At 40.2% G+C, this 72,089-nt stretch overlaps 1 long non-coding RNA gene across 2 annotated transcripts; it reads left to right on the top strand.

The window, feature by feature from the left end:
* Positions 1-45,004: 45,004 nt before the first annotated feature.
* On the top strand, positions 45,005-71,092 carry LOC103277811 (uncharacterized). 2 transcript variants are annotated; one of them, XR_001729937.2, is made up of 5 exons: positions 45,005-45,117; positions 48,283-48,416; positions 62,057-62,093; positions 62,584-62,772; positions 69,961-71,092. It is a non-coding gene; the product is annotated as an uncharacterized LOC103277811 (long non-coding RNA). The 2 variants fall into 2 exon arrangements; XR_010002911.1 differs by lacking the exon at positions 62,584-62,772.
* The last annotated feature ends 997 nt before the right edge of the window (positions 71,093-72,089 follow it).

Raw genomic sequence — 72,089 nt, 5'->3', positions numbered from 1 at the left:
TGTTTTTAAGATCTGTGCATATAGAATGAATCAAAGCATTTTGCTGAGATTTTGTTGGCTTGTCAGACAAATATAACATGCTCTCCTGAAGTGTCTACATTCTGTTCAAGGTTGTTTAAGTCGAGTTATGTATGTAGATATAGTTCATACAGGTGCACATGTTGCATGAACACATATTGTGCATCGATGCCCATGTATATTACACATTTGGTGACTTGATTTAGCTTTGTAATGTTGCCTTTCAGTGCTAAGACAATGTAGTGCATTGTAAATCTTGCCCTATATAGATATAGATCTCAAAATGCTGGCCAAGTACTCCCAAATGCATCCTTCATTATGAAGGTACTATCCTGTATGTAGATAAAAAGGTAGTAAAATTAAAAAATTGCAACTAAGTAGCTTATTGAAGTGTAGTCTACACCCTGGTTTTCACACACTTATCACCAAATTCTAAAATGTTGGAGTATCAAAGCCCTAGATGATCTATAACACACCACCAGTAACTGTGCAGTACACAGAGAAAAGCATTCTCAGCTGCTTATTTGAACTTTGCGTTTTGTACCCTTAGACCGTGTCCGGTGCAAGCCTATATATATCTTCCAGAAGAGATGTAAGATCTTTTACTCAGATTGTCCTTAAATATCTAGAAACAGAGGAGGATTTGGTAGGATGATGAGCACAGTGTGACCTGTTCATGCTCTTGCAATAGGTGGCCTCCTGATCCAGTTAAGTAATAACATCTATAAACCTGGCTTTGGACAACAGTTTACAAATGATCAGCTTCCTTTCAGATCACCATAAGAATTTGTTTTTTTTACACCACCACCACCAGCCCCTGGAAAAAATAATAATCCATATGACTACAGTGCTATGTTTCTAGATATCTTCAACCTTTAGTGCCTCTCCTTCAGACCAGCCACTGCACCCTCTGACTTACCCTAAGAGGTCAGTGAATACGATTCCCCATACTGCAGGTTGTTCCTAGGAGAGTGATAACTGTGTTCGTTGTGCAGGATTATGACCTATTAGTGTGCCTGATGGGAGGTGACAAGGGAGAGGGAAGTGATAAACTGTTAAGGGGCCTTTTGTGCACAAATCTCCCCTCTGTATCAATCTCCTGCCCATCTGCAATCAAGCAATCGATCTGAATTTTGATGGTGTGGTTTTACACCTACATTACTGCCTCATGAACTTAACAAAAGTTCATTGTTGCCAAGCAAGGAGATTAATTAAAGAGTGATCAAGGCAGCAAGTCTTTCTATTGGTAACCAAGCAGCATCTGCAGAGCTGTCTACCAATAGATCATTCCTCTGGAAATGTCAGGTATGAAGAAAATATTGATTTCAGATGTTCAGATTCATTACACAGCAAGAATGAAGGTGCATAAAATCCAGGCTGCACTCTTCTTTATTTGAGAGGAGAACCCAAATAAATTTTATATGATATAGTTTTAGATAAATTCTTTTTTATTTTGATTTATAAACACATACATATATTTTGTATTATTTTAAATATTTCTATTTATATTTTAAGAAAAAGTGTTGAAAAAGCATTAATGGGGTGAAATAAACTTGTTATGCTTCTAGATGTGTCTATAATCACAAAACAATTTTAATCCCCAAAATCATAGAATCGTATTATTAGAAAGTGTATCATGGCCATCGAGTCCAAACCCCTGCTCAATGCAGAATCTCCAGGTAGATTGCATTGCCCAGCCTTTTTTGAGACCATGCAGAAAATAAGACTTTGAGAATTCTTGGAGAATAAGAAAAGTCCCAGCAGACTGGAGGAGGTCAAATGTTGTTCCTATCTTCAAGAAGGGGAAAAAAAAGGTTAAGAAATGATTACACCAGCCAATATGCATAAGAAGAAAGCTCTCAGTTTATGTTCAGTTTGCAGAATGTAATCAGTCATGACCAAATCCTTGATGATCTGGCAGCAGCACATAGGATTATATGGATAACCAAGTCAATTGCCTTTAAGAGCCACCATGGTGTAGTGGTTTATGCCATGGAGATCAGGATTCAAATGTTTTACTTGGCCATGGAAACCCAATAGGGCAAATCACACCCATTTTGCCTCAAAGGGAGGCAACAGCAGTACACCTCTGAAAAAATCTTGCCAAGGAAATCCTATGGCTGGTTCGCACGAAACCTAGAAATAACTCAATTACATTTAAACAACTCTATATACAATCATTCGCACTTCAACAGAAATGACATGAAGGCATATAACAACAAGACTACTTCAGGTTGAAGCATTTATTGTGCAATTACACTTACTCTGCCTCATTCAGAAGTTTAATGATCTAGCCATTATAATCTTCTCTTTAATGACATTTGGGTGTTTCTTTACTGTTACTTGCATCTTTCCTTTTAAGTACAGAAACTGTTGTCTGGCCAGGAACACATCACATCCCCTGTGGTATGGGCTTCTTAATGTATCTATCTCCACGTCTCTTTCTACCTAATACATAAATCAGTCTTAGGTGCATAGTAATAATATAGTAATAATAATACACTTTAATTTTTGTGCTATGAAGAGGATTATTTGATATTTAAACCATCACCACACTGGAGGTCTATTTTGCTAAAAAAAAAAAAAAGCTGAAAGAGCAAGGAGGGGGGAACCAAATAAGAGGAAATCAGTAATTAAAGCTTCTCCACAGGAACAAAGATTAGGAAAATTAAGGAAGGCGATTCACAGGGCAATTACAAGGCTATACATCCTGCTCATCAGGAAGCAACAAAACAAGCTGAATGTATAAGGAGGAAACTTTGAATTAATTTTTGCTGGAAACATTTGATGAAAGAAACTTATTTGCGAGGAAGCTTTGGAAAAAGACCTTGGCATCTGGGAAGACTATGGGAAATCTTCCACTCAATCATGTTTCCAGAAAATGGCACCAAAACAATACTGCAAAAATGACATAAAAGGCTATAGTAGTATGGGAGTAGTCTGACCTGATTTTTTAAAAAATAATCCTTTAAAACAACAAGCTGAAAACAGTGGAAACTGATGCCCAAGTTTCTGAATTGGGTAATAGTTCTTGTTCAGAACTTTATTATACCCTCCCTCCCTTCACTAGCTGGTAGGGGGAGTCAGGCAGGCAACAGAGAAACAACCTATTGAGAGTCCTGAATGATGATAGAATTAGTACTCCTATAGGAAAATATTTGGATGTTTTGCTGCTGTTACTCTCTATTGGTCAGTAAATGGCTAAGTTGGGTGGGGGAATGCAGCAGTTTATAAACTAAGTATCATAGAATCATAGACTTGGAAGAGAACTCGTGGGCCATCCAGGCTAACTCCTACCAAGAAGCAGGAAAATCCCATTCAAAGCACTCCTGACAGATGGCAATCCAGCCTCTGTTTAAAAGCCTCTAAAAGAAGGAGCCTCCACCACACTCCAGGGCAGAGAGTTCCACTGCTGAATAGCTCTGGTTGGAGTAGGGTGGAGTTTGAGTTATTGCACACTTAATACAGGAACTTGACCTTCTCAAAGATCCAATATGTGAGCTACACAGGTAGAAGCTGAATGTACATGTTCACGACAGGATGCCAGCTAATAATACAGACTTATGCAGAGGCCCATCTGTACTACACAATTATAGGGGTAATCATCACGGCGCTGCTTATGAAATCCTGAGGTTTTGGTCATGGGCTTTTAGGGGAGCTCACGGGCTGAGGAGTCTAAAGGTCCCTCCTTCCACTGACAATCCAAGTGTTCCATAGGATGGAACCACAACATCAGAGTGCTATAATTATTTAGTATGAATGGGTCCCTGGTTTCCATTAATTGGAAAAAAATCCTTTAGAATACAACACAAGAAGGTAGGAGAAGCCTTTGGTTTTGCCTCTCTCACACTGTCCTGTCTAGAACTGCACAGGGCTGACCCAAAACATTTGCTGCCTGACACAAAGAACATATTGACAACTTGACACCTTCCACCTGCCCTTCCTATTCTACTTACAAAAGAAACCAGATTGAAGAATAGACCTAGAATGCCTCCACTGCACTTGAGGATCACAGACTTTCTGTGGACATAAGAGGCCATAGGCCAGTTCTTTTGGGGCATATAGTTCTCTTGAATCAGTGCCCTTTAATGTTTGTTGCTAAAGCTGAACACTAGCTCTTGTGGAGCACTGTCCTGCCATGTCTCATGGGAATGAAAGGAAATGACACTTTATGCTGAATGAACTACTACTTCAGTTAACAGGATTTTCCCACATGCATAGGGAAATGAACTCAAAAATACCCATACTAATACTGTGTATAAGAAGGTGCCGGGAATGGGTGAGTCATACTGTTTTGCATCTGTGTCATTTTTGCACGTCTTCTTCCTTGAGTCTTTTCCGTTTCATTTCTGCATTAATCTGTGAAGCTGACTGGTGAAATTTTTAACAAAAAAAATATTTACCCCCCTTCAATATGTATTAAAATGTATTCTAAAACATAGTCTTTTAAATGTATGTATGTATGTGTTTTATGTATTTTACATACATATTTAAAAATATGTATGTATTTTAGAGAAGAAATGCTGAGTCTAAAAGAACACAGATGAGAAATCTTATCAGAGAATTGCAGTCACTCTCTGAATAGCCAATCTGCACATTAATCAAGGAGAAGCAGATTGGAATCATTTACCTTGGACTGCACAAAATACATTTTTCTCAATATTTTTCTCAGTCATCTCTATAAGGCATCATTACTACATGCAGAAGTATACTGTGGCACTTTCTTCCTCGCAACCTTAGCTCAGGAATAAATAGTTGTCATACGTTTGGAAGCAGCTTTTACTCTTCCCAGTGTGATTTCAGCAGGCCACACACCCTTCTGTACTATACCTCATAATAATTTTGCATTTTTGGAAAGAAATATCACTGGCACTGTAATGCTCTGGCACTGTTTTAGACCTAAGAGAAGGGATCTTCTTAAAACATACAGAAAGCAAGCCAATATAATAGCTAGTGCTGTGTAGTCTTGGAGTACATCTTTGGGAGACCAGTGTTTGAATTTCCATTGAATCATGAAGCCCACTGGGTGACATTAGGAACATCAAACTCTCAGCTTCAGAAAAATATAAAGGCAAACTCCTTCAGGACAACCTTTTTCAAGAAAATCCAGGGAAAACATCATCTTAGAGTTGTAATATGTTGGGAAATTACTTGAAGGCACGCAAGATAACAAGTAAACTAAAGGTTTTGGGTGCATCTGTAGCAATTTTCAAAAACATGTTTTTAATTTTCTTGATGGGCTGTGGGGTGCTCTTGGGGCCTCCAAATGAATTTGAGGAACTGTGTGTGGCTATACTTTACTCATACCTACCTTAAGGAAAGAACTGTCACCAAAAGTGAAGGTTTGATCTGCAGTAGCTAATTGGCATGCTGCTGTTCTCTGCTGTGGTCTGAATCTGATGAGGAGTGTAGAAATTGTAAAAAACGGGGGATAACAGCATGCCTCGTGAAGTCCTGTTGGCATGTCCTATGCTTCCTTCTTCCTCTACAGCGGAAAGAAGTTTTGCACTCCCTGGCTGATGGAAATAAAGAGAGACATGCTAGACTGACTCAAACAGTGGCAAATCTACGTTGTGCAGACAGAACTGAAACAACCACCGTGCCCATAATGAGCTCACTTGAGGCTGAGTAAATGATGGAGTTTCCCAGCTGCTATCCCCTGATGTAGACCAGTGAGCAGTGGGGAGATTGCACATAACTCCGCCAAGAAGATGAATGATTCCTCAGGGAACCTGCAGGCAACAGTGTAATCCATGCAAGTCAGGCCTGATTTCATATGCTTGGCTGTACCTGAACCCCTATAAAAATGGCAGTATAATAGAACAGGGGAAGACATGCTTGTAACAATATAACTAATAATATCACAGGCAGAAAGGTTTGGAGATTTGTGGGATGCTAATCCTTTTCTGCCTCATCTTTCAGAAACAGAGAACCGATCTTTCAAATAGGGATGAAATCTTTACACTGAGAGTCTGGGTTCATGTCTATTCACTTAGACATGCACTCCCCCCGGCCCCAATACACATGTCATACATTGACATATTCTACAAGTGATGCCAGTACCTCTGAGTTCAATGGGGCTTATTCCCAAGTAAATCAATAGACAGTTGTGGTATAAGTTAGTAAAATATGTATCCCACCTGAAGGGAAGGTACAAGGGTATGGCATCTTTTTATTGAACACCATGCAGAGACAATTACATTTCTTGCCTCTCCATATGTTTTTAGATGAATAAATTCAAGGTTTGTTCACTGGAGAGACATGCAATGGGCACAAGTCAGTGGGAATGTCACCCATGCAAGTGCTTTTAAATCAAAAAGAAACCTTCAGATATGATGGACCTGTAGTTGCCAACAACTTTCGTCAGCATGGCCTGTGACGAGAAATGGTGGGCACTGGAGCTCACAACATCCAGAGGCCACATCACACCAATTTTTCTGCTTTAAATAAATGCAAATTGTATACTCTTCTACCATAGTTAGCAGATTGTGGGCATTCAGTGGGTGCATGGTTTGATACCTGGAAGATGTCAGGTAACAATTCAGATTCTGGATCACCATTCAGTTAAAGCCAAAAGCTCAGGCTGGTATGCTTTGCCTTCCTACTTGAAAACTATGGCAAATTAAGTTATAACGTCCCTTTTTTCATCTGCTATGTCCAGGATTATTTTTTTTTGCCAGACGTGACTCCTACCTGCAAGCACAGATGGTCCTTTATTTTATTTGTAGTCCCATTAATGACCAAAGGAAAACATTGTGTTAAAGATACACCTAACAACTGTGCAAGAGTTGGGAAATCTTTGGTTGTCTAGATATTCTGAACTATAGTTCCCACAATTCTGTCTGCAGCTTCTGGAGTGTGTGCCTAACTTGTCTGGAAACTCAATAGTATCATATTCTTGAGCTAGGCCTTTCCCCATCTTGAATCCACAATAAGTGCCAGGGCCTGCTGTGGCCTGCAACCCTTATGTGGGTTGTAGGTGGTCTGATATGTTTCTAGTCCAGCTCACCAGTAATATATTTTACATATTTATAAATACTTTATTAAAGAATTATAGATTGATCTGTTTTTGATAATTCCTAATACTGATCCAGAGCCTGAGGATGCAGGTGGTCTTTGAATCATGATCCATTAAGGTCCTGGTGTTCACCTGGTATGATTTTTTTCCTAACTCATGCAGCTGCCTGCTATGGATTTCTATTTCCGAACACCAAACAAATCACCACAACCACATGTTCATCTCACATAGAGGTGAGGAGAAAACATATTCTCAGTCATCAGATGGGAGAAAGGGCATGTGTGCCAGTCAACTTGCATAACATTTATAATTCTGAAAAGAAAGAAATAACAGCATTAATTGGCATTTTAATCCCTCTGTCAGAGTTCCTTTAAGGCTCTTTAGCTCTTTCCTTCTTTTAATTTTCTCAATTGTATTCCTGTACCTAAAAAGCATTAATATGACCCAGCACAACAAATGGCAGCAAAAAACCCCATAGCAGTATAACAATCATGAAGCGTGACATGATCATTTTCTCCTTAACATTACCTACCTACCTACCACTGTTAGGAACTTTATCTGTTCGGGCTATTGGTACTTTTTTTTTTTTAGCTTTCATTATTATTATCATCTCAGCACCAGAATTATCCAAGCTTGTAAAAGTCAAGGGATATCATTTGCCACCTCCTGTCACCTTGTGCATCTCACTACTGAGGGGAATGCTTCTGACATTAACAGTCAGCAGAAGTATCTAAAAATCTCAGAGGACTTGAACAATTCTGTTCATACCGAGTGTGCTTTCATAGAAGAGGGCCCAGATCCCTTTGGAGGAATGCATTTAGAAAGGAACTAATTATCCCAAGTCAACACCTTAATTTCTAGCACTTTGATCACAGTTCTCTGAATATGAAATAATCACAAGGAGGAAAGAAGTGTCACCTATCTGTTTTAATGAAAAGATAGAAGAATCATGTTGAGAGTAAGTTGCCTGGAGGAGACACTTCCTGAAGAGTCAGTGGGGAATTCTGAACATTTCTTCAAAGCCTGTGTAACAGTCAAAGGCAATGGAGATCAATGGGGAGCATACTATTGGAGGGATGTGTGTGTTCTTCTCTTACAAAAAAAGACCTGTAAGTCTTGCTCGTATTTTCACCTGTCGTGGCAAGGAAATTAAACTCTTGCAGCTCTGTGGCAGTTCCTCAATATATATTTTTATGAGCCTCAAAATGAACAGAGAACAAAAACAGACCCATGTATTGAGTCACATAAGCCTTGCATAACAATGCCTCATGGGAGATTCATGAGCTCTGGGAGACAATAACACCATTGGAAAACCTGAGCAGGCACAAGATTGGACTTGAGTGTTATCCTTCTCATACAGCAATGATAGGTAAAGAAGAAAGAAGGCACACAAAATACTTCCAACTAAACTCAGGGGGGGGGGGGTAAAGAATAAAGAACTAAATTTGGGAGGAGGAGAGAGAGATAAAAAATAAAGAATAGAATGTTAATAAACAATTATCCAAAATACAGAATAACATAATACTTTACATAAAACAACCAAAGTAAACAATATACATAATGAAATCATAGACAGTGTGCAACAGACAATAACATAGTGAAACTAAATATCACATATGGTCCTCTGTATCCATGGATTCTGTATCCATGGAATCAACCACCCATGGCTTGAAAATGTTTTTTAAAATGCCCAAAAGCAAATCTTGAGTTTACCATTTTACACCGTTTTCCCACTCCATTGTATACAATTGGAAATGACCACCCAGGCTATACATGGGAGTCCTAGAACCAAACCCCAGCAAACACCAAGGTCCCAGTATATAGCCAAGCCAGCTAGATGATAAAAATAAAATAAATTTAAAACTTAAGGTTCAAAATACAAATACATGTCATCAGAGAATTATTGGTCTTGATTTAAGGACTTAAGAATTTTCAAAAAGTTTGCCGAGAAGTTGGACCAGTATTATTATAAATCTGTGCTTGTGATGTATGATTAAGAGTTCAACAAGCTTCACTGAAGAGATGTAATAATGATAAGCTTAAAAAGGGACATCCCTTAGCTAGTCTTTAATACATATGTCTCTCAACAATTACAATGAGCAATAGAATAAGCAATGGTGAAGATCTGTAAACATATGTGATGACAAATCGAACAACTTTCACTGAAGATTTGCAATTATGATCACTTTTCCGAAAAGCTATACTGGTAGTAATAATATGACTCTGCAGCAATTTTGGAAAAAAAAACCAATAACAAAGAACAAATAATATTTTCCAATTTATTATTGAAGGCTCTTGGTGCTGGAATCACTGGAGTGTTGTGTGGTTTCTGACTGTATGGCCGTGTTCTAGCAGCATTTTCCCATTGTTATCCATAGTATAGCTACAAGTAGCTACTTCACACCAAAATTAAACATAATGAATACATTTTAATACCAACAAAATTGTCAGTTGAATTGTGCATGGAACCTAGAACAGTTTTCTGAAGCAGTCTTACAGGTTAGATAACCTCAAACCCTACATTTAATGGTCTTATAAGAATCCTCGCCTTCATACATTGTGATTTAACTTCAAAATACAGAACATGGATTTGGATCAGAGATGAAAACCTTCATGTATTTCATTCTCATATGCAAATATAAAGTCTTTAAAAAGTGTTGCTTCTACTGGATGAGAGTTCAAAAACGTGCATTTGTTATGATGTTTCACATTTTTGGGACTTCCTTGTGAGATTCCAGTTGTGCCAAAGCCATTTATTTTATATACTAGAAGCAACACTTTTGATTTAATAAAACAATGCATTTTCAATGGGAAAACCATTTTCTATGCAAAGAAATGTGGATATAAATTTTGCAGAATTTGTTTGTTTGTTTGTTTTTACAAAAAAATATCTCAAACTATATAACAAATCCCAGGAAGGCCTGGCCATCTTTTGAAGATGTTGTCTCAATGTGTCAAGGTATTCTTTGCATTTTCTAATTTGGGTATATGATCAGTTCTGCACAGGCCTATGTTTCAGCACTAAAATCCTATCTTGACAGCATCACTAATTGACAATTGTGCCATAAATGCTGCAAGTGGTAATCAAACTATCCTTTGAAAAAGTTGCCTTTAATTTGTAATTTTCCAGATGAGGAACCTTTAATACATTTCCTAGGATGGACCTCATGCCATTAGAACTCAGTTTGAAACAGAACTTGAAGAAATTACATTTTAATAGGCTGAGTGGAGGCAGGGTTTTACTCTTTTAAAAGTAACTTTTCCAAAGTTGGTTTGAAATTAGAAGGCAGGCATCATATAGCTTAGATGTGTGGTCTCTTTGGGGAGTTGTTTATTGTGCTGCTTTTTCTTAATCTGTGTACTGATTAAAAAGATTTAAAAATACAAACACAACAACACAAAATGATGAAACAACACATGAGTTTAAAAGCATAGTATTTATTTTCCTACCGCCTATTTAATATCATCCTAGCAAGTTAATAACAGACATCCTTCCTGGAAAACTGGTAATAATTTGAAAGGCATGCATATAGTATATTTTTAACTGGGAATTTGGGAGATTTTTAACGTACAAAATTATAGCATGGAAAGAGGACTCTGGGTCTTGGATTAAACAGCAACAACATCAACCCTTAATTAGAATCTGATATATAGCTGGCAAAACATTGCACTTAAAGGTTGTGAAACTGGCAATTTTATCAGGTGAGTTTCTGCACATAATGCTGAAATGGTTTCAAGATAAAGAGACCCTGTATCCTATAAATACAATTCCCTTTAATTTTCTATTTACTTAAGTTAAGGAAACTCAAATGTACAAAGAAACTAAAGTGCAAGCAACAGAGATTGTGTTTACTATAACAGCAAATGAATTACTGGCTTGGTCAAATAAAGTGCACTTAGTCTAATTCTCTGGTCCCAACAATGTCTAATTAATGGTATGATGCTTGGACAAGTCCTGTTAAATGAAATCGCTTTTTCTTTAAAGATGGACCTTTCCGATTGTTGGGATTGGAGAATGTTAACTGTATGGGGGCACCAGTCTGAAGCAGTTATTGTGCTGGGCTGTATGACCATGTTCAAGCAGCATTTTTTCCTAGTGTTTATCTGCATCTGTGACTGGCATCTTCAGAGGATCTGATGGTTGTAAAGCAAATGGAGTATAAATACCTGTGGAATGTCTGTGGTGGGAGAAAAGAACCATTGTCTGTTAAACCTGGTGTAAAGTGTGCAGTTAGCAAGCTGGATTTGGGTGTGTTGAGTGGGATCCACCTATAAGCATGTGAGTAACCATGATGATAGCATAGTCAATTAATGAGAGCATCTGCATAGAAGTAGCCTAGCCTTTGTTCCATTTGAATTGTTTGCTGCCTAGAGACACCCTTTGTCTGGGTGTTCACTCGCCCTTAGTTGCTTATTGCCTGGAGACCTTATGTGTCTGGATGGTGTTCATTAGTCACTGTCTTGATTCTAGTGTTTTTCAGTAATGGTAGCAAAATTTTGTTCATCTTCATGGTTTCTTTCTTTCTGTTGAAATTGTCCATATGCTTGTGGATTTCAATGGTTTCTCTGTGTAGTCAGATGGTTGTCAGAGTGGTCCATAATTTCTGTGTTCTCAGATAATATTCTGTGGCCACCCTGGTTTATCATGTGTTATAGAATCATAAAATCATAGAGTTGGAAGAGACTTTGTGGGCCATCCAGTCTAACTCCCTGCCAGGAAGCAGGAAAATCGCACTCTGAGCACCCCGGACAGATGGCCATCCAGCCTCTGCTTAAAAGCCTCCAAAGGAGGAGCCTCTACCACACTCCAACACAGAGAGTTCCACTGCTGAACAATTTTCTCTCACAGTGAAGAAGTCCTACCTAATGTTTAGGTGGAATCTCCTTTCCTGTAGTTTGAAGCCGTTGTTCCGCATCCTAGTCTCCAGGGCAGCAGAAAACAAGCTTGCTCCCTTCTGCCTATGATTTCTCCTTCATACCTATGTTCTGCTATTGCTGATTTTTCTGGCTGAAGTAATCTTCAGTGCCTTTCATGTTCTTTGATTTGTGTATGTCTGCTCTGGTTTGGTGGTCCCCATATAGACTTGTCCACTGTTGCACAGTATGCGGTAGACTCTAGCAGTAGTTTGAGGATCTTTCTTATCCTTTGATGTACATACCATTTGTTGAATTTTCTTAATGGATCTGTAGATTGTTTGTAGGTTATGTTTTTTCATCAGTTTTCCTATACAGTTAGTGGTTCCCCTGATATGTGGTAAGAACACTTTCCCTCTAGGTGGATCTTTATCTTTATTCCTGTGGTTTGTTCTTGGTCTTGCAGCTCTTCTGATGTCTGTAGTAGAAAACCATTTGCCTGTAGAGCCCAGTTCAGGTGATTCAGTTCATCTTGAAGGAGGTGGGGCTCACAGATTCTGTTTGCATGATCTACTAAAGCTTATCTGAAGTTGCCAGCCACAGATGCAGGTGAAACATCAGGAGAAAATGCTGCTAGAACACGGCCATGCAGCCTGGAAACCACACAACACCCCAGTGATTCCGGCTGTGAAAGCCTTAGACAGAGCAACAACTACTGTACTTTTCATCCTGCTTACATTTTTGTGAGAAAGAAATGAAAGTATCTCAAGGTAAAAGCCTCTTTGGAAAAAATATGAAGCCTGGATTTTGTTAGGAACTTGTCTCCCTAACCTTAGGTTAGCAGAAGTAATGTGCTTCAATTTTCAAAACTTTCCTGGTTGAGAATGAGATTAAAAACAACAACAACCAGTAGGCAGAATCAAGAACTTCACTACTTTCTGAATGCACACACACTTGAAGTACTTACGTTGAAATGAACCAATGAGAAGATAAGAGAAAAGGATAACCATTCAAAGTGAAGAAAAAAGGAGAAGGCGGCAAAAAAGAAGTTGATAGAAAATGACTACCCATCCTAGATATTTCTGGGGCCACATGGTCAGGTTGATTGGATTCCCAAAGTATTAATAACCATGCATTGGAATAAATAGAAGAGCAAATGAAAAAAAAAATCTGAGCTAAAGATTTCAGAATTAGCATAGACATGCAAGGGGGCCATATACTATCGAAAATTCCCAATTATTCTAACAGAAATGGAGAGAGAGGTGTGTGAGAGAATGCAATTCTAAATCCACGTCTTCACCTGCTATTTTTTGGACATTACTTTCTGTGTGTTGTAGGTGTTAACTCTTCATGCCGTATATACAACTCCATTTTTTATGCTCCAGTTTAGATTTTTTTATGTGTGTGATGATATTTGGGAGACTTTCTGAGGAGTAGAGAAAGTTGGCAAGCCCTGTTGTCTGTAGGCATTTCTTGTATAAGAAATGCAAATGGAAAGATAAGAGGCACCCATCAGAACAAGAGAATAACTAGGTGTTGTACATCTTGTTGTTGGATTCAAAGCAATGTCAAGAAATGTTATGCAGCCCACTTCATTTCTCCATGCGTGGTTTCTTCCCTTGAGCAATAAATCTCTAGAGAAATCTCTTTCTGCTTCCATAGAGATGTTTTTATTATTCCAGAACACAGGGTCTTTTTTCATGCTACACAATTATATAGTAATATTATGACTCCTCTTTAACTGCCATGGTCACATCCTTTGAGATCAATGAATCCACCTGTCTTGTTCTTTTTTAACTGTAAGGTTCATAATCTTTCTTCAAGCCAATCACAGAGAAGGAGGATTGTATGGCAATAGGTAATCTTGCAATAAGGAAAGCTGCACAAAAATGGCAACATTAAAGTTTTTCAGATTTTTAAAAAAAGTTGAAATGGTAAGTAGGCATTGGGTGAAAATTGAGATCTACTTAGGAACTATAAGGCAGCTGGAGATACATTTAGACTAGATCTGGATACACCAATGTCTAATATCACAAATGAAGATGCTTGTAAGTGAACAAAATATGCCACCTTTTTTAAAGTGAAGTTTTCAAAATTCAGGAGAACATTTGAATGGGGAATGAGCATCATAAAATGGATGAGCCTGTACCTATTAAATAATGGAACAAATATTTCTCGAATAAGCCAGAACTCAGAATATCTGGACAATATCTGCATATACCATCCAGAGATGAAAATGTTGACAATTTTAAAGAACAGGTTCATTTTAGCCCCCAGCATATAAATATTTCAATTGGTTTAAAATCAAGAGTTCCCTCAAAGAATTTGAGCATTTACAGTTTTATGAGATAAGTTAACCTTGACCAGCAGTCTTGAAAAATTAACCTCTTTGAAAACAGGTTTGTGTGTATAAGAGGAACACCTCCACCCAATGTTGGTCTCCATTTGTCTCACACCCATACTTTAATTTACAATTTTCTAGCCAGTTGCAGTGTGGTTAAAAGTGGTACCTGGTATATATTTTGTTCCCAAGTTCTTTAAAAGCCTTAAATCCTGCCCAATCTTTTTTGTTAAAACAGGAATGCAAAATTAGGCAATGGCAAAAGTGAATTAGTCCTCTGACCGCTGTAGAATTCAAGTTTATTACCACAGTGCTGGATCATCTCAAAGCATGTGCGTGCTCCTTCTCATAATGCCCATAAAAACAATTACTGGCCCAGTGGTACAGACTGCAGCAGTAAAGGGAAACAGCTCTTCAGTATTTCTGTTCATCGCCATATTGCTGAATGAATAGCCATTCCACTCTCCTTCTCTCTAGCCTTTATATGTGGGAAGGGAAAGAATTCAGTCACTAACTGCCCCACTCTTTGGCTTTCCCTAATACAGTGCAATTATTACTGCTATAAAGCAAGAATTCCCATTTGTCGACAACTGGGAAAGTACTTAGGGTGATGATATTGTTCTGCTTGGGTGGCCTGTGCCTGAAGGTAATCCTTCAAAAGCAGCTGCTTTAAGTGTTAGTTAAATGGTACCTAGGGATTCACTTGACACAGGTGTCATGTTTAATCTTATTCATATATCAATAAAACCGGGACCATATGTGCATTGTGCTTGGCAGCACTGAACCTCTGAGACAATCAATATTTCCATTAACAGACTCATCTTGTTTGGTCAGATCCCTCAACTGGGTTTTCTGCACCTCAGTCCTGTGTTTTTCCAATAGATTCCACAAATGGTTACTCTCTGGGGAATATAACACAGGCACTAATTTCAATTTTTTAGAGAGCTTGCTCTGGAAAATCTCACAGGCATCTCACATGTACTGTTGAGGAAGGTGTGGCTCTTCAAGATGCTGCACTATGCTAACAACATTTTTATTCAAATGAACTTTACAGTGTTCTTCCCTTTAGTTAGGTATAGCTGAATCCTGCCCGTTGTGAAAACATGTAACAGTATGCACCAGAGGTGCATAATGGTGGGCCTACCAACCCTAATAGAACTAAACTGTACATTCATTGGTGAGGAATTATGAGCTACAGTCCAAATATATTTTAAGTACCCAGCGCTTCCCCCCTTTATACCCTAGGCCAGTGGTTTATAACCTTTGGATCCCCAGATGTTTTGGCCTTCAACTCCCAGAAATCCTGACAGCTGGTAAACTGGCTGGGATTTTTGCGAGTTGTAGGCCAAAACACCTTGGGACCCACAGGTTGAGAACCACTGCCCTAGTCATTAAATCAGGCCAGAAGTGGTGCCACCTTCCTTAGGTTTTCCCAGGATGTACTAATCTTTTGTCTTTGCTGCTCTACTGAGGGAAGGGTATGGTTTTCTTTTCATTAGAGTTTAGGTACAGTACTCTCATTGACCTGTGGATATGAAGTTTTGGGAAATTTAATTTTTTACTAAAATGTATAGACTTATACTTGAGTATATAGATGTGATGCCTCATGGGCCTTGTAGTCCTGCTCCCGTGCCATCGTGGCTAATGAAGACGAAAACATGGGGTTTTCGCCGGCTCAGCAAGAGCCGGAATCTTTCCAGATGCCTGATGTTGATGTTTTTGCCCAAGAACCCATTAAAACAGTCCTTGAGCAGCTCTCACCCCCTTTTGCTAGGAGACAGTACTATACTGCAGACAGGGGAGTGAAAGAACAGGTTCGCAGGAGTTTGAGAATTGCAGCTAAACAAGACACTGATTAGCCATGTTTCCCCTGGGAAAATCTAGGGAGTCTCACATCTGGAGAAAGCTGGGTTTCGTTTCCTGTTCTCTAGGGAAAGAGAACGCTGGACACCTGCTTGGCAGGAAAACGGTGCCTAGGTGCCTGGCACGGTAGGTTCCGTGCGGAGTCAACAGAGCAGCTTCAGGAGTGATTTCGTGTTTCCAGCCTTGTGTGGACTTCGCAAAGTCCGCAAATCCAGTTTCCTTGCCTTGCATATCCAAGTATTCAAGAATTGCCTTGCCTCATTCCTAGTCACGGACCTTGTTCCTAGAATCCAGTTTTGTTTCCAGCCTTGTTGTGGATTTACCTTGGACCTTGAAAGACCCTGGACAATTCCCCTCACTACTGCTTGGCAATAGTGTGTGTTTCGGTTTATTGGATTTTATCTTTGGACTCTAATATCATTTATTGGACAAAGTATTTCTGGACTATATTTGACCTCATTTGATAGGTCTGCTTCTGGACTATATTTTCTACTTGTTTTTATTATTCTTATATATTTCCTTAATAAAGATATTAGATAGTTATTGGCCTCCGTATTCGGTTCTTGGTGCTCCGTTGCCTTGAGCATGACAATAGAGTTCATGATTATTCAGTATACACATATGACTGAAACATTATTTATTTGCCATATTTATACCTTGTCTTTCTCTACCCCGAAGGGGACTCAAGATGGCTTACATTTGGTAATTATTCAATGCCTTAAAAACACATACAAAGATAACCATAAATTACTTGAATTTAAAAATGAATACATATTAACATTTAAAACGTTGCATTCAATTAAAATCACGCCATCCAAAAATCATAGTCAAAAGCTGTTCCGTAGTCATTGCACACAACAAAAACCCATGTGATAGTAAATAGAATTGAATCACTTGGCTATTGAGAACACTTGCTCAGTGTTAGAACTGTGGATCATATGAACTCTATTAAACATGTTTCCATGATGAGCTATGGGGATTTAGGAAAAAGAGCATGGAAACTGCACAAGAAGAAACACTGCACAACAGATGACTATAGTAAAAGTCTAAATATATTGGTTTAGTGCACAATTTTTATTTGTTTGGGCTGGCATGGTCCAGGCAAATATGAGGACTGTCAAATCCTTTTAATTTCACTTGGAGAGGTTTACATTGCATGGACGGAAAGCACTGGCTTAAGCAGGGGATGGTGAGGGCAGTGATGGTAAACCCCCAGCTGTTTCTCTAGACCTCCTTTGTGTGAGGATAGAACTGTAAAACATGTTCTGCCTTCCTTAAATTAGTCTTATCCCCAGTGGCATCACTAGAGTTGGTGTCACTCAGGGCAGTTACCCATGGTGTCATTCCCATAAACCCTCTCCTAAACCAGATCATACTATAGTGTTGTAGCTTAACCACCAGAACATTTGACAAAATCAGCAACTATAAAAACCCAGCAGCAAACCCCCCCCCCCAAACAAACAAAAAACCAATGCAATGCATACTTGAAGTTCAGACAAAACCATATGATTTGAAGAATCATTGTAATTTAGTAATAATGAACGCTTACTGGAAGATTCAAAAACTAAATTGGCATACAGTGTTACCTTGTTTTTGGCAGAAGCTTTTGGGAATACCATCTGAAGCATCTGATGAAGAGGATTGCATCCCACAAATGTGTATGCTGATAACGTTTGTTAGTTTTTAAGATATTACAAGATTATGTGCCCCTTTTGCTCCTAATTTGGCAACATTCCCCTAAGGAACTAGGACTCAGATGTTTTCAGTTAGGTCTAGGAGTAAGTAACTTGTTCCATTGCATTTGTTTGGATCATAACTCCCATATTCCTTGACAACAGCCATGTTGGCAGGATTTATCAAAACTCTGATTCACATAGATGAAAGGCACCCATTAGTCTTTCCTGAATTAGACCATATTTCTTGTGACATTCCTTGCAACCTCCAGAGATGGCTCATGGCTGAATTGCTCATACTTCAATAGCAAAGTCACCATCACAGTCTGAAATCCAAGCAAGTCAATATGCTATGGTTGAAATAGTTTGTTGCAATTGCACAAATGTTTATTTTCTGACATCATATGCCTCTCAATGGACACTTAAGGGACTGCTTCCCTTCTAAATATAGGTTATTGTAGCTAGAACTTTGTATTCATGGATGAGCACCTGGGATGGAAGTTATTATAGGGACAAGTTATCCTGCAACTCAGATCACTAATTCACTCTGATGGACAGATTTAACACTCCCCAATGACGCCTTAATGCAAGAACAATCCCCTATAGCATCCCCAATGTAAATAATTTTCTTTGCTCTTCCGTCTGGCAGAAGATTAATAGACAGCACTACGCACACACAGGCAACCTTTTAAAATGTGTGGGCCTAAGCATTATCTCAGTAATAGTCAGGACACATAAACATTAGATCCATTTAGGGCTGTTTCTAGGAGGACCACACAGGGCAAACCCTGGCTGGCTAGTAACCTCCAGCCACAATCGAAACGACTCTCCGTTTCTAGCTGGAATGGGAAAAAGAGATCTGCTGGGCAAGGTTAAGCCACCCAGTTATTTGTTATGATGAACTCTCCAAAAGGAAGAGATTAAAACCAAGCCTTAAACGTTTCTGTGACAAATGTTGACTGTCAGCCCCTTAAGATTGATTGCACTTCTGTTTGCCTTCCGAAAGCTTTTAGTTCTGTGGCAGAGGTTAACAGGAGACTTGCCCATTGGCTGCTGACTTTATGGTTTTAGCACTGGCCAGAGAGCAATGCAAAGTTTCAATAATGAATAATAGCACTTTTAGCTCCCTAACATCATTTGTTCAACATCCATTATTGTCCTGGGAGAGCAATCTCCAAGATATAAATGGTCCTGGCAGCTGGTGTGTCAGCATTTCACACCTCTGCAGATGCTCAGCTGGAGGAATGGGGGTTAGGCACACAGGCATGGTCCTTGTTTCACAGCTCTGGCCCCTGAAGCCACACTGGAGTCCGACGGATACAAGCAAGAGGTGTCTCTGTTACAAGCAGGTGCATCTAAGGGACAAAGGGTAAGGAGTAAAAATAGGGCCAGTGAGAAAAAAAAGATTGTAATTAGTTTGCACAACTTATTTGGTAACTATTCATTGAAAACACTTTAAAAAGATTCAAGTTGGGCCTTCAATTTCCTTCCAGGGGGAGGGTGCATCCAAACTTATACCATGGTATTCAAGGTTGCTCTTCACAAAGGTCCACAGATTCGCCAGGCATCGTGGTGAATCCATGGGGTCCCGAAGAAGTGTGTGGAGAACCTGTCACTCCATACCTCACATCGCCTTACTTGCCTGGGACTCCATCACATGCAGGGAAGTGTCGCCATTTGGCTTCCCCCCATTGTCCTAAAGGCAATATGGGAAGCCTCCCGTGTTGCTGCAGTGGCAGGATTAACAGGAGGAAATTCTACTTAACCAATGTAGCAGTTAAATGCAGAGCTATTGTGGTGTAGTGATTTGTGTGTTAGACCAGGACTCTGGGAAACCAGGGCTTGGTGGAAACCCACTGGGTGACCTTGGGCAAATCACATTTAAGGTAGGATTACAATAATTCAGAGTTGACTTCAAAGCTTATAACAACAACAATAACAACAACAACAACAACAACAACAACAACAACAACAACAACAAGCTATTAAATGTAAAAGGGTGCAATTCCAGGCACAGAATCATGAATTACGCAAACATTTTAATCAATGTCAGGGCTTACCCATTATGCTTGGGTTCACTCCTAAGAGATTTGTGTTACTTCAATGTTCTTAGCTAGCAGGAAAAAATTAGCAACCCTGTAACATTTTCCAGATTTCCTCACAGTCAATGTCGGATTTACCATTGTGTTTGAATGTGCTTAAGCACAAGGCTCTGTTGGCTATGGGGGAGGGATCTTTTTGCCAAAACATTTTTTTTATAATGGGTTTTGCTTATGTGGTGCAATTCTAAATCTGAAAGCATTCTCTTTTGGAGCAATTCCAGACATAATGATAGAGTTAATAGTCTATGAGAGTTTGCCACAAAGCAGGCAGTATAGGTCTACCGGGCCCAAGGAAGGAGCCTCATAACTGGCACATGATCTCATCTGTCCTAGATCAAGTACTACTCACAGTCATGACCTTAGCTGTTGGTTCTGCCAACACAGAAGGGTCTGAGTAGTGGATTGATGTACAGCTGACTACTCCTGCAGCTTATGGGCCTGAGAAGTACAGAAGGTTTTGCTGCTGGATTGAGATGACTCAAATATTATAGAGACTCTCACTCTGTTTGCAAGAGCAGTGCTGAGGGAAAACAAGGACTTAGCTTAAAAACGTCAAAAGAAATTTCTAACTTCAGTGCTCTGGAGTACCAAGAGAAGTACAGTCAGCCCTCCATATTCACTGTGAATAGGCATGCAGGACTTCTGTGCAAGTGAAGACCCACTAACAAAAATTACTACTGAGAGAATACTTCTCTAGGAATCTCTAGATTGACCAGCACAAAACTATGGCCAACTTCTTCCAGAAGGATCTAGAGATTTCTAGAGGCATTCATTTTACAAATCCCTAGGTCCTAAAGCATGACTCTGTGGTGGACTTTCAATGGAAGTTGACCACAGAGCCATTCTGGAAAACCTTGACATTTCTAAAGAGAACATTTAAATCAAATTCATGAATAACCAAATCTGCAAAAGTCAAACTGACAAATGTGGAGGGCTAACTGTAGTGTCAGAAAGGCAAAGACAGCCAAAACAGAGGGAATGTTGATGACTTGGAGAAATAATTGTACAAATTTTCCCATGTGGATGCATAAATCATCTGCAAATGCCAGTCAGTCTATTTCCAGCACATAGGGGCTGCTCATGCCCTGAAATCAGGATTCTCAACAATCTTCCCTTCCCAGTGACCTTTTAGTAACCACAAGCTTCTGGGAGCATCCTCCTAGCACAGACAGGGAAAATTATACTTCACAGTTATAAACAAAGCTGAAATTAAATCACATGTGAGCTCCATAACATACTGGGATAGCAGATCATAAACCATATTCTGTAACCGAGTCTGCCATTCCCAGTAGATTAGTTATAAATCCTATCATCCATCAATAAACCTTTTGCTTGGCAGGAGAAATCTAATCTCAGATTGATGAGTCTTAAAGTTTTTCCTTTCCATACACACTGTTAAGCTTTACTTGAAAATTTTAAAATATACCAACTGTCCTCCCTTTCTCTTTTTCTCCCCTGCCTCTTCAGATTACATCCACTGAAACGGATATGAAGTTAATCATGACTAAACGAATTTCCATTTATTTCCAGTTTTCTGCACTTAGTCCATTGTACTCAATCTAGATCTGCCTTCATATGAACAACTACACACATTTAAGCCATTGTTGTCCTCTGTAGATGATGAAAAGGAAAAGATAGTCAAATGCTCTGTGACAGAAGAGTCTTAAAAACTAAAAAGAGCCATGGCAGATCAGATGTAAACTCTGTCTAATCCAACATTACGTCAACCCAGTGGCCATCTAGCTCTCTCTATCAAGGACACAGATGCAACAGTACTTATTCCACATTTTTGAGTAACTGGGACATAGCATCCTTCTATACGATAGCCATGGGCTGATTAGGATGTGCCATCCAAGTTGACATCTATCATGAAATCTTGTGTCAGTGAATTCTGTGGTTTTAGTATGCATTCATTAAATAAATACTTCTCTTTATTTTTCCCAAATCTTCTACCATTCATCTCTGATGAGTGACCTTGGGTTCTACTGTTACAAGAGATAGAGGGAGAAAACATACTGTACTTACTAACCCTGATTCAATTTGTCGATGCAAGGGTAAGAGCTCAGGAGTATGTCAACATCCAAAGAGGTAGGTATGATAGAGTAGAGCAGGCCTAAAGCTTGGAGACAGTACAACTCTTGGAATGCCTGAGCTAACATGCCCAGTGATCATGCTAGCTGAGATATTCTGAGATCTTCAATTCAAACAATAAGCTCTGATCAGGCCAGCTCACCAGATGAGAAAAATCATAAGTTCAGTGGCGCTATCCTACAACTTATTATTTGTCGATGGAATAAATAAAATGTGCCCCAAATTTTACACACTGGTATTGGTCTCTTCCTCCAAGTCAATTTGAACTTATTGCCTCCTTTCCTCGTCTTCCTGTATCTCAGCTATTTGGATTTTTCAACAATTTGGATGTTATACCTTGGATCACCATCATCTTCCTGAAGATTTCCCCACTTCTGGACCATAGTTGCTTATTGTAAAGGGTAACGATTGATTCAAATTGATTCACTTGCATACTGTTCAAGCCTTTCTTTTTTTACATATTTATATGCCTCACTCCATAATGTGGCATCCTAGTTCAGGGGAGGGAGTACTTACTTACTTAGGTGATCCCTCGTAGTTCGAGGATGATTGTCTTCCATCTTGGGGGTGGGTCCATAGATAGCTGAAGAGACTTATTCTTGATCTGCATGTTCTCCCGCAGTGAAGACATCGGTTTCCAGGTGGAAGGTGGTCTTGGTCGGGGTTGGCCTGCCACTCCTTCCTCTTGGCACGTTTCTCCCTTAAGCCCTTCATTCGTGCCTCTTCGAACTCCGCAGCACTGCTGGTCACAGCTGACCTCCAATTAAAGTGCTCAAGGGCCAGGGCTTCCCAGTTCTCAGTGGCTATGCCACAGTTTTTAAGGTTGGCTTTAAGCCCATCTTTAAATCTCTTTTCCTGCCCACCAACATTATGTTTCCCGTTCTTGAGTTCAGAGTAGAGCAACTGCTTTGGGAGATGGTGATCGGGCATTCGGACAATGTGGCCAGTTCAGCGGAGTTGATGGAGTAGGAGCATCGCTTCAATGCTGGTGGTCGTTGCTTCTTCCAGTACACTGACATTTGTCCACCTGTCTTCCCAAGAGATTTGCAGGATTTTTCTGAGGGAACGCTGATGGAAACGCTCCAGGAGTTGGGTGTGATGTGTGTAGACCGTCCACGTTTCGCAGGCGTAGAGCAGGGTTGGGAGGACAATGGCTTTATAAACAAGCACCTTGGTATCTCTACGGATGTCCCGATCATCAAACACTCTCTGCTTCATTCTGAAAAATGCTGCACTCGCAGAGCTCAGGCGGTGTTGTATTTCAGTGTCAATGTTGACTTTTGTGGAGAGGTGGCTGCTAAGGCAGCGGAAATGGTCAACGTTTTCTAATGTGACACCATTAAGCTGTATTCCTGGCATTGCAGAGGTATTAGCTGGTGCCTGTTGGAAGAGCACTTTGGTTTTCTCGATGTTCAATGAGAGGCCGAGCTTCTCGTATGCTTCTGCGAAGGTGTTGAGAGTAGCTTGTAGGCCTTCTTCTGAGTGCGCACAAACTACGTTGTCATCGGCATATTGGAGTTCTATAACAGATGTTGTGGTGACCTTGGTTTTGGCTCTTAGTCTGCTGAGGTTAAATAGCTTACCATCTGTCCAATAGATGATTTCCACACTGGTGGGAAGCTTCCCATCAACAAGGTGAAGTATCATAGCGATGAAGATGGAAAATAAGGTAGGTGCAATAACACTTCCCTGCTTGACACCTGATTCCACCTTAAATGGGTCACTTTGGGAGCCGTTGCTGTCCAAGACTGTTGCCATCATGTCATCATGAAGGAGCTGCAGGATGTTCACTAATTTGTCAGGGCACCCGATTTTATGGAGGATGGTCCAGAGAGCGCTGCGATTCACTGTGTCGAATTCCTTTGCAAGGTCAATGAATGCCATGTACAGAGGTTGGTTTTATTCCCTGCATTTTTCTTGGAGCTGTCGAGCAGTGAAGATCATGTCCACTGTTCCTCTGGAGGGATGGAAGCCATTCTGGGATTCTTGGAGGGTGTTTTCTGAGACAGGGAGAAGGTGGTTTGCAAGGATTCTTGCGAGGATTTTTCCAGCTGAGGTTAGAAGGGAGATGCCGCGATAGTTCCCGCAGTCTGTTCTATCCCTGTTCTTGAAAAGGGTGATGATGGTGGCATCCTTGAAGTCTGCTGGGATTTTCTCGATCACCCACACCTTTTCAATGAGCTGGTGGAGTTGTTGTATGGAGGAGAAGAGGGGTGGAAGGAGTAAGAGAGTGAGCTAAGACTGAAACAGGGAGAAAGAGATGGGAGTGGGGGGAGGTGCTGTCTTATGGATTTATACACCTGCCAGCCAATTTAATAACCTTCAATATATAACCGTCAAGACTAATGCAGAGTTATCAGTGCTGTTATTGAACCGGTGGCCAAGCCACTTAAACAGAAAGGTGTCAAAGCAAAAACGGAGACTGGATTTGTTCATAGAAAGAATGACAGGTCTTATCAAGACCTGTATGAAGATATATTTTTTTACTATAATAAACTAATGCTCTTAAACAATATTGGAGTCAATCAGGACCTCTAAAATCACTATCTTTCATGACCAGGACTGGGTGGGAACAAGCTGGATGTAAAATCTAATTTGATTTTCTTTGATCGTCTTCCTAGGAACAGACAAGAGATGTCTAGTTTGAAAATGGTTTTTGGTGGACCCTGTATGAGGTAAATCATAATTTAAATGTAAATATCCCTGCCTCCCCTTTTCTTTCCCACTCTATTCAAACTAGCCCTTTCCCATATTTTGGTGACTTTTATGTAACATATTTTATGGACGCTGGATTTATGAAAAAGTATTAAGCCACATGAGAAAGAAGATGGGGCTCCTGTATCTTTCATTGTTTTGTAGAACAAGAAATTTCTAGAAGATGAAGGTTATTCAGTTTTGGCCCCTTTTTTACATGGCTTTCTCATAGGGCAGGCAACCAATGTTGTGTAGTGGACTGAGTGTTGATTCGGACACTGGGAGATTAGGGTTCACATTCCTGCTCTTCCAAGGAAGCCCATTGGGTGGGCCTGGGTGGGCAAGGTACACTCTTTTGGCCTCTGAAGAAAGCAATGCCAAACTCCTCTAGACAAATCATGCTGGACAATAGGGTGTATATCACTTGACTGCAGATAACAACAAAAGGTGGAAATGAAGACTGAAATGATATGGAGGCATATTTAGGAGTAAAAGAAATTGGACTCAGAGAGATTGATTTCCAAGTAATCATGTTCCATCCAGAGATAGAAGAATTTCACATATCAACAACATGCTAGTCTGTATCCAGTTCCTTAAAGTTCCCACTTAAACCAGCTGACAGTTTGCAGTGAAGCAAATTAAATCTTAACTGACTCCATGGAAGAGATGTTTGGAACTAATTGTGGCCTGTGCAAAAAATGTCAATTTTTGACTGTAGATTCCATCATTCCTGGTTATTAACCTAAATATTAATGATGCTGGCTGGGGTTGACTAAATTTATAGTGAAAACATCTGGACAGCTCAAGTTTGGGGAAAGGCTTCCTTACTTAGAGAGCAATCATATAATAATAGAATAATAGAGTTGGAAGAGGCCACATGGGCCATCTGGTCCAACCTCCTGCAATGCAAAAAAGCACAATCAAAGTATCCCTGACAGATGGCCATCCAGCCTCTGTTTAAAAGCTTCCAGGGAAGGAATTTCCACACACTCCGAGGTAGAGAGTTCCACTACTGAACAGTTCTTACAGTCAGGAAGTTCTTCCTAATGTTCAGGTGGAATCTCGTTTCCTGTAATTTGAACCCATTGCTCCGAATCCTAGTTTCTAGGGAAGCATAAAACAAACCTGCCCCCTCTTCCTTATGACATCCTTTTACATATTTATACATGGCTATAATGTCTCCTCTCAACCTTCTCTTCTGCAGACTAAACATCTCCAGCTCTTTAAGCCGCTCTTCATAGGGCAGGGTCTCCAGACCTTTGAATATTTTAGTTGCCCTCGTCTGGACACATTCCAGCTAATATCTCTTTTGAACTGTAGGGCCCAGAATTGGATGCAGTATTCTAGGTGAGGTTTAACCAAAGCTGAACAGACCATGACTTCCCTCGATCTAGACACTATATTCCTTTTGATGCAGCCCAAAATCCCATTGGCTTTTAAGCTGCTACATCACACTGTTGGCTCGTGTTTAACTTGTTGTCTATGAAGACTCCAAGATCTTTTTCACATGTATTGTTTTCAAGCCAGGCACCGCCCATCCTGTATCTTTGCACTTCATTTTTTCTGTTTAAGTGTAGTATCTTACATTTATCCCTGTTGAAATTTATTTTGTTAGTTTTGGCTCAGCCCTCTAATCTGTTAAGGTCCTGTGTTCTAGAGTAATAGCTATCCCTCCTAATTTGGTGTCATCTACAAATTTGATAAGCACGCCCTCTAAACTTTCATCGAAGTCAACATGCAGTGTTTTGTTCCCAGCATTAAATGGCACACACTTGAAGTACAGATGATAGCACCTTGGTTTACATTGCTATGGTAAAATATTCATGACATAGAATACAAGTCTACTATGTCAAAGGCATGTCTGTGGCCTTCTTAAAATGCCTGTGACAATAGAGCAACTTCTTTTCTTTAGGAATTGACCTTTATTATGTTCCTTGAGCTGTACTCTCCGTGATCCATGCAAGTACAATAACCTCTTGAAACCTCATATTCAAAGGGGAGATATTTAAAGAATCTCCTCCCAGTGGGCATTCGTCTTAACATCATAACATTCTTCCTTGCCAGAAAACAAGACGATTTTCAGGAAAGTTCATCCAAATGAATTTAGGAGGTGTTTAGCATTAGTTCATCTCTTTGGAAGAAATTACATCAGCAATATAAGTAATGTTTTATATTTCTCAAAAACACTTTACTTCTGTAAGGGATTTCAGGGCAGCTTGACTGAGGGCAGGAGGGTATGGAGATAAAATCAGTTTTATGCTTATCCCTCTAAAAGACCTACTGGCTATGTCATGGGTCAGGAAGCTTTGGCCCTCCTGAAGTTGCTGAGCTTCTATTTCCATGGCGTTTCACCTCTGACCTGGCTGCTGAAAACTAGCAGGAATGCCAGATCAACATTATCTAGAAGATTATGCACTCATCAATTCTGGACTACATAATATGCACCCCAGGAGCTTTGAAATACCATTTTTTGTCAGAAAATGAGATCATTTTGGGCCCAAGTCACACATTATCTCTGTGTGTGGGAACATTGGAAACACTCATAAAGAAGACCAACATGGGTGATGACAATGATGTAGGTAGTGCTTGTTTGGATTCAAGGCCCAATAATGAGGGCTACTTGGGGAATGGTGGCAAACCATATGCTTTTTTTTTTTGAAAAAGGGCCACAATTTTTTCCACAATTTTGAGGAAAGACCCCTGTCTGAAATCTCAAGAGAGTGTCTTGTCACAATTTTGAAATAAATGGCATAGATAGCATGGTAGGTACTGAGGTCTTTAGCCCTGGTCACATAGCAAACTGCTGAATCCTCATGTCTAGGTCCAGATACCCTGAAGATTAGCAGAGTTGTGTGACTTTGCCAGTGACTCATGGGGAAGGATATAAAAGCTGGCATCTCCATTTGTATACTCTGTGTGGAGCTGTAGGCTGTTCGAGCTGTGGAGAATGGGTGGAGGAAGGAGGTGAGATAGTGTGTGTGTGTGTTGTGTATATAGCTTTGTATATATCTTCTGAAGCAACTAAAGATAAAGGCTTCCTGTATACTTCAGTGAAAGAATATCTATGTGTGGACTCTTTCTTGCATAGTGAAATTCCTTCATCACTCAGCGGAATCTGGGGCCTGTTTGGTTTGTGGTTTGGGAATGCTTCCAGTACTCTGCCAAGGTAGAGGAAAACACCTGGAAGGTCTAACATTCAGTGTTGATATGAAGGACATAGATCCAGTTCATCTGACTTTGCAACTTCATATGTATTTGACTTATACTAATTGAGACTGGACAAACCTAGTATTATTTATCCAGAATGGAAGGCATTCTCCATGGATTCTTTTCTACCACTTCACAACCAATCCGATGGGCTACTCTATTCAGGATTAACAATAAGGTTTTAGCTACTGTGTCCATAATTTGCTTTCCACAATTGAGCTTCATGCTCAGCAGCCTGTTGCAGATTCTTATAGTGACACAGCTGCTATACTTAAGGAAATATAAAGTGTAGAGAGCCTGCTCTCCTAAGCAGATTCAAAGCCACCTCACATCTGATCTACCACATGTAATGGCTAGACTTCTCACGTGGCAGTTCCTTATGGTTGACATTTTTAACCCTCTTTCTCTCATTCATCTCTAAGAAATTTGTGTCTAGTCTCCTTTCTTTTGCAGATATAATAGTAAATTCTTACTATCTTTAAAATCAGAAGAAAAGATTTTAAATTATTTTAAAATTTATAATTTTGAATTTAATGTCAACTGTTAACTTATAGTGACTTTATGAATAAGATTTTGGCCTTCAAGTCATCCTTAACAGACCTGCAGAGATCTTGCAGACTCAAGAAAGCTTCCTTTATTGAATCTATCCTTCTGGAATGTGATCTTTCTCATTTTCTAGAAGGGGTGTGTGCACAGTATCGTTTTGTTGTACCGGATTCAGGGGATGCAGCTGTGGAATCCATGAAAAGGAGCCTTGGACAAATCCACCACTTCCCATCACAAGGGAAAATATCAATTTTAAGCATTTCTGTGCATTTCTATCTATGGGGAAATGAGTCAATTTCTGCTTGTCTTTGAAATCCTTTTGTTTCTGCATGCTTTGGAGATGGAGTCCCATGAGCAACCAATAAAAGTGGTCTTACATTGTTTGATGGGTTCCATGTGAATTCCATGTGTAGGAACAGGTAGAAGTGGAGGAAAACTTCCATATGATGAGGTTCTATGTCCAAATTTCCTTAATTCATGCCTTTCATATTCCTTTCACCTCAAATACTATTCTTTTTGTTTTAGTCCAGTTACTTCATTAGCCAGAGCATGGTTCGTATTTGTCTTCTGCTCAGTCACAACAGCTTCTTGAAAAACTTTCAACTTGAGAGTGTTATTTTCTCACACTATCTCTTGTTTCATTTTGGATTGTCCCATGACAGAATGCTAATAGTAAAACACATCAAAAACAGAGTTATCATGTTTTCTTCTATACAGTACTAACAATGTTTGCTTTCGAGTCACTGTTATTATCTCTGAGAGATCCTTACCAGTGTTGCCCCCTCTCCTACAATTGTTGCCCAGTAGCTGTTTGGCACATTTAAGAGTTAGTAATTTTAGAATAAAAATATCTCTAAGCAGCTGCAACATGTCTATTTGTTATAGTTTGACAATGTAGCACATGACATGCAACAGATGCTCATAAAGTGTACATACAAATTTTATTCTATTTAGTTTTTGAAATGTGTAACTTGCCTTTTGGTCCATCTCAGCCCCTTAGGAGGTCATGCTAGATATAAAAACTACAATCAAAGTAAATAAGTTGTGGCTTTCTTGTTCTTGGCATGCCATCCCTGTGGCATGAGGCACTAAGCAGGCTGCTTAGTTCATGATTTAAGCAATGGAGTCAATCTAATCTCAGCTGTTGGCCTTAATCAACTGTCTCTGTTCATTATTCTCTCTGGTAATTAATCCAGCATAAAAAGAAGCAGATTAGCACATGTTTGTGGGGTGAGGAGAAACATGTCGAAATAGCCAGATGCCTTAAATATTTTATGTAGTAAGTATTCTATGATAGAGAAGAATTCTGCTAAAGTGTAAGTAGTTACTGTAATCTAATTATCATGATGGCTACACAGTGAGAACATGGCATTTATGCTGGGTTATTATTTCTCTCGTGTGAAGAGAAAATGGTTTGGGCAAAGTCTGTCCCCTTTTTTGTGCAAACGCATATACAAGTTTCACACATTCAAGATTCTGAACCTTATGAAAACCTTCTTCAAAATTTGGACAAAATGCTAGAGCAGATTCATATCACCACTGATGTGGAAGTTGCCAGATGCATTCACCAGAGTCTAGTTGCATTGCTGCACTATATTTCTATGTCAGGGATAGGCAGCATGGAAAAAAGTGGGGGCATAGCGGGTTTGATCATTGGGTGTGGGAGGTAGAATATTCCAGTATCTGGAATGACCCAAAAATTGTGTGGCAAGGCATAGATTGGACTTATGTCTCCATAGCTCATTAACAGGACGTCAACCAGCATCTGCAGAAGGAAAATGGAGACAAAGACTTTTCCACCTCTTCTGTATGTAATAATAATAATAATAATAATAATAATAATAATAATAATAATAATACAACTTTATTTTTATATCCCGCCCCATCTCCCCGAAGGGACTCGGGGCGGCTCACAACAGGGACAAGCCCGAAACAACAACAACATTTTTAACATAAACTTAAAACATTCCAACAATACACAAAATAAAATAATGGACAAATACATTAAAATCCAAGCAGATAAAATCAGAGTAATTAAAAGCAACCCAGTGGGGACAGGTTTCATAAAGTGCTGTATCATGGAAATAAGTAGCAGTGATAAAGTGCCATATGCTTTCAAAACAGAAAGAAGTATTCTAATAACAGCTCTTTTGGGCCTGTTCATTTAAACACCCTCTGGAACAACCATGTTTTCAAATCCCAATGGAAAATGGGCAGAGAAGGAGCTCACCTGATCTCCTTAGGGAGAGAGTTCCAGAGCCGGGGGGCCACTGCCGAGAAGGCCCTCTCCCTCGTCCCCACCAGCCGCATTTGAGACAAAGGCGAGAGCGAGAGGAGCGCCTCCCCGGATGATCTTAGGGTTCGCGTTAGTTCGTAGGAAAGGAGGCGATCACGGAGATAGGCAGGTCCTGAACCATTTAAGGCTTTATAGGTAATAACCTGCACCTTGAATTGGGCCTGGAAACTTATTAGTAGCCAGTGGAGATGTTTAAACAAAGGAGTTGACCGTTCTCTGTAACTAGCTCCTGTTATTAATCTGGCTGCTGATCTCTGAACCAACTGAAGTTTCCGAACCGTCTTCAGGGGCAGCCCCACGTAGAGTGCATTGCAGTAATCCAACCTGGAGGTGACTAAGGCATGGACCACCATGGCCAAGTCAGACTTCACGAGGTACGGTCGCAGCTGGCGCACAAGCTTTAACTGTGCGAAGGCCCTCCCGGCCACCGCCGACACCTGAACATCAAGTGTCAGTGCTGAGTCCAGGAGGACCCCCAGACTGCGGACCTGCGTCTTAAGGGGGAGTGCGACCCCGTCAAGCGCAGGTTGCCACCCTATGCCCCGATTGGCCGCACGACTGACCTGGAGGACCTCTGTCTTGTCAGGATTAAGTTTCAGCTTATTCACCCTCATCCAGTCCATCACAGCAGCCAGGCACCGGTCAAGGATCTGAGAGGCTTCCTTGGAGTTTGGTGGAAAGGAGTAGTAGAGTTGAGTGTCATCTGCATAGAGATGGCACCCAACTCCAAAACTCCGGATGACCTCCCCCAGCAGTTTCATGTAGATGTTAAAAAGCATGGGAGACAGAATAGAACCTTGCGGGACCCCACAGGTCAATGGCCAGGGGTCCGAGCAGGAGTCTCCCAGCTTCACCAACTGGGAACGGCCCTCCAGGAAGGAGCGGAGCCATTGTAAAGCAATGCCCCCAATACCCATTCCGGAGAGCCGTCCCAGAAGGATACCATGGTCGATGGTATCGAAAGCCACTGAGATGTCCAAGAGAACCAACAGGTATGCATCTTGGCTTCTCAGCTAAGTAGCTGTCTGGCCATAGCAGGGCTGGGAATTATGCAGCCTTCCAGATATTGTTGGTTCCCAACAGACAGAGACAGTATAACCAATGGTGCAGAAAGCTGGGAGTTGCAGTCTACAAATTTTTTGAAAATTCATCAACTCAGGTCTATAATTCCCGAAATCGCTTTTTGCCATGTTATATCAAACTGAGTGATGGGCCCTAAAGTCTGGAAAATGATGGTTCTCTCTGTGAGAAAACTGGTTCAGAAAGTGCAGTGCCTCAAGGGCATTCAGTAGAGTCAGAAGTAGCAACAGCTGATAAGGAATCAAGTGAAGAGCTGAGTGATAAGGAAGGTTCCCAGGGGAACCCACCTGCTGTTATGGAGATCAACAAAAATCTTTATTTACAAATCAGAGCTGAAAATAGATTACTCTGTTCAGAGAGATTACATGAGACAGTTGTGAAAGAAACTCACGGGAAACAGAATGATTTCATGGGTGTCTACTGAACAAGTTGTTTACCTTAAGGTCAGTTCATGCAACACTGCGTTAGAGTGAGAAGCTAAGACTGAGTTTTCTTGTTCCTGGTTCAAGTCAAGCTTTGGATTAATATATCCTGGAAGTTTTCTGTGTTTCTGTTCATGTACTCCTGTTCCAAGTTTTTACTAGTTATATCTTCCTGATTGTAGACTTATGCTGTATTTGTGATTCCTGGTTATTTCTAGACTTTGCCATCTCTGGAACTTCATGAGACATTTGGATTATTGTTTGTTATCCCCTTTCACTAAACCTTTTTAGATTATATATCTTCATTTCTTATTCCTGATTTTTATATGCTTTTAATATGTTTAACAATAAACTGTTTGCTTATATTCCTTGTGTGGTACAGTGGTCATAGGGGTTTCCAGGCCTGGAGTGCAACAAAGGTCCTCTCCGATGTTTCCACTAAATGCAGCTGTGCTATGGGTCCAAGGCTGCATCCACACTGGCAAATAATGCAGTTTAAGAATGCGGCTTAACTGCCTTTAACTTAATTATACGAGTCTATACTGCCATATAATTCAGTTCAATGCAGTTATACTGCATTCTGCAAATGCATTATTTGGCAGTGTAGGTTCAGCAGGAAAGAGAAATGCCATATGTGGATATATGGTCCACCAGTAGCTTGGGCCTAATTGAGGGTATTATAAATCACAGCCAACACTTTGAATTATCCCCAGCAAAGGACCAACAGTCAGTGAAGTCATTATTGCATGGGCGATACATCCTTTCTGTGTTCAGTAATAGTTGACAATCAGACAGAAGCTCCTTGTACACTCTTCTCCATACAACATTTTACAATAATCCAAGGGAGGTATAACTAAACTTTGTGTCTTTGGAGTTACATTTAGCATCCCCAGCTAAACCCATTGCAAAACCTGGGTTTCTAGGCACAGGGTTCAATCTGGGGTATACTCAAACTGCAAACCTATGTCTTCAGGGAAAGTATAACCTCTTAAAGAACAGGCTTATTTCTTGATCTGCCTTTTGACTGTCCAGGAACACCTCTGTCTTTTCTGAACTAAGGTTCCATTTGTATGACCTTTTCCAGTCCATTACTGATGACAGATGCTAGTTTAGACCTGAAGCAGCTTCCTTAGACTGAGGTGCAAAGGAGGCAGTGTTGTTTGTCATCAGTATACTAATCTTTCAGTGGTTTCATGTATATGTTGGAGCCTCCGGTGGCCTAGGGGATAAAAGCCTTGCAACTTGAAGGTTGGGTTGCTGACCTGAAGGCGGCCAGGTTTGAATCCCACCCGGGGAGAGCACGGATGAGCTCCCTCTATCAGCTCCAGCTCTGAGCCCCGGTGGCGAACTGCATTAAAGCGCTGAACTGCTGAACTTGCAGACCGAAAGGTCGCAGGTTCAAACCCCGGGAGTGGCGTGAGCGGCCGCTGTTAGCTCCAGCTCCTGCCAACCTAGCAGTTCGAAAACATGCCAACGTGAGTAGATCAATAGGTACCGCTCCAGCAGGAAGGTAACAGCGCTCCATGCAGTCATGCCAGCCACATGACCTTGGAGGTGTCTACGGACAACACCAGCTCTTCGGCTTAGAAATAGAGATGAGCACCAACCCCCAGAGTCAGACATGACTGGACTTAACGTCAGGGGAAACCATGCGGGGACATGAGAGAAGCCTCCCACAAAGATGGTAAAACATCAAAACATCCGGGCGTCCCCTGGGCAACGTCCTTGCAGATGGCCAATTCTCTCACTCCAGAAGCAACTCAGGTTGCTCCTGACACGAAAAAAAATAAATTAAAAATGTATATGTCAAATAGTATGGAGTACAAAAATGGGCTCTGAGGCATTTATAGACCAATCACAGGAGCTTCCCAACACCTCCTAGGTTTGCTTCTCCTGGAAAAAAATTGGAACCATTTAAAAAAGTGCCTATTAGTCCCCTTCCAGCAAGGAGGCCCAGAAAGATGCCATGCTGGATGTTATCGAAAGCTAACTAAGAGGTCCTTCAGAACTATCAGGGAGGTATTCCCGTGACCAGGTTGTATATAGAAGTTACCAAAACTGTCTTGGTTTCATAGTCAGTTCTGAAGTCAGATTGAAATGGATTTACATAATCCATTCCAACCAAAACTCTTTGGAACTGGGAAGCCACCACATACTATAATTCAGGGCCCTTCCACACATCCCTTTATCTCAGAATATCAAGGCAGAAAATCCCACAATATCTACTTTGAATGGGTTATCTAAGTCCACACTCAGATGATGTGTGATTTTCTGCCTTGATATTCTGGGATAAAAGGCTGTGTGGAAGGGCCCTCAGTGGCTCTCAACCTGTGGTTTCCAGATGTTTTGGCCTTCAACCCCAGAAATCCTAACACCTAGTAAAGTGGCTGGTATTTCTGGGAGTTATAGGCCAAAACACCTGGGGACCTAGAGGTTGAGAACCATTGCTCTAATTCCTTGCCCAGAAATGGAATCCTGAAATAGTGAAGTAGTTGTTCTTTACATCAGGATCCGGGTAAAACCTTTTCAAGAATCACTTTATAATTGCCTCCTCCAGGTACAACGGAACTCTGTCTTGTTTTAGAAAGTTCTACTCTGGGTTGTTGTTTTTTTTAGTAAAAGCGCTAACCAAGTATCATAAAATTAAACAAGAAGGGCAGTACACGTGTATAGACAATTGGGATAGTAGTATCAAATAAATAAATAAATAAATAAATTCTAGTAGTTGATTTGTACTTAGCATTTTAATAGAAACCAGTATTCTTTTATATTGCAATTCTATTGAAAAGAAATGGAATTTAAAATAGATTACATATTGGTTCTGGGCATTCTGTCTCCAGAGCTGGTTTGTAGTGGAAACAATGGAGTAGTTGCTCCCCAAACAGCTCAGCAGGTTCACTGAAGCAGATTTTCACATTCCATGAACAGATTTATTACTTGGCTTGGATAGCGGACAAGCTGGATTGCAGCCTACCTCACTAATGTTTTACCAAATTGAAAAAGTCATAAAGCACCTTCGTAGGCACACACTCTCACACACACAATTGCTTCATTAGGGCAGAAGGTTTGCAGACAAATGAGATAAATTTCAGGGAAAACCCTCGTAAGGGACTTGGGGAAGAGATGGAACATCATGTTATCTGAAAACAATAAAAAGCTTGGAAACAGTATTGCAGATTAATTTATTATAACAATAAAAGCTAAATGCCAAGAGATAGCTGATATTTGATAGGTTTTGAAATATATAAAAAAGAGGAAGTTTGAGGCAAAAGAATGAAAGGAGAGCTGCATTCTCTTGGTAGTAAGAAGCTGTTTGGGGAAATATTGTTTCTATCCAGGACCTTGGGAGCAGTTCTTCTGTCTTTATGACATTTCAGTCCAGAGCTGCAAAACAATAAGCTGAAAACAAAATGTCTCCCTGGGATGGAGTGCATTGGCTGATGCCCATTTAGATGTGAACTGTCTCATCAGAGACACAAAATAGCTTATAGGATGGTTGCGTTGGATTCAAGTGGTGCTTTTTGTTGAGCCAATTTCATGGGGTCAGAATAGAAAGTTTCAACACAGCATTGAACATCAGAGTTTAACAAAATTATGGAGATATATTAAAATGAGTTTGGCATAGTGATCATAGACTCATAGAGCCAGAAGGGACCTAAAAAGTCTAACTTCCTCAAGTTGTGCAGGAAGTCTGTTATGATAGCATCTTTCCTGCCAGTTCCATGCAAAGGCAAGGCCAAAAACTGACATTGTATTATTGATTGGTATATACTACTATAAAAGTATATAGTGTCATACTACAAACATACTCATGCCCCTCCTTTACCTTAAATTAATCATGCACCTACCTGTCATAGAGATTACATAGTATATGATGGCAAAAATATCAGAAAGCAAAACAAATGATATTAACCCATAATAGTAAAACTGGCAATTTTTTAATTGGATATGCACACAGCAAGTATCATCTGAATACAACGTTTCACCCAGAGTGGGAATAATACAATTTTCCAGATGTTCTGGACTGCAGCTCCCACCATCTGCATCAATCACAGTCAATGGTGAGAAGCAATGGAAGTTGCAGTTCATTCACATCTGGCTAAAATGTTCGCAGAAAGCTTGACAGCGAACAAAGGTTTGTATAATATGTTGTTTACCATTTTAACTGAGTATCACCCAAAGAAATCATAGACACTCTCTTATGCTTTAGCTCTGTCAGTATTATAGGATTCTTTAAAGGCTCTGCTTCTCTGAATATGAATATTTTGGTTTGCTTTTGTAGAACAATATGAAAGCTGTCCCATCCTCAATGCTGAGCTACAGGCTTTGCCCTTCTGCCATATTGATATTCACTAATTTCCATCTTAGAGGCTTGAAATGGTTGGGGAAATGTGTACTGACTCTGGTTACTAATGATAAGGCTTCAAAGGATAAATTTGCTGACTCACAGAAGGCTGTATGCAAGTAGAAGGTTGGAGGTGAAACATAAATAAATCTGTGCTGTTGTTTTAAAATATACTTCTTGATATTTTTGCTGTCTAAAGATTGGGTATCATAGTTCTGTACCTTTTCAGGTTGATGCCCTCTTCTAATCTCTCCCACTTCCATGGTGATTCTCCCCAGGTCAGGAGACAAGGACGAGGAGTACACCCTGGTTTTAGTTTGAGCTCTCCAAGGTACTGAACCATTTCCCAAATAAGAATTCTTTGAATGGCTCCTTTTACATTCAGGCCCAAAACCTTGAGATTCGTAATACATGAAGCAGGCCTATAGAGAGCTTGCCTCAAATCTTGTGAAAGGAAAGCTTCCCATTAGATTGTTTGTTTTGCTTCTGTGGTATTTCTAATATCATAACGGATTGTAACTTTCATGAGACTTACACTGGAATTCATATAGATCTACCATATGTGTACCAGATAGACCTGAACTGGCCTGGCAAGAGAGAGGACAGTCTTGTATTGCTATTTGGAAAAGGTTTGCAACCTTACCTGGGACCCTATCTTAAAATATTTTCACTAGGGCCTGAACTTGTTTTCAGCAGCCCTGGTGACCATGCTCATTTTCTTTCTTGCATTGAGCCCCTGACCTCTTCTCTTTTTGTGTCTGCAATAATAAAGCCTACAAATATAATACGAGCAATTCTATGCATAACAGCAGTTGAGTGATAGTAGTTATAGCCCTAAAGAGTAAGATCTGGGATTCTATGTGTAAATTTCCTACCCAGGAAGGCCTCTCATTGAGAAGGTAGTCTTTTCTACATTGTGTGTAGAACAGGGTCTCAGATAGGTTCTGTGATACCACTTCTTCATTCTTGATGTTAGCACATGTCACAAGGCATGGAAGATGTGGAAACACTGTAGGAAATAACTCTGGGATTGGTAGGTTGTCCTATAATTGCTGGGGTGCTATGTTCCTGACTTTCATGGCTGCTAGGTTCACTTCTTCTCCACCCCACCCCCTGATATAATTATGCTTTCAGCTTTTGGGGGTGGGTGGGTGGGTAAAGAGTGAAAAGCATTTCAGCAGGCTACCCAAGTTACAATCTGGTGCAGTAATGATCATCTAAACTTGATCATAGGATATGACTAGTAGATCAGCTTCCTGTCTATCCTTTTTCTGAAGTAAGTCTAATAAACCAGATTAGGACCATTCTGCAAAAATGCATTTTAAGGTGAAACTTTTCAGTAGTAAATGCTGCTGTTAAGAAAGAAAGAGCAAAAGTGGCATCAGAAAAGAAGCATTTTAAAAGCAATTGTACAATTTATAAATGCAGAAAAACACAAACACCCATTTAATCACCACTTGAGAAAATGTCTCAAATATTTTTAAAACACTGTGACAGCATTTAAAGGCACGTGCTAGAAATGTAAAGTTCCACCATCTGTGTGCATGTGTATGTGTGTATCTGTGTGCATGTGTATGTGTGTATCCAGTCATCCTCCCAGATGCTATCCTTGCCCAGTAGAGGGTGCAGTCAAACACTCTGATATCAGCAATCACTCCTTCTATTCTGATACTATACCCAGTAAGGTTTTAATATTGCCTCGGCAGCTTGTCCCCCTGAATCAGATAAGCACCTGCGTCTCTGGGTGAGAAGAGAAAACAATTTTGTGGATGTAAAGGTATATTTTGTCAACATCAGTTCCATGGGGTCATTAGTGATAGCACAAGTTCTGCTCACATCCTGTACCAGCAATTTAAGGTGTGAAGAGGGACATACTTACTGCTGTCAAGATGGTGAATGGATGGTGGAATAAGGGGCTCTTGTCAGCAAAGGGTAATTAGCACGTTGCTGCCTCAAACGAGAGACCTATTTTGTATAATTCAGAAGTGGCACTGAACAGGCTGCATTATTTATTAGATTCCTCTTTCTTTCCCATCTGCAGGGATCACCTTTTTAAAGGCATCTGCTTGCATGTTAAATGGAAGAGCAGAATTGCCTTGTTCTTGTCATCTGCAATTTGTTTGGGTCATGCAAAGATAACCAACTTAAGGCTAAGAAAACCAAAATTGGATTCTGTTGTCACCCTTGCATCCCTCAGTTCTTCTATTGCCTGCCTTATGAACTTTATCCATGACAGCTTCACTTGAGATATTTGTTTTAGGTGGTCACTGCCAAAAATGACTCCTTCCATGTTTATGGCCACATTTTCTCCATGTGTTCTCTGAATTATCAGTTCCCAAACCAGTGTCCCCACTTTGACTGGAAGGGAGGGAGAAGGTTTTTTTTTTATGTCTCATGCAGATAAAATATCTTGGGCAGTCTTTTTAATATCTAGTATCCCATAGGGGTCCAGATAATTATCACATGCTTTTAGGAGGCAGGACCACATTGTTTCAGGATTTCTACTCATTCCGGCAGCAATTACTCTCTTCTGGGAATGTCAGTGATGACATTGGGCCTTTTGGGGGACAAGGACATTTAAAGAGTAACTTCTCTTGTTTGTTGCTTTTGAGTGTCTTCCAGTTGTTGCTGATTTATGGTGATCCTATCACGAGTTCTTCTTGGCAAGGTTTGTTCAGATAGTATTTGCCTTTGCCCTTCCCTTGAGGCTGGAAAAAGTAGACTTGTCCAAGGGGTGACTCAAGGTTTTGATTGTCATGCAGGGATTCAAACCATGTTCTCCAAAGTCATAGTCTATTGCTGAAACCACTATCTCATACAACATGAACTAAGATCCTGGAGACCAGTGTTCATGTATTCACTCAGCCATGGAAAACCCTCTCTCTCTCTCAGGCTCAGAGGGAACAAAAAACAAACCTCTTCTGAAAACATCTTGCCAAGAAAACCGCATGAGGTCATTTTAGGATAGTCGTAAGTTGGAAATTATTTGAAGGCACACAACTAGAGCAATCTTCTCTCCTCTCTCTATGAAGGTTCATCTTGCTGCTGCTTCCTTTGGCTCCCATCTGCCATTTTGTCTCACTTCATGCACAATAGTGTATACTCTGGTCAAACATATTTCTTAATTTAAAAGAAAAGGCTCATAAAAATTCCCAGACAAAGCATCCAAGTCTTGTTTTCTGTGATGACAGGTAGCAAAGATGTTAGTGGGAGCAAAGACATTGGTCATGCTATGTAAGAAATTGGTCTAGTGCCCTGTTTCTAGATACTCCTCTCCCTCCTGATGGACTTGGGCTTCTGTTCAGGAGTGTTAAATAATCATCTTGTGGATGGTCTCCACCTGCTGCCCAGCTCACTATCCAATGCACCCTGCCAGCAACCAGCTGCCCTGCATTGTATCAGAGACCTCGGGGCAAGGTTACATCCTTTATTATTGCACCAGATGAGACCCACAGAGAGCTGTTGTCATTTCCCCCCTCCTCCTCTTTGCTCCCCTTCAAAAGGGAAGCAAAGCAAAACCAGTCATTAATCCAGCTCTTTCTGTCAAACTCCAGCTATGCCTCCCAGTTTGTCAGCAATGAGTTTTAGATGGAAGAAGAAAGGGGTAGGTGAGAAGGTTTCTCATTGAATAGGTTTTGTTTTGCAAGCATTGATGGGGGATGGAGAGAGCTATGTTTCTGATGATGCCATTTGATGCTTGTCAATTAGAAAAGGACTAACCTTTGTACCTGCTATGGTTCATTTTTTTAGTGCTCAAACAAGGTAGTTGTTGATTTCCTTAGGATGTTCCTTTAAAGTCCCACTGATCTCTACAAGCTGTTTCTAAGCAAGGAAGGCAGAACTGATTTCTTCAAAGAGTTGCAGTAGAACACCTCTTCACCACAGCCTTGTTCTATCTTTTGACACCTGGGGTTTGATACCACTTGGGTGCTGTATTTGTCATAGTGATGTTTTTAAATCATGTGCTAATTGTTTTCACTTGTGCTTTTCATGTAATTGAGGGTGGGGGTTAGAAATAATACCTATCCTTTTGATTCAGTTCAGATTATCTATTATCCAAACTCCTTGGGACCTGAAGAGTTTTAGATTTCCATTTTTGAAATTATCTGTATTTGCATGTATTGATAATGAGATATCTTGAGATTGGGTCCAAGTCTAAACACAAAATTCATTAATATTTCATATATATCTTACACACACAGTCTGGAGATAATTTTATAAACAATATTCAAGGGGGAAACAAGATTTGTGTACATTAAACTGTTAGAAAGCACTGGTGCCACTATCTTAGCCAGCCACATGGACAATTTAGGAGATTTCTGGATTTTGGAAATTGAGATAAGAAGTAGTCAAACTGTACTACTATAGTTTTCATTAAGTACAGCTTTTTAAAAAAGAAAAATGCATTATCAATCCAAAAACAATTAAAAACCCAAATAAAAGGATATGTATTTTAAAATGGGGAAGAGAATCTATTTTGATGACTCAGCCATACACATCCTATATGCATGTATGGATCTATATCTGCAGGCATGGACTGTATAGTTTCCAGAAGTGGTTGGACTACAGTTCCCATCATCCCCTCACTATTGATTCTTCTGTCAAGGGATAATGAGGAGTGATATCCAAAAACATCTGAGAGAGCTAGGGCTTTCCACCTTAGTACAAAACATTTGATCTGTAAGCTGCCTTGAGTCCCCTCCGGGGTCAAGAAAGGGTAAAAATGAAATAAATAAATAATAATTAGTTCAGAAAGTGTTATTTCATCAAACATCCTCTTCTCCTTCCTTCAGGATGACAATTTCTGGCACTTCCAAATAGAACTGTTTATCTTACATTGGCCTTGCTTCAAAAATGTGCTTTTTATAGGGGTGTCTTCTGCAGCTTGTAACTCACACATGCTTTTCTGTGTGTCCCTTCTGTCATTTTATTTCTGGTACCCATTATTAAGAAATAAAAGATAGATTAGATTCAGAATTTCTTTTCATTTGGAATCACCCACTGAGACCATAGGTTCCTTCCAGAGACTCTGGCCACCAATGCTCTGTGAGAATAAGATATATTAGTCCAATGCAAAGTCCAGAATAATGAGTAACCTATGGGATTTGTTGGTCCTTGTCATGTCATGATTATTGGAAGTAACCTTATGATAGGACTAAAAACACAGGCCCAGTCAGCAGCATGGATAAAAAGGAGCTTCATCTTTTCCTACCAAGACATGTGATTAATTGTGGACCATGTGGAGTGCATGAGCTGGCTAACAGTGTACTGCCTGGATTGTTTCACTAATGATCTCCTCCTGGTGTGCAGAATAAGATCAGAGAAGCTGTGCTTTCTAAGCAGCACAGCACAGAGGAGAAGAATCACACATTTCCATCTTCTCTCCTTTTAGGGAAATTTGTGCTGCTTCAGATGTTGTCATATCCCATTAAACAACCTAATTAATCCGAGCTTTAGGTTCCACAGTAACTGACACCTTGTATTCTCTCTTTCTCTTTGATTTTTCTGTTTCTTACCCTCACACTTTTCTTCCTTGCAACTTGCTCAAAGCAGGCTGCAAGCCTGGTGTTTTGCCAAGGCAAGCAAAGGCAGGTTTAGCCACAAACCAAGGCCTGGCTGTGGCAAGATGCATATTCTTTGAACACTATTTTTCAAGTCAATGGATTAGATTTCTAAAATGTTAGGAGCCCATTTATGTAGCTAATTTAGCTCCTATACAGGGTGTTCGAAAAAGAACTTTCTAGATTTAAGTATAATACATTAAAACTAGGGAGTTCTTTTTCAAACACCCTGTATTTTCTCTCCCAATTAAGTTGGTGTGTATCATGGAGATACCTTACAAGGTAAATACTTAAAAAATCATATAGGGTAAATTTTTATTTTATTTCTTCTTATGAAGGAAGATAGGCAAGAATTGGAGAGAGCACTTGGCTTTCAATACTCCTTGTTGAATTTGTTATAAGCATCCAGTTGCACCTTTTGGGAAAGAAGATACTGGACTAGGAGATCCAGAAGAACCAGAATGGTGCAGTAGTTTGAGTGTTGGAGAAAGAATCCAGGAGACAAGGGTTCCAATTTCTGCTCAGTCATGGAAACCTGTTGAGTAACCTTGGGCATGTAGTACTCAGAATACAAAGAAGGAAATGGCCACAGTCTTCTGACTAAATCTCGCCAAGAAATCTCTGGGGTAGGATCATTATAATCATCTCATCTCAAAGGGTGAACATCACATAACATATAACATATGTTATAACATATAACGTATCATGGTGAATCCATGGGGTCCCTGTGGGAGATGTGGAGTACCCATTACTCCACGCTCCCATTGCTTGACTTACCTGGGAGCCCATTCCATGGAGTTAGGTGATGTACTTCATCTCTGTACACCCAAGAAGTTACAGAGTCAAGCATCATGTACGTTTGACAAGCATTGTTAGTGGAATAGGACAAGCCTAAGAGATTAGGGAAGAAGCCATATATGCTTTTCTGTACACATTAGCATTAGATTTGAACTTTTCCCATGTGTGGTTGTTGCTTTTGATCCTAAAAGCACCTCTTGCCTTTGTCAAAACAGGTTATTTTCTTGTTGTTTTTTAATATTATGTTTCAGCATGAAAGAGAGAAACAACTGAGTAAAACTAAGATAAGAAAAGAAGAAGGTTGAGAGGAAACACATGAAAGTGTTAGTCAGAAGAAGAGCATATGCCTGAAAGGCAGAAAGTGTCACGGCCGTGGCAACGGAGCACCAAGAACCAGACGCAGAGACCAATATCTATCTAATATCTTTATTAAGTAAATATATAAAAGTAATAAAAACAAGTGAAGAATATAGTTCAGAAGCAGACCTATCAAATGAGGTCAAATATAGTCCAAAAATGTATTGTCCAATAAATGAAATTAGAGTTCAAAGTTTTTAATCCAATAACCGAAACACACACTATTGCCAAGCAATAGTGTGGGGAAAATGCCCAGAGTCTTTGAAGTCCAAGGTAACTTGAGAACAAGGCTGGAAACAAACTTGAATCATTAAACAAGGTCCGTGACTAGGAACAAGGCAAAAGAAAGATTCTAAGAACAAGGTCCGTGGCTAAAAACAAGGCTAGACAAATCTTGAATACTTGATCCGGAAAGCAAGGAACTGGGGTTGCGGACTTTGCGAAGTCCACACAAGGCTGGAAACTCGAAGTTGCTTCTGGAGCTGCTCTGTTGACTCCGCAACAATTCTAACGTGCCAGGCACCTATATTGGGGTCTCGTTTTCCCGCCAACGACCTCTTTCCCTAGAGAACGGGAAACGAAACCCAACTTTGTCCAGATGTGAAACTCCTTAGAATTTCCCAAGGAAAGCATGGCTAATACACCTGTTGTTTAGCTGCAATCCGTAAGCTCCTACGAGTCTGTTCTCTCACTCCCCTGTCTGCAGAATAAGACTGTCTCCTAGGGAACGGGGGTGAGGAATGCCCAAGGTCTGTTTTACTGGGTTCTTGGGCGAAAACATCAACATCCGGCAGCTGTAAAGATTCCGGCCCTTGTTGAACCGGTGAAAACCCCATGTTTTCGTCTTCATCTGTCACGATGGCACTAGGAGCAGGACTACAAGGCCCATGAGGCATCACAGAAAGTCCCAGATTCAATCCCCAACATTTTCAGATTGAGCTAGGAAGACTGCAATCAAAAATTACTGCAGCATTGGTAGCAGTTAATACAGTCGAGTCTCACTTACCAAGCTAAACGGGCCAGCAGAAGCTTGGATAAGTGAATATCTTGGATAATAAGGAGGGATTAAGCAAAAGCCTATTATACATCAAATTAGGTTATGATTTTACAAATTTAGCACCAAAACATCATGTTATACAACAAATTTGACAGAAAAAGTAGTTCAATACGCAATAATGTTATGTTGTAATTACTGTATTTACAAATTTAGCACCAAAATATCATGATATATTGAAAACATTGACTACAAAAATGGCTTGGATTATCCAGAGGCTTGGATAAGCGAGGCTTGGATAAGTGAGACTCTACTGTAATGATAATTCTGGGTGGTAGGGGTGTGCAATTTTTTTTTAGTTGTCGTAAGTCTTATTAAATTCATTACATTTCTACTTATGATGCAATATCTGAAGCGTGGGCATGGCCCATGCTGAAAACTTAGGAACAGAAAGTTATCCAATACTTTTTTGTTTGCATTTTGTAAATCTCAGAAGCCCCCCAAAATCAGTTTCATTGTCAGTGCAAGAAGCAAAGCAAAGCCCTAAACACTGCCTTTCCTTTTTAAATTAATGGCCTCAAGGCATTAGGAGAGGAAAGCAGCAAGGAGAAAGCAGGGTTCTCTGGGAAAGAGACTGAGAAAGCACAGAATTCTGGGAAATGTAGTTTGGGAAGGTGAGGAGCCCCATGCCAGAGAATTCAAAAGGCCCTGCCCTAAACTACATTTCCCAGAATTCTGCTCAGCATCAGAAAGCCCCAGTCAGCATAGGGGAGAGATTTGTCTTTCTGTAGCAGCAGCCAGCCAGAAGTCCAATACATTGTTGAATCTGCAAAGAGGAGGACTGACTGATACTTCTAGTAAGTAAATCTCTGTGCTGGGTTGGGAGGAAATCCCTAAATGGAAGTTCTATTGGTTAATTTGAGAGACATTCAATGAAATCGCTGCTATGGCTTTAAAAAAACAAAACAAAATGTTTTTATCAAAACTTTAAAAACTTCTGTAAAATCAGTAGATGCATGAATATTTCTGAAAGTTGGGGGGAATGATCCCTGTTATCTTATGTCATTGTATAGAAAATTCAAGGAGATAGCTCTTGTAGTTTTTAAAAAAAATAAAATGTTGTTTATAAAAACTTTGAAAATTCCCTGAAAATCTGTGGATAAGTGAAACATTCTGAAATTTGCTGGGCTAACAGTGGCAAATATGTTCTACCATTTTAGCAAGTTTCACCCCAATAGCTGTAAAAACGAGGGAGAAAGGAGCCTCTGAAGTTTTCCCACTTGTGCAATTACTATAATGAAAAAGTAACAAAATGTTGTTACTCTTGTTATAGTAACGATATTTTTACTAATGATGCTTTAGATACACTTTAGAAATGAAATGCTGGCACCCCCTAACTTTGTAATGACTTTTGAAACATTTTTTTATTGAATGTACAGCCCTACTGAGTTAGATGGATTAATGGTCTAATACACTATAAGGCCACTACCTATGAATAGCTGAAGATAAGTTAAAAGCAAGTACTTTGGACTTAGAATCTTTGCTCCCAATATCAACTGATTTCTGCATTTCTTTTCCAACTTGGGTTGAATATGAACACAAACAGCTATGCTGAAAAACCAGGCTCAAAAATAGCTTGGAAGGATGGAGGAGTTTTAAAGCATCATTTCTTTCCCTTGAACGGTTTGCGAGTAGTTTTCCAACACCTGCTCCTGAGTAAATTTATTCACTAAGTGCAGTACTGTGTCACTGGGAAAAGGAGAACAGATAGTTCTCATCTCTATGACTGTTCAGACATTACCAGTGCCATTAGACAGAATTGAATGGCTCACTGGGACTCTAAGATAACTTAAAAGATTATCTGTTTGTTGTAAGTTCCAAAACATATTCTGTCAAAAATAAAAGAAAGAAAAGATAAAGATAAAACTGCAATAAAACAAATACATCAAATGTTTTAAAAGAGGTGAATACAGAAATTGATAGGAAAAAAACCATCTAACTGGCTCATCTTTGTCAGATCAAATTCCTAGCAAAGTTGCTTTTTAGGGGTTCCAGCTGGTCTGTGAATCAGGCATGCCATTTTGCACTTGATAAAGTTTTGCATTTTGATCTGATAGTCACCTGATTCTCACTATACTTTGCAACACTAAGGTAGAGAAATAAAATATTAGAACACTGCCTTTCTCTAAATCTCCTGTTGTTTAAAGCTATCATTTTGAAAGCATTTCAAGTGTGGTCCAAGAGAAATAATCTGTATTTCTCTTATCCACTGGGTTCAACCCAGAAGCATACTCTTAATTTAAGCCTGGATCATTGATGAGGGTGGGATGTTTCTATATTGGAGATTTTCTGCAAGAAAACAAACAAAAATGAATATTTATCTAGCTCCTACTCCCTACAGATTGTGTTGAGGCATTGAAGAGCCCAGTACAATTTGTGTTCAATCCAAGTAGATGTACATACTATTCCTTTCTACTTCAACTTATGCTGAATTTGGGAAGATTTTGTATGTGAAACTTCATCAGTTTTCATTTTTGCTGCATTTACTCATCCCCTTGCAGGTCCATATTAAATTGGAAACCACCACCTCTTACCAAAAAAGTAACTTTGGTTCCGATTTTTCACTCCAGAATTCATCACCAACCTCAGAAACTTTTATTTTCATGACCAGATCCCTTTGACCTCATTGCCAGTCTTAAAAAATGATTTTTTTTTGGGTAGGGACACGCAAAATCCACAACCCAAGTGGGTTAAAACACTTACAGTTACATCTATGCAGAGTAATTCTTTGCAGAGAAGGCCTTTTTGGTGGCTGCTCCAAGACTGTGGAACCCCCCCCCTCTCTCTCGAGAAACCAGAATGGCCCCATCCCTACTTCCCTTCTGCAGGCATTTAGAATAGGATAAGGGGCACGCTGCTAGGGCGGTTGTAGGTGGCATTCTAAGGAGGGGATTGTGAGCTTTAAATGCTATTTTAGGTGTATTTATTATATGTTAACCATATTTTAACCATAATCTACACAATGCTATTTAATTGTTTTTTAAGTTTTGTATTTCCTTTGTTTTAAATTGTGGCCAATGTGCGTGATTGTTAGCTATATTGAGTCCCCACAAGGAGGAAGGTGAAGTATAAACAATCATTATTATTATTATTATTATTTTATGACACAGCAAACAAGATAGATATGCTGGATTTCATTATTATTATTATTATTATTATTATTATTATTATTATTATTATTATTATTAAATGAGCTGCCTTGGGTTTCATGTTGAGAGAAAGGTAGGATGTAAATAAAATGAATAAACCAATAAATGAGAGAATAAAAAAAGAAATGAGTCAATTCTGTACAGAACTCTTTCTTCCCTCTGACAGCAAAGATCTTTGCATGGGAGGAGGAAGTAGGTAAAGCTGTACTTTACAAATGAGAAGGTCCTTAGGAAATGATGAGCAGTATGGAGGAGGTCTGCAGATAGAAGGTATACCTTCCAACATTTCACAGATGAAAGTTGGGACATACTTGGCCAGCCAGCATCAGATTGTGATCACGATGAGAAAGAACATGTAAGTTAGAAGAGGCTGTAGCAGTTCACTTTTGCCTAAGGGCATTTCTACATGGGCACTATAATGCAATTTGGTTCCAACCTGCAATCAGTGGATATTGTGGCCACTGTCCCAGACTCAAACTAATCCCAGGGCTATTTGTGTAGGTACTTTGAAGCAGAACTGGTTTGGTTTAATCTACTTCCTAACTTGAGTTTAGTGTCTGTCCTCCAGCTGTTTTGGCCTCCAACTTCCAGAAGCTTTAGCCAATTTGTTCAATGGTCAGGAATTCTGGGAGTTGGAGGCTTAAATGGCTGGAGGGTCATAGTTTGAGGACGCCTGATAAAGAATCACCCTAAAACTCCTGGGAAGATTATGCCCCTCATCTTGTCTTTTCCCTGCTGAGTTAAATTCAAACTACTTTTGGATGTTAAACTCAGTCTGCAGCAATTTAAGGTTTCCTTCCTTCAACCTTCCAGAGGTGAAAAGAAGGAAACAAGAAGAGAAGAAGACAGTTGCTGAGACATTTTTAAAGCATCAGAAAAATGGGGCCACAGAGATTTAGAAGGGATTATCCTTGGCAAACTGGGACAGTTGGAGGGTAAGGCTGATGGTAGGTATTGCCCAATTCTTTTGTTTTAAAATGATTTGTAAAAATAATTATTTGTGGATCATCATTACCATATCATTCCCAGGTGATGAAGTCTAGTGGGTATGGGTTTAAAGCCCACTTTCCTCCACCCCATTCTTCCAAATTACCTTAGCAATGCATGAGCATGCGGACTAAAAAACAGACAGGCAAAGTAGGTAGATTAATGGGCTGGCCTTTAACCTTAAACCTATGGAAACCCACCAGGGAAATGTATTTCTCCATCAGCACAAACCAAAAAACACAGGCAAAAATAATTTGGCACTAAAGACAATTCTGACAGGAAACCTAATTTGTCCCCTGGGGCTATGAGAAGTAACTGGCCAGTTAATGCCCCATGTCAGTGAACCTACTAGAAACGAAGTACAGGACGAGTGTGTAAATCAGAGCTGGAACCCTGCAAAAATATGGTCATTACAAAAAGAAATGCACAAGGGAGATACAAACCAAACTATAATGGCCAAAGAACAAAAAAAGGCTCAGAGGTGAGAGACACAATGTTTTTTCCACTGGCTCTGTGGATTCTGGTGCTTAAAACCTCCAGAATTACCTTGGTGGACCACAGGACCAATTTTCCCAGAATGTCTGTTGTCAGAAGTGGCCAATCCTATGTTTCTAGGTAGTACCAACCTGGTATGATAGTGATGGCATCCCTATTAATTTTACCAGCTATTTTTATTCAGTGCTAGCACAGTAGAACTTGGAGAAGCTATGCTTTGGAATTACAATTCTTAGAATGGGAAATGCAGGGAAATGTGGTCACCAAACCTAACTTTTCCAAGTTCTAAATGGACCAGTGCACTATGATGCATCCATTTAGCTGTCATATTTAACAGTCCCTGCTACTCGGTTTCAAAGCCTGGTGATGCACAAACCTTTCTCAGCTATATATCTATCCACAAGGGATCTGGTAGAAACATTACAGCCCACCTGTTCCTAAATAAAGTTACATTTTTCAAATGTTTTCACAATCTCAGGATGCTTCCTTAGCAACCTAGCATGATTGCTCAAGAAAGCCCATATAAGAATGTCTCACCAACAGTTCATTAAAATGGTATATTTAGTGCATATTACTATGAGTGATTAATATTATATCTACTAAGTTTAGTCAAAGTCAACTATGCAAGCTAACTTTGTTTAGAATTGCAAGCTTAATAACTTAAGGACAACATAAAGAGGCCCACATTTGATTACCCCAAAGACCTACTTGGTTCACTATTTTATTCCATAGTGGCTAGCTAGTTACCTATATGAAAAGGGAAAGATGACAAAATCTGGCAGCTCCAAGAAAGCTATTTTTAATGCCTTTCTTCCTTTATGCCCACCACACTTGTGCCCCTTTTCCTAAGACTATCATTTATGCCTGTGAAATGTACCAACCGGATTCTACCAAAGATCAATAGTTAATGCTCCCCAGTTATTGTTTTTAACTTTTGTTCAACATTGAGGAGCACTCTAATTCTAGTCAAATACTCAGCTACCATTTATTGTGGTGTATATTATGTTATGTTTGCTGGGTTTGTCTTGTTGAAAAAGTTCTTCTGCTTGAAAAAAGTCTAGCAGTTGATCAGATCTCTGGAAATTTCTAGCCATATCTGTTCCATATGCTGTAGCTTGGCAAAGATAGTCCTGTTAACAAGCCCTAAAATACTTCATCTGAACTTAAGGACCTTATCACATGGAGGTCCTTGATGCAGGGGACAGTGAGGGGATCCATGGGGAAATGAAGCAAATTGTGGGGCATTGGGGCAAATCTTGCCTTTCATCATCTGCTTGCCCATCACATGCTGGAAAGCATACCTTTTTGGCATGCTCCTGCATTGTCCCCATGATTTCCAATCTAACATGCGTAATCTCCCCTCATCGAATTCCCCTGAATTGCATGCAAGATTGGCTGATATACTAATGAATGAAATTACTTAAAACATTGAACTTGGGAGCTCATCACAGTTGGCAAATTCCTTATCCTAGAACACTTCACTGGCATGGCCATCATAGAGCCCCGCAGGAGTAGCTGTGCATCATGTGATGAGATCCGGTGGGATCCATGCTGGCTGCGTTGATGAAGTGTTCTAGGATGGGGAATTTGCCAAATATGATGATGTCCCAAGTTCAAGGTTTAAGTAATTTCATTCATGAGTATATCTGCCAGTCTTGAATGCAATTAAGAAATCCTGCTTTGCCTCCAGATATTCATCTGAACTGAATGTTGGGTAGCACAATTGGAATACACTGCTTACCACCCCTGCTTTGTTACCATCCTGTACTCAAAGGCTATGTCATATAGTAAGAGTGGGCAATGGTGGTTGCCCAGATGTTTTTGGCCCATAACTATCATCAGATACAGCCAGCATTGCCATTAGCAAAAAGCTATGGGAAATGTCAAATAAAAGCCTCTGGTGGCTAGATAGAATCATAGAATAGTAGAGTTGGAAGAGACCTCATGGGCCATTCAGTCCAACCCCCTGCCAAGTAGCAGGAAATCGCATTCAAAGCACCCCCGAAAGATGGCCATCCAGCCTCCAAAGAAGGAGCTTCCACCACAGTCCAGGGCAGAGAGTTCCACTGCCAAACAGCTCTCACAGTCAGGAAGTTCTTCCTGATGTTCAGGTGGAATCTCCTGAACATCATCTCTAATTATCTCTATCAAGGGATAGGACAAGGGATAGATCTTGTCCTATCCCTTGATAGAGATAATTTTTTGTGTATTACATGTTCACATGACAACATGACAACCTTTAGCAAAGGACATATCAGAAAAAGCTTTTGGTTCAGTTTTGTCATAGAAGTGCAAACCAGATCTCCTTCTCTCTCTGTGTGTAATATGTATATATGTATATATGTGTGTATTAGGGTTGTCCAAATATTCGTTATGTTTCTCGTTTCGTAATTATTTCGGATTGTTCTCGTTTTTTGAAACGAGTATTGAAACGTTTTCCCTGGGCGCAACTGGCAATGTAATTCGAACCATCGTTGGCCCATTCTCTAATTGTTTCTTAAAATTTTCGTTAATTTTTTTCCTTCCAAATTTTTTTAAAAATATTTTTTTATTTTTTTATTTTTTGTTTGTTTCTGCAACCTAACATGAATGGGAGCCTAGCGCAGCCTAACATGGCTACCGCTCCCTGGCCAATCAGAGACTTCCACGATGTCTGAAAAAGGTGGGGGCTAGCGTCCTCCATGTCCACGTGGAGGATCTCTCCCCTCCCCAACTGAGCCAAGCCATTCTGGGTTGGGATACCGAGGAGAGAGGGTGTTTTGCGCGCGCTGGGAAGCTGCTTGCTTGCTTGGGGGAGAGAAGGCCAAGTGTGATGCCTCATGGGCCTTGTAGTCTGTTCCTAGTGCCATCGTGGCAGATGAAGACGAAAACATGGGGTTTTCGCCGGTTCAACAAGAGCCGGAGTCTTTTCACCTGCCGGATGTTGATGTTTGTACCCAAGAATTCAGTAAAACAGACCTTGGACATTCCTCGCCTCCGTTCCCTAGGAGAGAATCCTATTGTGCAGATAGAGGAGTGAGGGAACAGAATCGCAGGAGTTTACGGATTGCAGCCAAACAACAGGCTGATTAGACCTGCTTCCCTTGGGAAATTCTAAGGAGTCTTGCATCTGGACAAAGTTGGGTTTCGCTTCCCGTTCTCTAGGGAAAGAGATTGTTGGCGGGAAAACGAGACCCCAATATAGGTGCCTGACGCGGGAGAATCTTTGCGGAGTCAACAGAGCTGCTTCAGGAGTAAGATCATGTGTGGACTTCGTAACCCCAGTTACTTGCTTCCTGGATCAAGAATTCAAGTACTGCCTTGCCTTGCTTTTAACCACAGATCTAGTTCCAAGAATCACTGTTTGCCTTGTTCCTAGTCACGGACCTTGTTAAAGAACCAAGATTATATCCAGCCTTGTTGTCAAGTTACCTTGGACTCCTAAGACTCTGGCATTTCCCCACACTATTGCTTGGCCATAGTGTGTGTTTCGGTATTGGATTTAAACTTTGAACTCTAATATCATTTATTGGACAATACATTTTTGGACTATATTTGACCTCATTTGAAAGGTCTGCTTCTGAACTATATTCTTCACTTGTTTTTATTACTTTTATACATTTCCTTAATAAAGAAATTAGATAGAGATTGGCCTCCGTGTATGGTTCTTGGTGCCCTGCTGCCAGGGGTCTGACACTAAGTGACTGGGGTAGAGTGTTTCTGTTGTTGCTGGTTCGATATTGTGTTTTTTTTTTGGGGGGGGGGGAATTGGCTGGGGGCTTGGGGCAGAGTCCTTGCTGTGGCTGGCTTTAGGGAACTTTTTTTTTCCAAAGGAAGTCTGCGTCCCTGCTAGTGCTGAGCTTGGGGTGCTTTCCATCTACTCCTGAGGGAGACCTTTTGCCTTTCTGTTTTCTTTTTTGGAATTTAGCAATCACCACATCAGCCCTTCTTTGCAATCCTGAAAGGGGGGGGGGGATTTGAAAATAATAGTTTCCAAAGGATGTCTGCATTCCTGCAAGTGCATTGCTTCCCTCCCGCTCCATTTGTAATCCCAAGCCCCCGGGCTGAGTGTTATTGCAGCAATCACAAAGACACACATTGTTTTCAAACCTAAAGGGCACACTGGAAGAAATAGTTTCCAAAGGACGTGGGGCACCCGCCAAGGCATTGCTTCCCACACGCTCCATTTCTATTCCCAAGCTTTGGGCTGAGTTTTATTTCTGCAATCACAAAGTCAGACATTGATTTGATTCAATAGAGGGCCCACAGCAATTTATAGTTTCCAAAGGACGTTGCCAATCCTGTCAAGGCATTGCTTGGCGTGTGCTGCATTTCTAATCCAAAGTCCTCAGCCAGAATTTCATTTTTGCAATCACAAGGTCAGCCAGTGGCACCATTGATCAAAAGGTTCAAAGGCAATTTATAGTTTCCAAAGGACGTTGCCAATCCTGTCAAGACATTGCTTGGCGTGTGCTGCATTTCTAATCCAAAGTCCTCAGCCAGAGTTTCATTTTTGCAATCACAAGGTCAGCCAGTGGCACCATTGATCAAAAGGTTCAAAGGCAATTTATAGTTTCCAAAGGACGTTGCCAATCCTGTCAAGGCATTGCTTGGCGTGTGCTGCATTTCTAATCCAAAGTCTACACAAGTAGAAGAGGGACTTTTACAGTGATAAGAACCCAATTGAACAGGAAATAAGACTTTCAAACCAGGAACAGGTTTCTTCAAATATTGAAAAATAGTGTATTATAAAAAGTTATGAAAATTCGCCAAAAATCATAGGAGACAGGAAACATTCTGCAATTTGTTGAGCAAAGAGTGTGGAATGTGTTCTCCCACTGTACCAAATTTGATGAGAATAACTCAAGAAATGAGGGTGGGAGACCCCCAGAAAAGTCCCCCCCGGTTTCCTGTTTTTTGGCGATTGCGCATGCGCGTCCGCCATTTTAGAAACATTTTAGAAACATTACGAATTTTCGGAAATATCCGAAAATTTGGGGTGAAACATTAAGAAATAATTTCTATATCGAAGAGCCGGCACCCCCTACTTTAGAAACGAGAATTGAAACATTTTTTCCATCGATCGGACAAGCCTAGTGTGTATATGTGTATGTATATATGTATATGTGTGTGTATATATGTGTGTGTGTATGTGTATATATAGAATCATAGAAACACACACACACACACACACACACATATACACAGTATATATATTCTGCCATAAAAGCAACAATGGACAGAAGCATTCAGATTAGATGATCTTCTGAAGAATAAGTTGGATAACAGGAATCACATGTAAGGACATTTAGTACAGATGCGAAGTCATTTAGGAACTCTTTTTGAGTGGAATGGGAGATATGCATTATGTTGTATCTCAATATGTTTTCTTAACAAAAGGTTTAGGATAGTTTGGAGTAATACAAACTGGTCATGTCAAGATTCAATATGTCATGTTGGTTGTAATTGTAATGATGAGCCAATAAGAAGCTGAAGCTTTAAAGCCTCCTTTCATTCTGAGTCTGGATGGGATTCAACCTTCGATGGTAAAGGAAAGGCAAAAAGAAGGCACGGCTCAGTGAGCCGTCCTCTCTCCTCTGCAAATATTTATGTGCTAAGCTTTCACACTTAAAAGCCTAATTGGAGTGTAGTGGAGCTCAATGCACTTGAAGGTAGCCTAATGGAGACATTGCAGTGCTATTAGCACAGATGGTTGTCATATGTATGCAAATGAGGAGCAAATTGAATTTGGTGTCCCCTCTCACCAGCTGTCCTATCAGCTCCTGCTTCTGCAGCAGCTAATCCTTCCGTGCAGATTCATTACTGCTGGCGCATTAATCATTGCTGTTTTCCCTGGTACAAAGGAAGGAGCTCTCTCTTTCATGTGGGTGCGTCCTTTGGTGGAGATGTCCCAGCTCTGGAAAGGAAGTGCGTGTGAGTGGCTTCATTAGTGAAAAGGATCAGGAGGAGGGGACTGGAGGGCCTGGCTCTTTCTGACATCAGATGTGCCAGTGTGTCAGTTCAAAGAGGTAGGGATGGTGCAACCTGCCTGTCAGATTGCTTAAGGGAGGCTCCGTTGGCTCCATGGTCCTATCTAGGGAAGACAGCATGTGCATGGCAGCTGGGCATTTCCCCAGTCTATTTGTGGGGCTTTTCCCTTTTCTGGGCTTCAGTCTATGCAGCTCTACCAAACACCAGGCACCAAAGCTCCAGTAAGCGGTGCCTGGGGATTTCAGTCCCCTCAATCTCCATTAAAGTTCGGTGCAAACTTCTGTTGACTTTAATGAGAACAAGAGCAATGCCTTATTGTGTTAACGACTTGAGCTAATATATCCTCATTATGAAAAGTTGCAAGAGGAAAAAGAAAACCATTATGGTTGCATCTATCATTTAGTCTGAGGCAACAGACACAAATAATAGGGTAGCCAAAACTGGCTGTGGAACTCCCTCCCTAGTGACATCTGGCAGGCTCCATCCCTTTTGAGTTTTAGAAAGAAAGTGAAGACCTGGCTATGCGAGCAAGCATTCAAAGAATACATTTTGTTGGCTTCGACTCAGTCTGGACAAAGGTTTATGTACTAGGTTTTGTGGATGAATGGCTCAAGTATTTTGTATTATTTTAAATCTGTTTTTAATTGCTTATGTTTTATTCTTTTGTATTGTTGTATATTGGCATCAAATTCTGCCAGTTTTGTAAGCCGCCCTGAGTCCCTTCGGGTGAGAAGGGTGGGATAAAAATGATGGAAATAAATAAATAAATAACCAAACAAACAAACAAATAAATAAAACCTGATCTCAAGACCATTTCTCTCTCTCTCTCTCTTTCTGTCTAGTATTTTCAGGTGTATACATGAAAAAATCAAACTATGAATAAAATAGCTTTATTTGTCATTGTCCTATTGCACAATTAAATTACTTGCCTTCCCCTGCACACACCAAAAAACAACACATCCATCCCTCCACACACCCCCCACCACTACACAGCCCCCAATGCCACATCAATGTAAAACCACAGAGTCCTACTTGGCTACAGCTCTAGGATAAAAACTATCCAAGTCTTTGTCACCCAGTACCATCCTCCTGGTGGCACAGTGTGTTAAAGCGCTGAGCTGCTGAATTTGTGGACCAAAAGGTCCCAGGTTCAAATCCCAGGAGCGGAATGAGCGCTCGCTATTAGCCCCAGCTCCTGCCAACCTAGCAGTTCGAAAACATGCAAATGTGAGTAGATCAATAGGTACTGCTCCAGCGGGAAGGTAACGGCGCTCCATGCAGCCATGCTGGCCACATGACCTGGAGATGTCTATGGACAACGCCTGCTCTTCGGCTTAGAAATGGAGATGAGCACCAACCCCCAGAGTCGGTCACGACTGGACTTAATGTCAGGGGAAACCTTTACCTTTACTACTATCTGCTAGAGGGCAATAATGTAAAAAAAAAAAGAATATGCCAGGTCAGATATAAATATATATATATATTATCTGTAGTTTTTATTTTTAGTTTTTAAAAGCCTGTCTGTTGTTTAGATACTAGTGATGTTCTTCAAATGGATTACAAGATTTTATGCAAGGCTATTGAAAGGACCACTAGTGGAGCTAAGTATGTACATACTTCAGCTCATTCAATCTGTATGATTTTTATATGTAAAGGGGAATAAAGAGTCAAACCTACACTGGTCTGCAGTTCAGATCGTATTACAGATGCCTGTGATAGTACATTTTCTTATCAGAAATGACACGGTTCTATGACACGCCAAAGACTGCCAAATTTGATACAGTGCATTAAACTTAAGACATGGCTATAACATGCCATGTTTTAACTAGCACATTTTAGTAAGCTTTCAGCAGCTAACAATTTTATGCATTTAAACAATTTTATTTTGTTTAAATTAATTACTTAATTCAATTTGTTTATGTATAGGTGCATTCAGGTCACTGGTCAATTTATGGCAGCCCCATGAACATCATAGGGTTTTCCTAGGAAATGAATACTCAGATCCTGCCTTTGAAATGTATCCCACAGCACCTAGTATTTGTTGGTGATTTCCATCCAAGTACTAAGACCAATAGAAGACCAGTGGAAATCCATAGAAGGTGGATATGGAAAACTGCACTAGAGAAGTAGTAGATGCAAAACAGAAGAGACAAATGATGCAGGACATATCGCATTTATTACCATGTCATAGGAAAATCTGGCCCCGCTGAAATTCCTTTTCTCACAGAGCTATGAAAATGAACAAGGTTCTCAATGAAGGAGTTGAGGTTCTTTCTTGGTGCTCAAGGCCCCAACTTCTCCTGGGAAATCTGTTGGGGAAGTATGTCAGTGGTTGGCATAAGCTAAAAGTGGATGAAATTAGAGTTTGGGAAAATTAATTTTGGGGACTACAATTCCCAGATGATGATGGTTCAAGTGTTTCAATCTACTAACCATAGCTTTGGGCTATCAGTGGTTCAGGTTCTATCCAAGACAACAAGACTACAGGAATCAGGGAAGTATTGTTTGTGTATTCCATGTAGTGTCATTATTTTGTAATTGTGCCCTCACTGTCTTGCTTTATTGACATGGTTTGCCAATTCTTTAGAATTTTTCCTGTGGATGATGATGATGATGATGATGATTTCCTCCAATGACATCCCCTCTCCCTGTCTCCTTCTTCCACGACAATCCATTATAGCAAATGTGTCCCCCTCTTCAAAAGCATGCATTTGGGCGACACATTCAATACCCTCTGGTTCTGAGACTTGTTTCTCTACAGGCTGCCTTGAGGTGCTGATTAATGCCTCCCTGTCCCTGAGGTACAAACATCTGACCTACAAATTACTCCTAGTTAAGAATGTGGGTAAGACAAAAGGAAGTGAAAGAAAGCTTCCCCCAGGAAGGGAAATTCACTCCAGAAAGAGTTATCATGGGGAAAAGGTGTCTCCACTGAAGCTTTTAAGAACAAACCTACAGAACCCATCTTGTTTGTAACTTGGGGACTGCCTGTATTCTGCTTTGCTTTTTCTAGGATGCCAAAACTTTTTCAGTTGTTCATCACTGCAAAAACCAGCTGAGTTAGTCCATAAAGAAATATCTTTATTTCCTTTCTGGATGTGAGAAGCAGGTTTCTAACTGTGGCTACCAAGTCTTAGCAGTTTCATGCCTTAGTCTGACATGTCCCTTCCTATTCCCTTCATACATACACTATAGTTTGTATTTTAGGTCACGAAGTAGACAGAGAAAGAGGGATTCTGTAGCTAAGGCTTTTTGTTAAGTAAACAAACCCGAACACAAGGCAAATTGAAAATCACAAACTGTGTCAGCATGTGATTGCAGCTGAAAACAGCTCGCCACTATTTGAAGGAATAATAGAAAATGAATGCTGGCATGCTGTGATTACCAAAACTGAGATTACAAATGCAGAGGATTTAAGAAATGATGATTCACCCTAATTTCAGACTAAAAATCCAAATATAATAGACATTAGAAATGCAATATAAATCCTGCAAACATATTTACTTGTTCCCTGGTGAGATGCTATTTGATAGGTTCAGATTTTCAACTACAAATGTCAAAAAATAACCTATTCTTTTAAAAAGACTACCGGTACTTAATGTCTTGTTTTATAGGCATATCTCTGGACCTTTCTGCAAGCTTAACCAACTGATGACTCTGAATGCAAAGCAAACATCAACAGAAGAACAACACAAAAGTATTCATGAATATGGATTGGAGGTGGGAGATGAAGACCATCTCACTGAGTCTCCACATTAATAAGGCCTAAGACCAGTATGGTGTAGTGCAGGCATGGACAAACTTCGTCCCTCCAGGTGTTTTGGACTTCAACTCCCACAATTCTTAACAGCCTACCTGTAGGATCAAAGTTTGCCCATGCCTGGTTCAGTGGTTAGAGTATAGAACGGGTATGGGCAAGCTTTGACCTTCCAGGTGTTTTGGACTGCAGCTCCCACAATTCCTAACAGCTGGCAAGGTGGCTGGGACTTCTGGGAGTTGAAGTCCAAAACACCTGGAGGGCCGAAGTTTGCCATGCCTGGTGTAGAAAATGAACCTGGAAGATCATAGTACTTCACACCCTTACCCTGGTGAGGCATTAACTTCTTTGTATGGTCTTTCATCTTGGCTTACATAATAAGGAAGTTGTGATTTATTATTATTATTATTATTATTATTATTATTATTATTATTATTATTATTATTATTATCCCGCCTCTTCCAACTTCTCAAAACAGGCCACAGCACAGTTAAAAACACACAAATACTATGTATAAATTCTACAAACACACATTAAAATTCAGTTCCATAAAAGATACAGATCAAAGCATTTCTGTAAAATACACATTAATCATATAGGTCAAAGACCAAAATACATGACATGAGTTTAAAATTCATGCTTTCAACTTACTGGGAAGGCCTGCTGGTAGAGATAGGCTTTTAGATGGTTTTAAAATTCCGATGGCTGATCTAACTGCTGCAGCTCTTTTGTCAGGCCATTCCACAGTTGTTGGGTGGCCAATGAAAAAGTCCCCATGGTGATGGTGGCCAGTCGAGTTCTGGCTGGTTGGAGTAGAGGCTCCCCAGAAGACCTATATGTGTGGGGCAGATTGTATGGGAGAAGGCAATCCTTTAGGACCTGGACCCAAACCATGTTGGGCTTTAAAAGTCAAAACCAACTTTGCCAGGAGACTAATTGGCAGCCAGTGGAGTGATTTTAGGATAGATGTTCCTCTAAGCAATCTGGCTGTTGTACTTTGGACCAAATGGAGTTTCCGAACTTGGTACAAGGGTAGCCCAATGTAAAGCACATTGCAGAAGTCCAACCTTGAGGTTACCAAGGAGCTCTCACTTTTTAAATAATGTTAAATGGTGACAGTGAGTCCTTGTCACGACCCAGGCTGCAGAGCACCAATAACCATACACAGAGGCCAGAATCTAACTAATATCTTTATTGAAGGAATATATAAAGTTAATAAAAGCAAGTGTATGAAATAGTCCAGAAATAGACCTTTCAGGAAAGGTCAAAATTAGTCCAAAGAAACAATGTCCAATATGAAATATTAAGGTCCAAAGTTGTAATCCAATAACCGAAACACTCACTTTGCCAGGCAAAGTGAGGGGAGATGACAAGGTCTTTTAGTCCGTGAAACTTGAGCGAGGCTAGGAAGTAACTTGATTCTTGGGAAAACGAGGCTTGATTCAAGGCAACAAGGAAACAAGGAACAAGAACAAGATCCGTGGTAATTTCTTGGCAAAATCCGGGAAACAAGACGAGGCTGAGTCTTAGAAAGCAAGGCAGGATTCGTGGAGTAAACAAAGCTGGGAACGAAGGCTTGGCGACAGGAACGGAGGCTTGGAAGCGGAGTAGCTGTCCACACACGCTACTCCGGTTGCTGACGAATTGACTCCGCAAGATCCCTTTGTGGGTAAAACACCTAAATAGGGTCCCGTTTTCCCGCCCAAGAGCAGTTCTCTGGAGAACCAGAAACGAAAGCTATTTTCTGAGTCCAGATGCATGACTCCCTAAAGTTTCCCATGGGAAGCAGGCTTAATCAGCTGAATGCTTAGCAGCTATCCTAGCACTCCTGCGAGACGCCTGATTGACTCCTCTCTGTTGTTTACAAAAATCATGGCGAGAAAACGTAGGAGATTTAGGCTCAGGGCTTGTTTGACAGACTTCTGGAAGACAAATCTCTTGCAGGTGCAAGGTTTCCAAATCTGGCTGGGAAAGTTCCAATTCTGACTGAAACGGCGAAAAACCCAAGTTTTCCTCTTCATCTGGCACCACAGTGCCAGGAATGGGACTACATTGCCCATGGGTCATCACAGTCCTCCAATCTAACAGCTTTCTTCTCTATAACTGACCAAGCTACAGGGAGGTAGAGGTTCTGATGTAGAGTATTGAGTCCTCTCATTGCTAATTCACATTTATTCTATGTGCTACACTATGAAGTTCAGGGCTATGATCTCATGAAGTACTTACCTTTAGTAGTAATGGCATGGCACATTGCAGAGGGTGCAGCAGCCTTAGACACCTTGAGTATCAACATACCAGTAGAAAATATTGTGTGTGTGTTTGTGGGGGGGGGGTATTTTGAATACCAGTATTCAAAATGCATGAAGTATGTGGTAGGCTTAATGAGTTCAAAGTTTTACCTAATGAGGTGATAATTGTCCATCCCAAGTAGTTTACTAAATTTAATTACTCTGATTTTATCTGCTTGGATTTAATGTATTGTCCATTATTTTATTTTGTGTATTGTTGGAATGTTTTAAGTTTTTGTCAAATATGTTGTGTTGTTGTTTCGGGCTTGTCCCTGTTGTGAGCTGCCCCGAGTCCCTTTGGGGAGATGGGGCGGGATATAAAAATAAAGTATTATTATTATTATTATTATTATTATTATTATTATTATTACCAGCACGTGCACTACCAACTTCAGGTCCTCCAAATCTAGGAAGGTCACAATTGGCATATCAGCTGAAGCTGATAGTAAGTATTCCTGACCATTGCATCTACTTGGGCTGACATTTGGAGAGATGGGTCCAGGAGAACTCTCAAGTTGCAAACACAGTCTTTCAGGGGGAGTGTAACCCCACCCAGAACTGGTTGACACACCTCCATCCCCAGATTAGGACCCATCTCTCCAAATGTCAGCCGAAGTAAAATTTAAAAAAATATTTTTTAAAATATATTTTTTAAAAAAATTGGGAAAAAATTAACGAAACATTAAGAGACAATTAGAGAATGGGCCAACGATGGTTCAAAATACATTGGCGGTTGCGTCGTGAGACAACGTATCGAAATGTGTCTCAAAAAGCGAGAACAATCCGATATCAATCCAATATAAGATTCAAAACAATTTTTTGGACATACCTACTATCTATCTATGAATCTCTTTGTCTGCCTGAATCTATGCATCTGATTTCAAAAATATGTTGTTCACTCCAGATATATTTTAGGAAGGTTTTGAATGATTGAAGTGCCACACATTAATATAGTTTGATAAAATGCTATGTTTAGTCAATATCCAGCATAAACTCAGAAGATTGAGACCTATTTATGGATCAGAGTAGCTTTAACTTTTTCTTTCACATGAATATTAAATATCTCTTTTTCTTTCTGTTATCCATACAGAGAATGAGGTCTTTACATCTTTTTCATATAAAAACAGGTAATAATTTTATACTACTCGGTGCATCATTAATTGGTGCATGTATTTCTGAAGGGTAGAAAAAAAATTGTGTTTACCTCTTCCTGCATGCAGAAACACTAAGTGGTAGCGTGGATTCCATAGCAAATTCCATGTGAATAATTCCTCTTGTGTTTAGCTTCACTTCCCATATTGTTATCTTCATGGGGGTGAAGCGATAAACACCCTTTAAGGGTAAAATGCTATGCAGCAGTGAAAGCCAAGTTATATGCGTCTGCATTTTTGTTTTTATTTTAGAAAAGATGCTTTCTCAAGTGGTAAAGATTTCTCTCTCTTTTTTTTTGACAACTTGTGATTGCCCTTCCTCTTTTTGTATTTTGTATCCTGATTGCTTTGTAATTTGTCACAGAAAGGTAAACAGTGAGTCTGATTTCCCCATTATGCCCGAATGTATGTTTATCCCATGAAATACACTTTCTCTTTAAACATCTAATTCTGTGTACTTCTACAGGTAAATGTACTAAAGTTGACATCACTGGCAGTTGATCCTTGCGTCAAGTATTGCCAATGAGATCAGATCCTCCGTTGCATTAAAGGGCAGCAGCTCACAGAAGGAGAGGACTGAACAAACAGGAATTTGTTTTTACTACATTGCTTTTTACTACATTTTACTCCACTGCTGTTGCTTCACTGCCTGATGGTAGGACTGGCCCTGCTTGTTTCTGTCATTTAGCATGCTTATGATAGTGATATATGAAAATGTCATCTGAGTCATGTTTACTCTTAGGAGAAAAGAGCAGGGTGGACATTGGACAGTTGTGGGGGTCCAGGAGGTTACATTACCTTTCTAGAAGACTGTGGGGAGATTGCATCCCCACTGCAAATAAAAACCAAAATCATTCTACCTCTTAGTGTACTCTAATGGTTTTGTGGGGATTTTCATCCATTTTTGTGTCCCTCCGGGGCCTAAGTACCCTAAAGACACCAGATTCTGATTCTGATTATGAAGGCTAAACAGAGTCAGCCTTGTTTAGTACTTAGATGGGACACTGCCAGTGAATACCAGGCCCTTTAGCAGAAGAAGGCAATGGCAAAACCACCTCTAAGTATTACTTGCCTAAGAAAACCCAGTGAAATGCAATGGGTCATAAACTCAAAAAGCAATTTGAAGGCACATAAACACACATTTGCAAGGAGAAATCAAGAAAAGAAGATACAATCCAAAAGCTGGCATAGTGCAGCATTTTTTCACAATTTTCAACTAAGGACCTTATCACATTAACAGACATTTGCCATGCATTGTGGCAAACACCATATTAGCCAGCTTCCCCCTTACCCCATCCCAAAAATAGTCCCATTCAAAAACTAGAATTTTCATAAGTTGATTAACCAACTTCATGTTGATTCAGTGGGTTTACTCAAGTGGCTACTAAAAATTGACATTAGTGCTTTGGTACTGTTAACATTTGGTGGAAGAGTTTTGTACAAAAGTCTTATTCAGTGCCACATCTTGCCTACAAGGCTATGTGCTTTTCACACCAGGGATAAATATAATTTATTTAAATATAATCTGTGAACTCTTTTAGTTTCATTTCATATGGCAGAGCAGTGTTTCAGGAACACAGATGGGGCAAACTTGCACTGGCCCCATTCATCCATTATTTTGCTATTCCTGTTCAAGTCATGTCCTTCCTTCCCTATTCAGCCTGCTTCAAAATAACATAAATGTTGCTGCACATAATCATTTTCACACCTCCATGGATCTGATTTAACCCACATAGGTGATAATGGGATTACTCGTGCCTGCCCCCAAAGCTGAACAATTGGGACCACATCCATCATCTTCCTCCTTAATGAAAGAAATAATTGTCATGGGCTGACGTGTGTTTACCTCTCAGAGGCTGAGCCATTTATCTACACAAGTTCCCAGAGCTGATAAAATACTGTCATGTCAAGTGGAATCCAGACAGCTGTAAATCAAAAGGATAATAATACATGTGGTGCTGGGGATGAGTTGAAATGGTTTCAGCAGAGAGAATATTTTCACCAGGTTCCTGCATAATGTGTCCATTAAAACTCTATCAAAAGAAGTATTCTTTGCCTCCCAGCCACCCAACTTCCAAATATGGAGGCATCAGACTTTCTCTGGACTCCATCCACTGAGCAGAACTGTATGTGTCTCGGCGCTTTTGTTTTCTTTTCTGTCTGACACACATTAAGGGCACACATTTTCCAAAAGTCTTTGAATCCTTTGCCATTCTACTTTGCTTGAAGAAGAATATATGGCAAAAAGGATAGATCATGGCTATAGAGGAATGAACAATGGAGAAGAGCACAAGAGCATGCCAGCTGTGCATGTTTTCATGTCTCCCATGATTCTAGCCAGCTTCATGTTATTCTTGGTGTGTGAGTGTATGTATCTATCTCCCATAATTTCTAAATTTCAGCTCCATTGAATTTGATCAGAGTTGTATTAACACATTTAACAATATAGTATATCACATCTCAATTATCAGTTTTAAGATTTCCCCCTCTTTTTAACAGCTGAGTTAAGAATTCCTGTATGTCTTCACAGTGCTTTGGTAGAGTTCTTCATTTTATGATCCTCAGCTCTGAAAGTGGAAGAGGCTCTCAAAGATAGAGATTCCCCCCACCCCCCCAAGATATCTTATACCTTTTCAGAAAGCCTACTCAGGAATCATAGGAATAAGGCCTTAATATATCATTTAATTTGATTCAAGGTCTCTAAAAAAGCTGTTTTCTTCCTGTGGAAACATGCCTAATAACCCCCAATTGAAAATTAATACATGACACCATTGGGTGTTCTTTTAAGTTCTGTTAACCATTCAATGGCCTCTTGTGTCAATGGCCTCTCATTTCAAGTAGAATTGTGGCCAGGGCTTCTCCTGCCTCACCATGAGTTACACCATGGCATACAATCATGGGCATTCTTCATAGACAAAGACTGTGGTCACTCATTATGCCTCTTCATGGGGCCAGGAGGTGTCTGCTGGCAACCACAATGACTTCTTTGAATGCACAAGAAACATAACTTCTCAGCTGGCTCTTTTTTATAGAGTCCTTTTTCGGGTAAACAGCCCTCTTTTAAAACATTTTAAAAAGAAGAATGCTAGCTTCAAGTATACCCAAGCGTCCAAGGGATTTTTGGATAGGTCCCCAAAGTCCAATGTTATACTCATTGCTTGCAACTTGGGCAACATTCAGCTTCTGAAGTGGAGCAGCCAACAGGCATATTGGTTCTTTAGAAATTCCTGTTTCCAAGTGACCCGATAAAGATTCCAAACATTAGCATTCACAGCATACTGTCATCATAATTCCAAGACAGAGTAATGGTTGACTTTTATTCCAGGTTAATAATTCCTCACTCCACCTCTTCACAAGGTTTAGGAAGACACTGAAGAAAATATCCTAAAAGGCTGCCATGGAGATAGTTAGACATGATTTATGTGTTTTCAGTTTGAAAATATTATTTCAGCTGCCAAAAGCTATGCCCAGCCTTGGTCATGGGAGACAGCCCTTTGTACCAGGTGTGTCTTCCATCTGGGAAGAGGTATATTTGGATGACACACAAATATCCTGCCCTTAAGGTTGCCCAACACCCTATCTGGGAAAAAAGCAGCATCAACCTATTTCTTATTCAAGTCTTTCTGCATCTCATTGACATATGAATGTTTGGAAACAAACAGAAAATTCAGAAAAACATGCCAGATATTCAAGTTGGGGCCATTTCAATCTTGGGAAGAGCTCAGTCTTGCCCAAGCTTAAGGTAATTGGACCTCAGGGATCTTGGTATTTGCCACACCCTGGTTAGCTTTTGTTTTAATTCCAGATGGGATAGGCTCCATGGCTGGGCATGCTAATTAATCAATCAATGGCAACAAAAATAGCAGCAGGGGGAGTCAAACTTTGACACTTATTACGCCTTTTTTCAAGTGTCTGGAACTGAATCATTGTTTGCAAGGAATAACGGAGGTTTGGAAAAAGCAATCTTCACCTCCTTCTAGGCCACTGGAATATACCAGGTTGGGTGCTAGAATTTATAGTCAATCATGCTCCCATGGTTTTCTACAAGTAGTAGTAAAGGGCTATAATAAAAGCCAGCAGACTGGATTTTTATTCATGTTTTTGACATTGGAGCCATGGGCTGGTTGAGGCTGATTTGCATGATAATTTAACTGGATAGCTCTGGGTCATCACGAATATAAGGAATTGTCCCTTCCCTGAGCCTAGCATGCTCCCAGGGTTTGTGTATAACATGAAGATTCACAATCATCCCAGGCCCAATGATTTTGGTCAAATCCCAAGATCTAAGATTTCAGTACAGGACTGTTTGTTACATTACTATATACATAGCTCCAAGCAAGACGGAGGACCTGGATGGTGCCTTCCTAGAACAGATGATCACATATTCAGAAAGGAGAGATGTAATAGTAATGGGAGATTTTAACTCCCCTGCTATTTCTTGGAAAAGAAACTTTGCCAAGAATATCAGGTCCAATAAAGTCCTCGTTTGCCTTACAGAGAATTTCATTTTCCAAAAGATGGAAGAGGCCCACTGGAGGAGCTGACATGGCTCTGAAGTGCCTGACACGGGCTCCAGAAGGCCCAGCCCAGGCTCCGGAAGCCCGTGTCAGCCCTTCTGGTGGGCCGGGCAGGCACGGGGCCATCTAGAGCCCGCGTCGGGCACTCCGGAGCCTGCGTTGGCCCTTCCGGTGGGCCGGGCAGGCCTTCTGGAAGCCGTCTGTTGGAAGCAAGGCAAGTGGGGTTTATTTGTCTGTGGAATAATGTCCAGGTTGGGAGAAAGAGCTCTTGTCTATTGGGAGGCAGGTGTGGATGTTGTAATTAATCATCTTGATTAGCATTTAATGGCCCTGTGGCTTCAAGGCCTGGCTTCCTCTTGCCTGGGGGAATCTTTTTTTGGGAGGTGTTAGCTGTCCCTGATTGCTTCCTGTCTGGATTTCCCCTGAGTGTTGTTCTTTATTTAGGCTTTTCCTTAATCCCTCCTTATTATCCAACATTTTCACTTATCCAACGCTTTTATTTTTCAGTTATTGGTTTTTTTTTGGGGGGGGGCACCAAAATTTCTGTTTGCCTATACTTGAAAATTACCTTGGACCTGCTCTGCCCGTAACTTACATGACACAGATGGGTTAAGAGCCCTTGGCTGAATAGAGTGAATGCTGTCCTATGGAGGTTGACACTGTTTAATGATCAATGTTGTTTTATTTGTATGCAGTGTTCAAAGTCTGCCACTTTTAGAAACAACCTTGTAAAATTGCAGTTATATCTACCCTGAGCCCTCTGGATATGGCAGAGAGGGAAGCTCATCACAAACTGAATGTAATGCACACATTGTCCTGTGCTTGTTACTCTTGCAGCTGAATTTCAGTCAATGCCATTTGCTCAGCCATCAAATTTAGACAGCTCCATTTCGACATTTAGCAAAGACCAGCCACTGCCTCCTGGAGCCCCTGATTTCATTTGGCCCACTTTTTGGAATGGATTTCTGTTCCAGGGAGAGCTTGCGAGAATGGATGGTCTGTCATCCTACATCCAGAAACCTACCCCTGGGTTGATGTTCTGTTTGTGTGCAGCACAGGAGATCCAGGCCTCATAATAATTGTCATCGTTGAGCTATTTTTAGCCTACACACCAGCCGTCTGTGGGATATTATGCTGTAAAGTGAGGATGAATGATGGCAATTGATTATCACAAGCTGTGTGGCACAATATTAAGGCAAGAGGCCCCAGCTGTGTTCTCTCCTGCCTCTTTGGCAAGATAAAATACCCAGTTTCCATCCCTCTTAATTAAAGTGGGTAGAATACTTACAAGAGGAAGAGAGAGGTTACACTCAGTAAACAATAGTCTGCTCAATTAAGAGAAAATGCCTCTATGAAGCCCAGAGAATGGGTGTCAACAGCTTTTTTATTCTGATGCAACAGGAAAAACCTATTTTTGCCTCCTCCTTCTCCTAAGGCCCATCCCACAGCAAAAGGACCAGACTGAGATTGCTCCTGTTGCTTCCCTGGGCCATTTACACAGAAGAAAAAGGCAGGGAACCAGAATTTAAATTTCCAGTTCCCTGTGCATTTACTGTGCATACAGGGGGTCAAAATCTTGCCTTTTGTGTAGGGATGGCCAGAATTTTCCCCCTTGAAAGCTATTGTGTCATTTTCAGGCACAATGGAGCAAGGGAGACCCTAGAAGCCAGGAATGGGGGCAAGGAAGAGGAGGCAGACACTGCCTTGGGCTGTTTGAGCCCACGGAGGTTGGGATCACTGTAGAGATGTCTCCTGAGATCACAGATGGCAATTTCAGGAGGAATGTCCACAGGCCCAAGACCTACAAAGATGCTGACCTTAGTAAAAGGTCCAGATCTTTGGAAGTGTTATTTTCGTCCAGAATAAACCTGGATTTCCAGGTTTATTCTTGGTTCGTGTGCATTATCTTGAGGCATCATTTGGACACCTCATGGGAATGTGCACCCTATACCACATTGTAGTCCAGCATTGATTCATCATGCCTGGAAGCCACAGATATGGGACTTGTACTGGGACTTCCTAGAGCTGCTTCACAGATAAGAAGGGTGTCTTTAAAACACAGGTGTACATTAGGAATGGTAATATTTTACTAATTGGCTCCTCACAGACAAGAACAAATTCAAAGGTTTTATCACTACTTGGTGAGAATGTGATAGTTTTTGCACAATTTTTCCCTTGCATATTTGACTTTGGTTGCAAAAGACTTAAGAGGGAAATGTTGATTTTCAGGCACGGGGGAGGGAGGGGAGAGATAATTTGTGCAAAAACCAAACTGCACTGTGAAAAATACATCATTCTTTCTCCAAATAAATGTGGATGGAGGTATGTCTGCAAGAGAAAAAAGATCTATGGCATTATTTATTTTAGTTGCTTATTCATTCATTCATTCATTCATTTACAGATAAGGCTAAATGAATTTCATTGTTACAATACTCCATTACAGTAGCCTAATCTAGAAAATCACCATAGCCACATTTGGCTCCTTCAAGGAAAACAGCAATGAATGCTTCTCCTACCCTAACTTGTCCCATGTGGAGCCAAACACACCTGGGAAATACCCTATCTTCAGCATTTTCAGCATGTGTTGGTCCAGTTAAAATATATTGCATGCCTCAGTATATCTGCTTTAAATTATTTTCAACCTAGTGCAGCAAGAAAGGTCTGCCCACCAAAATGGGGTGTAATGGATACCTGCACATGAATGCCCAAGTGAAGTGGTTGGATGGATCTTTTGATGTGGAAGGGAATGTTCACTCATATCCTGGGCTAGCAGAGCTGGATCCAGGCCAGTGCTTCCTAAGCCACCCATGAATTTTGAATCCTTGGAAGGCGGAGGTCTGGCCTTTAATTAGGCTCGGGGCTGGAATGTCAGTATTTGGATGTCTTACTGAAGGCTCTCCTGAATGGATGACTCGTGAAGTCAGCGTAGGTTTTAATGTACTGATTTAAGGTAGAGTTGAGTAAGCACTGTTGGGAAAGTCTGTGAGCACACACACGTACATGTAAAAGAAAATTGGACAACATTTGTATAAATTATTTTTTCTATTTCCTTATTAATAACATATTACATAATTGAAAAAACAGAGCCAGCCAAACCTCACAGATGTGGGAGCCTTTTAAAAACATCACATCAGTCCCATAAATTCATTTTAAAAGCATTTGTGTTTGATCAATTCCATGGCATCATCTATTTATTTATTTGGTTCAAACTGAAGGGTAAAACAGGCACTCGGTGCTGTAAAACCTATTTGTTTCTGGTTTGGCATGTTTTTCATTGCCATGTTTTCCCAGACTTTCTTTCTCTTTCTGTTCTCTTCTTTTTCCAGGCAAGTGATGTCAAGAAATAGTCCTTTTGAAAAACAGACACAGGAAGACTAGAAAACCAAAAACAGAGAATTCAGCAGCACGAGGGCCATGATCAGACATTTGAAACAAAATGGCAAAAATGTTCACTCTCCAGGGCTTGAATGAAGATCACAATGGATCCCTTACTAAGCAATAGATCAGCTGCCCTCAATCCTGAGGAGTTCTGATCTGTTGGAATAAAAGTCCCAACATCCCCATGCAGCATAGCAATTTCTATGAATGAGAGAATTTGCATTCAAAACATTTGAAGGCCTCCTGCTTGGAAAAGTCTGTTGCTGAAGACCATGGTCATTGGGCAGGCAACACAAATGGAAAGTGTACATCAGAAAAGGACATCGTTAAAAAAGTACAAAATCCAAGATGCAAGCAGGCTGGCAGGTTTGGAGCAATTCCAACATTTGCAGAAATAAAGAGCTTTAAAAAGCCCCCAAAATTAAACCCAGGATTCTGAAAACACAACTATTAAGCATATAAACTTAATAGTCACATAATGCTGAGCAATAGTAGGGAAATAAAACTGAAAAACTGTGGTTGGACCAACATAGAATACTCTACTACAGAAGGGCAGAGTTGGAATACTAAACCAAAGTGTGTTGGCAATTAAAAACCCTTTGCAACAGTTAGTTGCAGAGTCCATTATATAATTTATTAGTAAATCATAGTGTTTGATCTGACAATATTTAAACCAAAGCACACACCGATATTCAATTTTATATCTAAAACTTACAGAACCAAAAAATATAAAGAAGTTGAAATGAAATGTTGCATCAATATTGAAATCTTACAGAATTTCAGAGTTCAGATTTCAGTTTTTGGCTTTTAAATATTTAAGAATTTCACCCAAAAATGTAGCAGAGTAGCAGTCATGATTTACTATTTATAAAATTTGGCTGATGGGTGCTGAAACAACAAATTACCATCAAGTTGTAGTCTTCTTTCTGTCAAAATATAAATTCAAAAATATCCATACTTAGAGATCATAGAATCACAGAAGCTGAAAATGTCACATGACAGGATTGTTCTGATTGTTTCAAACAAATCTGAAATAAGAAGTCCTTGAGCATTTCCAAATAAAATTTCCTCCAAGTTTAATATGATGGAGATCTCTATTGCTTTGGTGGATGTATCACCATTCTTTCTTCTGCAGTTTCCTGTGTTTTAAGAAGGAACCACAACTGTAGGTGGAAATGTGATGAAATCTCAAACACAATGCAATAATATCTTTTTGCTGGAGAATTTGCCATTGGATCACAGCCTTTCTGAGGTTTAATCTGCAAGATACACAAAATACTATTCAATCCAGTCTCAATTAACCATTTTGTCTTATTTTAAGCAAAAATAGCGTTTCATTGGTGAGGTCATGAGGTTAATAATATGATTGACCTTGACAAAAGGTCATGAGATTAAATTCATTACAAATCCATTATAAACTTCTGGATATGATGAACTTTGCTCCTTGTAGCACATGATGCCTAGGCTTTGATTGCTTTTTATGAATTCAGCTTTGGTGTTTATTATGAGGAATGGTAGACCAATCCTTTAGCTTCTGATGAAAAGAGAAGGAAAAGTAATGCAAATTCACTAAGGACTAAATCAGATGGAGCTAGGGAAAATGGGTGAAGCAGGGTAAATATTCTTCTTTGCATGGTGCTTCATGGGGTTCCATCTTTAGAGAAGACTAAGAATTTACTCACCCACATCACACAAGATCACCTCCTCCAACTTCTAATTCAACCATCTAATTAATCCCATCATACACAGTGATGTCTCATTCCATTTCAAGGATACAGCACACTTTTCAAAACAGGCATCCTTTTTGAGATACAAATTTCCCTGGGGGATTTTGTCCTCGAGATCCTTCTACTGAAACAGGGTTAATACACCTTTCTTAAGGCATCACTTTCCCTGGGGTCCTTTACCCCCAAACAACAACGATTTTATGTTTTACCCGCCTATCATCACAGCTCACAGTGGATTAAACTCATAATCAAAACAGATAATCATTTAAAAGTACTTCTTAGAATTCAATATTAAAACATATTTCCAAAAAATACATATTAAATATAGAATGGAAGTTTAACATTCATCA

This window comes from Anolis carolinensis, chromosome 2, assembly GCF_035594765.1.
Source record: "Anolis carolinensis isolate JA03-04 chromosome 2, rAnoCar3.1.pri, whole genome shotgun sequence".
Lineage (NCBI taxonomy): Eukaryota > Metazoa > Chordata > Lepidosauria > Squamata > Dactyloidae > Anolis > Anolis carolinensis.
Note: the sequence above shows the minus strand (reverse complement) of the source record. Positions and strands in the feature narration are given on the sequence as shown.